Here is a 72089-nt window from a genome sequence, read left to right as displayed (position 1 = left end):
GACTTGCCTCAAGGTCCTCCACAAAATAATGTAGACTAGGAAAAATGGGCAGAGTTCGCAAGAAATTTTACAAAAACATATCATGGCACATATTTTTAGAAAGAAACTAGCCATAACTAGTTAAATGGATCTAGTTGCTGATTAGCTGGGTTGATTACAAATTCCTTTAGAACTGCCATAAGATTAGTTACAATAAAATGAAGAATCACATGTTCCCAATTAGTAGGATCAAATACAGTTTTCCAAGGTGATAAAATTGCATATGCAGGGGATTGAAGAATAACTTCAATGAAGAGTTGAGTGTAAGGAGTTGAAGAAGCAAGTTATGCTTCTATGTAAATGCCATAATCATGAGGCTCTTTCCCTTACAGATACCTCTGCCACAATGACATTACCTCTAAACCATGCAAAGGATGTTGAAGTGGTTCCCAACCTTGAAACACTCTTATAAGCATTTGATACTTGGGATCATCGCAGGGGGGTTATGCCAATACTTGAAATACTCTTATAAGCATTTGATAATTGGACTATAAATTCTCAAAGACACTTGCAAGTGATTCCAATGTCATAGTACCTACCACAACACTTTCTTGGATTCTATCCAGTGGCTCCCATAATATCCTCTATGTTGTCTAGTTGTTGTTTATGTCGTGCAGTCTCTTTCTAAAGCCACTCCTCCTCATTCTTTTTCTAAAGCCCCTCCTCCTTTGCTCTTGTGCCTTAAATTTTGATTATCTGCCTCTACCTTATCTAAAATTAACTTCACAATGTGTTGTAACTCTGGCATAGGTGTTTGATCATCGATAGCTTTCATTTCAACATTCAAGTTTTCAAGATTGGTCAACACCCTCACTTATAGACATCTCATGTCAAGCACTTTGTGTACTATTTCAACACCATGTTCTTGCTTCTGAGCTAACAGTTCTTCAGATGCATTTTCTTGTAAAACATTAATTTTGTTGAACAATTGTAAACTCTTAGAAAGTGCATTGTTGTTTTCATGTATGTATATGTATGTATGTATGTATGTATGTATGTATGTATGTATGTATGTATATATGTATATATATATATATATATGTATGTATGTGTATATACAAAGAGATCTCGTGGATTATAAACAAAAAAGAAAAGAAAACACGACATTAATGATTTCCCATTTGTATTGATTGATTGTGGAGAGCTACACGCGAAAGAGGGTGGAAAGCTCCAAATAAGGGTGGAGAGCTCTGAATGTTGGTGGAGATTAGTGGAGATCTAAGATTTTTTTGTCATTCCCTTGTGATCTTTGTGCCCTTGCTCTATGATTTTCTTCAAGGGGAGAAGATGTACCTATGTAAATGTTATTTTCTTTTGTTTCTAAACATGTATCTATTGTTCATATATAATAGCTTTGGTTAGATTCAAGGATAATTGATTATGATGATTGTATGCATATGTGCATGCATGTATCTAAATCAATTCACTATGAACTACTTTATGTGCATACATACACACTTGCATAGTACTTGTGCTAAATTAAATTAATCATTCATGTCTTGAATTCACAAAAGCAATGATCCTTGCATTCAATCGAATTTATTCATACCAAACTAAGTATGCAAAATAATGTACTTACAGATTATATTATCTCTTGGTGATTGAGTAAAGATCCCATACATAATATTGTCCAGGTAATGATCAGATGCATTCACACTAAGTCATAATAGGATCAAGCAAATGATCCATTTATGTTACTTCATACTTGTTTTATTGAATATTTTGTTTAACATAATCAGTAATACTAGAATTATACAACTACAACTAGTACTCTTGTTTATTTTATTTTATCATATATATTTAAGACTTATTTTTCTTAAAATTAGACTATATATTTGTTATCACTAAAACACAAATATAGATCTCTAATAGTTATTATTTTTAATTTCAAGATCTTCATATTTAACGTGAAGAGTTTCCACTACTGGACAATGGAATATCCAAAATGTGGAGCCACATAGCTCATGGATTTTTCCACCAAATTATAATTTTATTATATTTTTGTCCTTCAAAAATATTATAGGTGAATGTTCTTCTAATTTTCCATATGTTTATTAACTTGTCGATTATCGTTTGAGGTAATTTTCTATTATGAGATAGAGACGTCTATCATTAGGATGGACATGCCAATTTTGATCATCCCACTTTCAAAGTTGATTCCCTTATCTAATTAATGAAACTACTTGGAACTGACACCTTGGTTTTCTGCAACTTGCCCAATCATCCATTCACACAAACAAATCATCACAGATCCGTAAATAACATCTAATCTTCTCTAAATCTCTCTCCTCTAAATACCCAATACATGGAGCCATTATCATCATGAGTAGACTCACTCTCCTCAGATGAATTCAATCAAAACTATTCATACCAAACTAAGTATGTAGAAATTTATTCTTACAAATTATATTATCTATTGGTGTTTGAGTAAAGATCAAATACAATTTTCCAAGGTGATAAAATTGTATATGCAGATGTATGTATGTATGTATATATGTATCTTTGCATCTCATTGCCGTGCCCTTGTGATCTTTGTATATGTATGTATATACATATATACATATGTATGTATATATGCACATACATATACATAAAGAGAAGCTTCTCTAATAACTTGCTAGGGGAAATATAAAGAGATACATGTTTAGAAGGAAAAGAAAAGAACCCTCTTCTCCCCTTGAAGAAAAACTGTAGAGCAAGCACTACTAAATTTGGGCCCGAACATCACAGATTACACCATTATCATAATTTGGCACAGAGATCACAAGGGCATGACATGCCAATGAAATCATAGAGCAAGGACATGAAGATCACAAGGGCAAGACAACAAAATGTAGAGATCACAAGGGCACAACAATGAAATCCTAGATCTACACCGATCTCCACTAAGGGCACGACAATAAAATGCAAAGACCATAAGGGCATGAAAAAGAAATGCAACGATCACAAGGGTACAACAATAAAATCTTCACCAATGTTCAAAGCTCTCCACCCTCTTTCGCACACAGTTCTCCACACTCAAAACAAATGGGGAATGATTTATGTCATATATATATATATATATATATATATATATTATGTTGTAACTCTGCCATAGGTGTTTGATCCTTGATAGCTTTCAATTCAACATTTCAACATTCAAGTTTTCAAGTTTCCTCTTCATTATATAGTCGTTTCCACCCTAAAAATCACTTTGTTGCTTCATTAAAATTAGGACTTGAACAAAGCCAATGCTAAAACAAACCCATACTCCAAAATCCAAATAATAAAACAATAAAACTCACTCAACCCATGCTGACTGACTTAGCTCAAGATCTTGCACAAAAATAATGTAGACCAGGAAAAATGGGCAGGAAATTTTAGAAAAGCATATCATAGCAAATATTTTAGAAAGAAACAAGTCATAACCTAGTTAAATTGGTCTAGTTGCTGATTAGTTGGGTTGATTACAAATTCTTGTAGAACTATCATCAGATTAGTTACAATAAAACGAACAATCAGTTGTTCCCAACTAGCAGGATCAAATACAATTTTCAAGGTGATAAAATTGCATATGCAGATGTATGTATGTATGTGTGTATGTGTTTATATATGTGTGTATGTGTGTGTGTGTGTGTGTGTGTGTGTGTGTGTGTGTGTGTGTGTGTGTGTGTGTGTGTGTGTAGAGAGAGAAAGAGAGAGATCTCGTGGATTGTGGAGATCAGTGGAGATCTGGGATTTTGTTGCCATGCCCTTGTGATCGTTACATTTCGTTGTCGTGCTCTTGTGATCTCTACATCTTATTGTCATGCCCTTGTGATCTTTGTATATGTATGCATGCATGTGTGTGTGTGTGTGTGTGTGTGTGTGTGTGTGTGTGTATGTATAGGTATATGTATATTTATGTGTATATGTATGCATGTATATAAATAGAGAGATCTTGGCACAACAAAAAACAATAAAACTCACTCAACAGGTAGCATAGCCATGGGTATTATCACGAGCTTTTAAATATAACTATATAAGGAGTGATTTAGGAAATATATAGGTTAACCTTACATTAATTGTAAACTACAACACAAAGGTTGCACAGGGTATTATAGTATTGTAATTATAGAAAATTGCCTAATTCGCCTGAGTGGGTGTATGATGTCAAAGAGTTGTATTAGGTGAGTAAAGCTCACTAGTGGTTATAGGAAACAACTACATCAAAACAATTAGAAATTAGAACTACATATTCGTTAGAGTGAGTAGTTCAAGGGTCTTGATCTCGTGGATATTGGTATGTAGGCAACTTGGTAGGCAGAGTATGCCTCCATTGTGTAGATGTCTTGGACATAGTTGGGTAGCACTTAACTATTTTAAGAGATTATATGTTAACTAATGAGGCTTATATTTTAAGACATTATATGTACCTAGTGTACCTGGCTTTTGAAAATAGAAGGCTAAACTCTATGGTTCAACATTAACTCGACTGGTCTATTTAGACCCATTGATTATTGTCACAAGATTTTAAACATAACTATATAAGGAGTGAGTTAGGATGTATATAGGTCAAACTTACATTAAATGTAAACTACAACACAAAGGTTGCACCAAGGTATTAAAATATTGTAATTATAGAAAATCGCCTAATTCGCCTGAGTGGGTGTATGATGGTGAAGAGTTGTATTAGCTGAGTAAAGCTCAGCAGTTGTTATAGGAATACAACTACATCAAAATAATTAAAAACCAGAACTATATATTTGTTAAAGTGAGTAGTTCAAGGGTCTTGATCTCGTGGATACAGGTATGTAGGCAGACTGGTAGGTGGAGTATACCTCCAGTGTGTAGATGCCTTGGACATAGTTAGGTAGCACTTAACCATGTATGTATGTATGTATGGATGTAACTATTCTCTACTTAACAGTGCCATCCACATGGAGGAGGGGGGGCAGTTGAGCTTGCACCTTCCACAATACTTCATTTCCATTATATATAACTTTATCATGTGTAACTATAATTTCTAAATAGTACAAACCACAATAGTTTCTTATAATTCTATGGTTCTCTTTGTAAGTTTATAAAATTGAAGTTTAAAAATTAATTACATTTATGTACATCTTTTTCAAGTTTGATATTTCTCTTTTTCCCGACTCATAGTCCAACGATAATTTTTCAAAACACATACTGACCAGTTGGAGATTGAGCCAAAAAATTGTAAGAATGATTATGCCAAAAGAGCTAAAAAACATGATTGGTGCATGATAATCATCTTTTTACACTCTTTTTGGCATAGTTGTTCTTACAATTTATGATTTTTGATGAGAACAAAATTCCAAACTTATAAGGTAGGTGATCCAAAATTAAATCATAATTGGTTGAGGCATGTTTAAATACCTTATTTCACATGTTATTGAATGTTATGTGTTTAGATGCTATTGTCAATGAATGTTAAAGGATGAACTAATCTTAGATGTTAGCTTTGGACATTATGAGATTATTTTACAGATCCTGATAATTATTTTTTATTTCATGTGATAATGAATGAATTTTATATTTTATTAATGAATGAATGTGAGATCCATCTCTTCTTAAGTACTCTTTCTAGGCTGTTGAACTAGTTCTTAAGCACATTCCCTCTATCTAGATGTTTCAACAAGGGGAAAGGTAAGTCTTTGGGAGCTATAAACTTTATAGGTAGTAATTATAGAAACGTCATGAATATCAACATCCTTGGAAATTTTAGATAAATCCTTTGTATGGAGTTTCCAGATAATAAGTCTTCTAGGATTCTCTACTTACAGAATTTACTACCTTGTCCATAGATAACTGAGCTTTCATCTTGTCTTTTGATAAGACCGATTTCTTTATTTAATAATAATTATATAAAAAGATAGATTATAATTCTATATTAATTTTTTAATTATTAAATGCAGGTATACTGCATAGACAATTCCTGCATGTAATCTTTCTTGACCCAAGTGCATTATGAAATCTTCTAGAAGTTTTTGACACTAGGATCAAAGAGATTCTTGAATTGACATTTCTTACCCTCGAGATGCCACAACTTAGAGAATAATCAGCATTTTTTTTTTTATGAATGTGCATTGCAAGTTGACAACAAGCATCAACTATTTGAAGGAGAAAAGATTATCCAGATTATAAACATCTACCTTATCAAAATTAAGATTATAAGAGCTCAGATAAAAAGAAAATAAAGATAAATTAAGAAATTTTAGATGTTTTTGATCTTGTACAACATCAGTCAATGTGGATTAAGTGAAATGGGTGGTCAATATTTTATCCACATTCTGATTGTTGATGCCCATTTAATTTACTAGTGTCAAAAATCGCTTTCCCAACCGAAAATAGGAACTCTGTTCATTCCCTTCTTTTTTCTACCAATTTTAATCACATTATAAAATTTTTGACAATATCACTTTGAATGCTCTAATAAGATGCATCTAATTTGCCCCCAAAAAAGAAATCCCATTAGATAATTTGTTGCCTAATAAGATGAGACAAAGTTTTGACAATGTAGGAACAAATGATATTTTCAACGGTGTGGAAAAATTGAGTTGATTTTTATTTGGTTTTGGCTAATACAAACTTTTATTTCAAATCTATGTTTTTTTTCCAAATGCCATGATTTCTAACGAGAAAATCTAGCTGAAATATTGTATAGAAATCGTAGAATATATCTAATTTTGTCAAGGGAAAATTTGTTCAGCTTTTTAAAGAGTATATGTATTTAATGATTGATTCCTTTTGCAACGGGGTTTGAAATATGTCTACTTGTCTGCGCCTCTTAATTATAAATATGTTTTCTATGTGCTCAAGAAATACAAGTTTTTGAATTTCCAATTTGACTTCAATTAGATTTAGGAAAATTAGCTAAGATAGGGTATTAACAATGTAAGAACATGTTGGGAAACTTAGTGGACTATGTTATTATTTGTTCTATGTTTGCCAGTAAATTTAACTGGAATGTCTGGATCTAGCAGACTTGGTATTTTATGCCTATCTTATAAAAAGTTTAAAATAATTACAGATAAATAACTTGATTTAAATTCTATGGGCTTTGAATTGTGTTGGCACACTCTCCCGATGAGGATCCCAAGTATCTACTATTGTTGTTAATTTGGTCTAGTTGTTGATTAGTTGGGTTGATTACAAATTCCTGTAGAACTGTCATCATATTAGGTACAATAAAATGAACAACCAAATGTTCCTAGCTAGCAAGATCAAATACAGTTTTCCAAGGTGATAAAATTGCATATGTAGATGCATCACTTGAATGTCAGGCATGAAGCACATTCCCCAATTTATAACCAATGGTTGGATGTAAAGGCTCCATATGCTGGCCCAATAATGGAAGCCAAGGATGTAATCATGCATGTATTGGCACGCTCTCCCTGCAAGGATCCCAAGTATCTAATGTTGTTGTTAATTTGGGCATCACTATATGATCCAAAATGAAGTACTAAAGCTAGTAGTGACTTCTCCCATGTCTCCAAAAAACATAACATAGGTTCAGGGTCCCTTAACTCCCAAGAATTTGTAGCAACTATTCTCACTACTAGAAGAATAAATTCAATTAAGAGTTGAGTGTAAGGAGTTGAAGAAGCAAGTTTTGCTTCTGTGTAAATGCCATAATCACAAGGTTCATTCCCTTGCAGAAGCCATAACCTAGTTAAATATACGTATATATACAAGCCATAACACAGTCAAATGGGTCTACTTGTTGATTACCTGAGTTGATTATTAATTCTTGTAGAATTGTCATCAGACAAGGTGCAATAAAAGGAACAATCAACATTATTTTTGTGCAAGATCTCAAGCTAAGTCACTTAGCATGGGTTGAGTGATTGTTTATTTATTTGGATTCTAGAATATGTATGCAGTTGGATCAATTTTTTTTGTTGTGCTAAGATGTAATAAGCACCTTAAAAAAGATCTCTTTGTATACATACATACATGTATATGTATGTATGTATGTATGTATGCATGTATGTGTATGTATGTATGTATGTATGTATCATGTGGAGATCTAGGATTTCGTTGTTGTGCCCTTGTGATCATTGCATTTCATTGTTGTGCCCTTGTGATCTCTGCATCTCATTGTTGTGCCCTTCTGATCTTTGCATCTCATTCATTTTATTGTACCTAATATGATGATAGTTCTATAGGATTTGTTGTCATGCCCTTGTGATCTTTGCATCCCAAGTATCTACTACTGCTGTTAATTTGGGTATCATTATATGATCCAGAATGTAATGAAGTATTCAAAGCTGGTAGTAACTTCTCTCATGTCTCTAGAAAATGTAGCATAGGTTCAGGGTCCCTTGGTTCCCAGGAATTTGTAGCAGTTATTCTTATTGCTGGAAGAATAACTTCAGTGAAGAGTTGAGTGTAAGCAGTTGAAGAAGCAAGTTCTGCTTCTGTGTAAATGCCATAATCACAAGGCTCATTCCCTTGTAGAAGCCATAACCTAGTTAAATACACGTATATATACAAGCCATAACCCATTTAAATGGATCTAGTTGCTGATTACTTGGGTTGATTACAAATTCCTATAGAATTGTCATCAAATTAGGTACAATAAAAGGAACAATCAACATTATTTTTGCACAGGATCTCGAGCTAAGTCACGTAGCACGGGTTGATTTAGTTTTATTGTTTAATTATTTGGATTATGGAATATGTAGCTGGATCAATTTTTTTGTTGTGCTAAGATGTAATAAGAACCTTAAAAAATATATCTTTGTATACATACATACATACATACATACATGTATACATATACATATACATACATGTATACATACACATACATATACATACATATATGTATGTATACATACACATACATACATATATGTATGTATACATACACATACATACATACATGTATATACATGTACATACATACATATACATGTATGTACGTACATACATATGTATGTATGCATGCATACATGTATATATATATATCATGTGGAGATCTAGGATTTCGTTGCCGTGCCCTTGTGATTGTTGCATTTTGTTATTGTGCCCTTGTGATCTCTGCATCTCGTTGTCGTGTCCTTTTCATATCTGCATCTCGTTTGTTTTATTGTACCTAATATGATGAAAATTCTATAGGAATTTGTTGTCATGCTCTTGTGATCTCTACATCCCAAGTATCTACTGTTGTTGTTAATTTGGGCATCACTCTATGATCTAGAATGTTATGAAGTACTAAAGCCAATAGTAACTTCTCCCATGTCTCCAGAAAGTGTAGCATAGGTTCAGGGTCCCTTAGCTCCTAGGAATTTGTAGCAGTTATTCTCAGTGTTGGAAGAATAACTTTAGTGAAGAGTTGAGTATAAGGAGTTGAAGAAGCAGGTTCTACTTCTGTGTAAATGCCACAATCATGAGGTTCATTCCCTTGCAGAAGCCATAACCCAGTTAAATATACATATGTATCAACCCAACTAATCAACAACTAGACCCATTTAATTGGGTTATGGCTTGTTTCTTTCTAAAAATATCTGCATGATACGTTTTTGTAAAATTTCTTGCAAACTCTGCCCATTTTTCCTGGTCAGCATTATTTTTGTGGAGGATCTTGAGGTAAGTCAGTTAACACCTTAAAAAAGATACACACACACACACACACACACACACATGTATGTATGTATGTGCCCTTGTGATCGCTGCATTTCGATGTCGTGCCCTTGTGATCTCTGTATATGCATGTATGCATGTATGTATATACATTTATATAAATATGTATATGTATATATGTATATATGTATGTATGCATGTAGGTATGTATATAAATAGAGAGATCTTGGCACAACATAAAATAATAAAACTCACTCAATAGGTAGCATGGCCAAAGATGCGATGGCAACGCCTATTGATAAGTAGATTCCTCTTTCTCTCTCTCATTTTTCATGTGTTTATTTCACTTGAACTATTATTTCTTAAGGGGCATTTTCTAATATTAGATTTATTTTATGTACGAGGCGATGAGGACATTCTTGGATGTACCTGTGTGATGAATTGCTCGTGAGCAATGAAGATGGACTTCCCTTGAGAGTAGCAGGAGGCGAAGAGGACATTCTAGGTACTTTAAAGATCGATACTTTCTTAAATATTTTAGATGTTAACGGGGAATTTAGATATTGGTTGGGGGGGGGGGGAATGAGTTTCCACCTTCATGTGGTTGGCCCTAATTAGCAGAGAATATTAAGCTATTCTTGAAACCAAGTGAAGCTTAACAATAACCTATGATTTTGTGACAACTAATTATGTGAATCTCTTGGTTTTAGGCAATGCAGAAGGACATCATAGTTCAATATGCAATGTCAATTCATATGCATACGACACCAAATGAAGCTAAAAAATGCAACAAGTTTGCATTTTTGTTAGAGGTCTTTAATTAGGTATTTTAAGTTATAGACCATCATGAACATTGTTTATAATGATGGTCTATAATTTTAAAAACTTAATAGACCTATTAAATAAATGTAACCGTGTTGTGTTTTATCAGCTCCGCCTGTTGTCCATGCATTTGAACACAAATGCACGTGCATTCTCGATTTAGAGTGACATAATCTTATTTTAGATGCAACAAAAAAATGACATGCACTAGAAGATGGGAAAATGATGTCACTTTTGCAGCTCTGGAACCTTTTTTTGTACTTTAAACATTGATAATTTCTTAAAGATTTTAGATGTTAACAGAGAATTTAGATGTTTGGTGGGAGGGGGGCGGGGGGGTCAAATGAGCTTCCACCTTCATGTTGTTGGCCCTAATTAGTAGAGAATATTAAACTATTCTCAAAACCAAGTGAAGCTCAATATTAACCAATGATTGCATAATAGCTATTCAACATTTACTGCCAATTTTTTTTTATTAATACAACATGTTGTCACAATTATGATGGCTAGTTGTCGATCCCACAACATTCCTACCACATGCCTATCCCAATTGTGATGGATGTTTTCAATAGCTTGCCATGGGACCCATAGCATTTTTATCACACAGACGTTGCAAATGCGACGTTGTCTTCGACAAATTTCTGCCACAATTCTTACGATAAAAATCAACAATTTGCTAGAATGGTAGCCCAATTTATGACACGTATAGCCATTTCAATTGCGACGTTAACCCTTTCTGTCGTAACTTGCGGCAACAAAAGTTTGATGGAGCCAATTTTGATTGATTTCGGTTGGGCGTCGGGTTACTATCATAATTGTGATAGCAAGCCGTCACAATTCGGGCCCAAATGTAGTAGTGGGAGAGGAAGAGAGTGGTAATGACATAAACAATGAGGAAGAAGAAGAGCTGAATAAATGAAAATCATTTTCACTTTAGGCCCCTCAAATGTAACCATTTTAGATTAACTTGATATGCTCGGTAAGTGCGAGTTTGATAAAAATAATAAATGGGATAAAATTAAAATACCTAAAAACATGTATGTTGTTGCACTATAATTCATAAATATAAAGAAATCATTTGGAAAAGATGGAATCACTATGTCAGAATTTGAAATGCCAAGGTATAAAATATTGACAAAACAAGAATGGACACTAAAAATAATCATTGACCATAGTCAATGTCTAATTACCCAACCACTACACATGATGATACAAGGCACAACATGTATTAGAAAGTTGTACTTGATAGCCCACAAAAGGAATGCATTAAATAATGCAATAATGGAGGGAAATAACCAATTGCTCACCATTGCGCCAATAGGAGTATTCAGATTCAACATGCATGCATCAACAATGCATTCAACCCTCAATATTCCTATAAAAGAAATGTGATTGTTGGAGGGGCATGTACTAACAAAATTCTAGGAAGATTTAAAGTACATAAGGTACATTTTAATTGATGAATTAAGTTTCATAGAGCCAAAACTACTTTAAAAAATTGATAGTAGATTAAGATAGGCATTTCCACATAATCAACACATGTACTTTGGAGGCATCTCCATAATTTTGTTAGAGACCTCACACAATTACAAACAGTGATGGATAAGCCTATCTATACAATGCAATCAACTAACAGAGCAATATGGGATGAGTTCACCATAGTGGTCAGGTTGAAGATAATGTTTAGACAGAAAGGTGCAAGCAAAGAACAAGATTAATTCCATCGACTATCCGAGAGCATACGACAAGTAGAAACAAGGCAAGAAGATTGGCATGTCTTGATGACACACACAAATAAACAAATTACACCAATAGAAAGACAAGATTATGGTAACGAGATGCACTTATTTGCACCAATGACTCGACCAAGATACACAATAGAAGTATATTAAAACAATTGAATTTACCCAATATAACTAAGCACAATGACAAGTACACAAAGTACAATAAAGAAAGAGGCGAGCAATGAACAACCTGAAAAACACATCATACTTTGCAAAGGCAAACAACAAACATATGGATAGAGGAAGATCTTGTGAATGGTGCTCTTGGCGAAATAATTGAGATTGTTTATGGTCCAAGTGCTAGCCCACCCGACAACCCAATGTACGTTATAGTAGGAACTAAAATTTACTGTGGACCTGTTGGTGTTTGAAAATGTTACCCATTTCCAATTACCTTGATGAGAACAAAGCACATCTAGGGGCAGCTAACTCCCATTTTCAACATGCCCATTCAGACACCAGGCCAACTATAAGGCTATACTCCTTCTGCGCTTCAGGCTCTGCAAAACCTAGGCGGGTGAACCTATACATTCCTTATATGGTACCAGTTATTAAAGCATACACTGAATCTATTATGAAGCAGATAAAACCCTTATTTCTCCTGATAACTTATGAAATAACCTATATCTGCAGTAGCTAGATGCAAAGCAATGAAATTCATAAGCTGAGTGAGGGCATTCTGTTTATAGCTCTTCAACATTAAAGGGAAATTCATTTGATTAATAATGTTGATATCAACAAGACCCAAATATGAGCAACAAAATCTAGTGATCCTATTTCTGATCAATGCCTTATCTATTGGGCAATTAAATGAATTATAACCATACATCTTTTGGAAATTTGAGACACATTACTACATCTAGATCCCTGATCTATCCTTCACCTTGTGAACAGACATCTGCTTCAGATTTGAATCTCATACTCAAAATATCCCACCACGAAATCTGTAAACCCTGTGACAAATACCAAGCAATTACATGGCTCTTTGATCCATATGCAAGACATTTTAACCACATACATTCCAAAATGAGATGCAACCTAATCTATGATCCTTGATCACAAACTAGAAAGATTACAGATCCATAAACAAGAGATAAGACTCAAATTGAATTTGGAAACCTTTGCTGTATTTTATTCATTTTCCTTGAAAACTAATACATGAAAGACGTACAGAAAATAACTCATAGATCACCTAACAGAAAAGAACTATCTGCATAAAACATACATGCTGCTCAATACAACAGAGAAATGTTGAAGAATATGGTATCTCAGTATTGGAAATACATCAAGAACTGGATCCAAAATCTGGTATCACAGTCATGAACATATTTTTTCCAAGGAACTGGAACCAACTGGTTTCTCAGTGACAAAAACTGGAACCCCCTCCAATGAAAGAAAGACAGAAAGATATAGGAGAAGAGTTGATTCCTGGATCTGGTCTCTAATTAACAAGTGTCCACTTGGAAAACCTTCTCAACAGGTTAAAACAATCTTCTTAATCTTTTCCCTCAACTTTGCATATCAAATCTTCAATCATCTGGCTTTTACCAGCATAAAAATATCTGAAAACACATGATTGAACAAATAACTGATTTGATTCTTCATCTTTACCCATGGTCAAAACTGAAAATCAGTTAAAAAATTTTTTGCTTGTAAAAGCCAAGAAAACCATCTAAAATCAATTTTCTTCAAACCCAAACTTCAGAAAGCCTTTATATCTGCTTTATATCTGATCCTAAGGCTTCACACTGAATTCTGATCATTCCACTATCAATGCCTCTGAAAATTGAAAATCTGCTTATACACTGAACCAGTGAAGACCTGTGCATAATCTGACCCTAAATCTGGAAAATTTAGATTCTCCCGGTTCCAACGGTATATTATAAGGCATATTTTTGATAAATAACGCTCCCCTAGTAGCAGTTTGAAAATTAGATCCCTGGACTGAAACATAGCATTTAAAATTCAAAAAATTTAAATTTTACATAGTTAGACTATATAAAATTTGGAAATTAATTCAAATTTTAATGTCATGCGTTTGAAACTTTCTAAATTTTCAAACTAATATTATAATATTTTCTTGCACCCCGTAGTTGCGGAACCTTTGAAATTTCTATTTACGCTCATACGCGAACTCCAACTCAATTTTCACCTTTACGCTTTCAAACTCGGCCTTTATGCCCATACGGGCCGCGTGTAACACCAGAGGTTTGAAAAATTTGTTTCACGCCCTTACGTGAGCGGCCTTAGCGTATGATCGGAGAGGATTTGAAATTTTCTTACGCTCATACGTGAGCGAACCTTTACGCCCCCACGCGAGCATCAGAGAAATGTAAGGCTATCCACACAAATTCACGCTCATTCGCGGGTCAAAATAGGGTTGACCTCAGCCAACGGGCCCCTCCACATGGCCGCTAGCGCTTCAAAAGCGCGTTGTATTGAAGACAAACAACAATATGTGCGTGGATTTATTTATAGAATTAAAAAAAAAAACCCCGGAGGAATGTGGGATTATACGTTTTGAATGCCTCTTCTTATTTGCACGGGTCTCTATTTTGGAGTGTGGAAATCTTCTTTTGAAGCTGGCGCTGCGTTCTTTGCTCTTCCCACACAATCTGCCTTGTTTTATTTGCAAAAAAAAACATGGAGTGTCTGCTCTACATTGGCAACGTTTTCTTTCTTTTTTGCTGACGTTCCATGCCCTTTAACCCGCGTTTTTCATGATGCGCAGATTCTTCGGTTGGCCTGAGCTCTGCCTTTGGATGTGGGGGTCTTTTAATTGCCATAGAATGCCTTCAAAACAAGGCGTCTTCAAGTCATGGGGTCCTCTGCTCACGTGGGTGTTCCCCTGCTGAAAACCCGTGGGCATCTTCCTTTATTTGGCTTAGAGTTGATTTCCAAACCTTCCTGCGTGAGCTTCATGTTGTTAAAACTCTTTCACCTTCGGCTTATTCTTATTGCGCTGGTGCTTCTTTTATTCATGTCATATCCCCTGCTACAGGCTGCGGCTTCTTATTGTAGGCAGCTTCCTTTCTTTCAATCTCCTGCCGCTTCTCCATTTATGTTGGCGTGAGAGCTCTTCTATTCTTCTTGGCGATGGTTTTATGCTATTTTAAAACGTGGAGGTCTGTTTCAAAATTCCCTGCTTCCTTCATTACAGACGCTTCCTCTGTGAAAAACATGGCTCACTGTTTTGGCGTGAAGTGCCTTAGACTGCTCGCGGAAACATTCCTTTTAATGGCATCTTCTTCAACATATTATCACAATACTTCTCAATAGGGACATCATTTAAACCATAGCATAAACCATTTCGTAGAATAGAAGCAACAAGAACTTCATCTATGCGATTCTACTTTGTTTTCTTAATGCTCAAACTCATCACTTGTTGAGTCAAAAAGAAAAACTTATCGTGATGTTCATGCCATTTACATCATCATTTGTCTATAATATTTTAATCCCCTTTTATCTTGCAAACCTCACAATGCCTTATTGATATGATAACAACTGTGGCATTCATCATCCATGCCAATGTCGTGATGTCATAAATCTCATCTGTTACTCTATTATTCTCCATTGACCATCTAATGCTGAATGCGAATCAAGTTTGACCACTGATAACCACTTTTAAAACTCATTTTTCAATGTTCAGTCAACTGTCAAAAATGCGCCAAGAGGTCCATTAACTGGCTTTGAAAATAGACCAAGTCAATTGATTAGGCTCTAAAACTCAAAATCTCTGTTCTTTCTGACATGTTCAACAGGCCTGCCATATCTCGTTACATGACGACATCAACGTCAAAAGATATTGACCTCCGAAGTTACCAACTTAAATTCACCTGCAGAAAAACATGTTAGAAAACTGGAAAGTGCGTTTGGAAACGACCTGGAAAACTGAACAAATGGGCACTTAGGGATTCAGAATCTAGGGCATTGTTTCTCTATCATGAGGACAATATGATTCTACAATTTCAGCTCATGACGAAACACAGGTCAAATTTGGCAAGCATCTGAAGTTGACTACTTGGATTTGCAGGACATAGGACATCAGTGAAAATTCATTTTTTACGAATGGAATGACCCTAGAAAAGTGTGAAGACGGATTCGTCATAAGTTGAAACTTGAAACATAACAAGTCTCGGACCTCTACAATACAACGCAAAAGGAATTTTAGCATTTTGGTCAACTGGTCAAAAGTTATAACTCATCAAACAGGGATTCCCAGAAAAATGTGAAATGTGCATCAGCATGAAAACAGTAACTGACCAACTTTGAAGGATTCAAAACTTGGTCAAACGAACTCGAAACAACTCAAAATCTAAAACATAGGTTCTCAAGTATGGACACTAGATACTCTCAAAGCGAAAAGTCACAAAACCTTTCTGGGTGCGAGATATTCAATTGCAAACACAACCTCCTGTCGCTGTTTGACACTTAGGGTAAAATGTAGATTTGGGATTTTCACTCAAAACGGGACTTCGCCAAACAGCTCAGAAACTCAATTTAACTTTACAAAACGCTTAGGCATGCTAAATGAAAGGTGCTAGAAACATAAAACACCTCAGGGGTCTTAGATGGACAGCCAGGTACATAGGCATTAAAAGCGTTTATGGGGCTTGATTTCTCAAAATTTTCAAAATGTGACTAAAAATGAAGCATGCAATTTTTAGTCCCAACAGGACCACCATGGGATCAAGACGACCCTAAAGTTGTGCCAATCTAGGCAACATACCACAAATGCCACTAACAATTATATGGGCCATAACCATACACAAATCCCGAGGGTTAACATTGTAGAAAATAACCATCAATATTGATAAGATAGAGAGATAGGGGTTGACATTTATGACCATATCAAGAGTGAAGTCACCAAACAACATTCACATTCAATTGATGTTTTCTTTCGAGAGATACTTGAAGATGCAAAATAACACATACACACTATTAAGTAAAAAAGAATAGGTTTGATTGCAAAAACTTTCTACGTGACAAATCAAAGATTGCAAATTTAGAACAACTATTTGCGCCACATACTTATTGATGTGAAGTACAACTTATCATACCAAATATACAAAATTATCATCCCCTACATATACTTGAAAATAAGCAATGTGTACTTGTAATGACTTTCACATGTTTTAATAGAATACCTATTGTATAAAGATAATTTATAAATATAATAAGTCAATATCGCTATTTTAAAATATTAATATAATTGTAATTTCAATTTTATAAATGTTAATTACTACTCTCATCTGTACTTCCCATATAGTACATATAAGGGGCATACCTATTACATCTTCCTTTCATGCAAATCCTAATAATAATAATAATAATATATAATTTAATATATTTAATCGAATATCACTCATATTATATTAGTGGGGATTAAGAAACGTTGAAAGGGGGGTTACCTGATTGGGACCATACCAAAATAAATAATAAAAAACACCAAGAGGTGGAGATTACCACTGGAGGCGAAGAGGGTCGTTATCGGTCCTCAACCCCTAACCTCCCACCTCCCAATCTACCTACCTACCAAATATTGTCCACGCTTCAATTCGCTTTCAAATTCCGCCATCTGTAACCCAATCGGCACATTTTGTTTGTGGAATTTCAGAAAATGCTTTGAAATGTCAAGCGTGGATCTCGGTTAAACCAGAGAAATAGTCCATGATAACGACTGGCCGGCGTGAAGCAATTTGATTCGGAATTTTGGGGGAACGAAGCTTCCAGATTGGAGTCAGTGAACTTCTGTCTCGATTCTCGGTGTCTTCATCGTAAAGCTATGCGTGTTCTGATTGAAGTTTTGACTTTGTAACAGATTTGAATTGGGTCTATATACCTTTAGCTCTGTCTCTAGGTAGAAGGTTCCTGTACAGCACTGTAGGTACGGCTTGTTGAGCAGCTCAATTATCACAAGTTTTAGTTCTTTATTAGTCTTACTCCCATAAAAACAATTAATTAAAAGATTCCGATTTTAACTACGTATAAAATAGATTCTTTGTAACTTGGAATTATGTACAACATATCCTCAGAAGTACTGTTACTGTTTACTGGATGTGTTCTGATTGAACGGTTGACTAGTTAAGCATTTCAATTGGGTTTATACCTTCTAATTCAGCGTGTAGCAGAAGATAGCTGTACAAAACTGTAAGCATTGTTGCCTTTTAACATATAATCGGAAGTTTAGTTCAGTAATAGGAAATTTAATAAGGTTTAGTCCAGTAATCAGAAGTTTAACAAAGTTAAATCCAAGACTCCTCCCCAATTATAAACCTTGTAACCTTGAATGATGTGCAAGGGACCCTTATGAAGACTGTTACCGTTTACGATTTGGTCTTTTGCCTTCTCCCTTCTTCCGGCTTATCATCCTTGCTGGTGCTTGGTCCATTCACTTCACGCGTTTGCAACACCCCTTTCACTTGTATATATATTATTGTCTGCTCTTGTCCAATGCACAGACGATTTCAAGGGCTTAGTCACCCAAACGGCCATTGCCGTTGCCAGCTCAGGCTCAAACAAAGACAAGTTGGTCATGTTCGTTTTCCATCTTTTCTACTTTTCAATCACGGTTTTCAGATTCCAAGTTTGAATTCCGTATTGTCCTTGGTATTTGGTGAACTTGCAATTATAGAAATTTCTTGCAGTCTTGAAGTTCCTATTCTTATCATGTTTTCAGGAACTCGAAATGCCCGTTGACAGAAAATGTGGGATTGGCTTTTAAAATAATTTTGATGCAAAAAACGCAGTAAGCGGTGAGAAAGAAATCATACGTTATACTTACAGAGGTTGAGGTGGGTGGGTTTGAGAAAGTCTCTGCTAAACCAACGACTCAGGGAGCTTAAACCTGACGCCAAGTCTTGTTTTATTTATTTATTTATTTCTGTCTACATGATAAGCTTCTGTTCAATGAGAGAGTAAGTCAAAAGTAAAGCGTCATTAAATTCCTGGACCTGATATTGAAGTTGGAAGAGCACGATTCTCTTTCTATATTTGTTCCTCTATAACCCTTCTCCCAAAAATTAGTTCTTGTCGACATAACCAGCTGTTGTGCTTTAAGCTGGCCTTTTTCTTGGAAGCGACAGAAATCTTTTTCATTTTTTTAATATTGAATACCGAAACCTTTTTCTTTATCCTTTATCCGGTGCACTGAAATCAGATGAGGGTGATATTACGGAATTGGAATAAGCATAGATGGTAAACACTATTGCAAGGTGCATATTTTGAATAAGTGCAAAAAACACGGAAGGCGTGGGAGGTTATAACTGGAATTTGGGATAATCCCAAGACACTTTATCGAGGCCGTCCCTTAACTGACAATTATTCCTGAAACTCCAAGAGTTGTAACAAAAAGTGTGAAGTCTTCTAGGAACTCAAGAGTTTCGAATCTTTTTGTTTTTTTTCATTTACAGGAAGATTTATGAAACTCCAGAGCTCACAAAAATTTATGTGAATCAATATGTCAAGAGAAATATCAACAACTGGAGTCAGATTAGTGCGTTGCCCTAAGTGTCAGAGGGTTCTTCCTGAGATTGCCGACGTTCTTCCTCTTTACCGATGCGGCGGTTGCCAAACTGCACTTCAAGGTATGCACCATCTCTCTCTTATAAGCTATAAATATAATTGTCTCGATTGAAAACATTTTCACATGAAAAAACCCGGCTGCCCTTGTACGGATAACGCTGTTTGTAATAAGTTCACATGAAAACTGGTTGCCCATCTCCTTTGGTTTCGGATAATGGTTTGAATCAGAGAACACCCACCAAAAGCCTCTCAACATAAGCACTCCTTTCATCAGTTCAATGGAGATAATTTAATTTTGCTTTCAATGTGCAGCAAAGCATCGCGGCGCGCCAAAGAGTGACTCAAAATTAAATGAAACAAAAGCTGAAGCAACCGGTTTGCCATTGGGAAAGACGGAAGAGAAGAGCGCAGATAGCCGTGTGGAGGAATTCTCTAGTGTCGAAGCCAAAGGGCGGAGGCAGCATGTGGATGACCACACCCATGAAAACCGATCTTATCAGGACAAAAAACAAAATTGGGTGAGCGAGTCATCATCGTCGGATGATAATGGGGGTGTAAGAGTATCAGATGAATGTTTTGAAGGTGAAAATGAAGAGATGAATTTGGCACAGTGTGACAATTTAAGAGAGCTGCCCCATAAGCCCACAGCAGTCGGACCTCACCCGACCCACAAGTACAGGCAGAGACAGCTCATATCTGATACAAAAAACCCTCTTTATCAGCCGCACTCTGAAATCAGACAAATAAGGGAAAAGGCAGAAGAAATATCAGATGGATCATCAGGCAAACTTTACCCGCCTCAAAGGAACAGGTTGGCAAACAGTGCAGGTTCGAGTTCATCTGATGAGGTACTTAGCATTTTTCCTCGTCCTCGACAAGATACAGGCTCCACCCACTTGAAAATTCAAAATACTGTCTCTAATCTCATGCCACCAGATTCATCGTCAAGAGATTTAGATAGGTCGGAGGTCACCGATAGAGTGTTTGTGAAATCTTCTTGGGTTTCTGGACATCAATCTCCTCCGATTTCTCAAGAAGAAGCCAATAGAGTAGAGACTAGGTCCAATGTGACAGGGTTCAGAAAAGGACTGCCAGTTCAAGTGCCAAGCAACGGAAGAGTTTTGCATGGTCCTGTTGATGACTCTAGTGCCGAGTGGGATTATTCTGTTCAGATAGATAGTGAATTGGACCATCCAATGGATCATATGATACCGAACCCTCTTAACTTGCAATCTGCACCAACGAAATCTACTCAACGTCAGCAGCAACTAAAGAGAACAGAAATGGACGTGGATTGGCAAAAGCATAACCACCATAAATTGCATTCTCAAGTAAGGGAAAAGAGCTTGGAATATGGTTTTCAACCAAATAAAATGCATCATAATCAGATCAACGACAACTTTCAGTCTTCACAGCATGTTCAACAGAGCCAAGATGTTAGAGGGTGGCCTCACTTGTCAGGTTATAAGCCACTGGAATCAGTCAGATCAGAGTTTTACTTGACTTCCAAAGGCTCCTCACAGTTAAATGAAAATTATGACTACCACGAATTTGATTACAATGGGAATTTACCACAGGTGTATGAAACTGAATATCAAATCTTACAAAAACGGATGGAACTACTAACTAAACTAGATGAGTTGAGAGATCAGCTTAGTAGGTCATGTCAGGTTCCTTATTCTTCAAATGCGCAATCTCAACGCAACATTGGCAGGATGGCTATGACCCCTGGATCCAGGTCAACAGTGATGGAGAGACAGCTGTCTCAAAATGGCCATTCCGGGGGGATTTTTCCTACTGCCAATGACGTGGAGTCTTCTTGGGGGGACTACTCAGATAGATCACAACAAAGTTCAGGGCAGCTGGTGTATGGTCCAAGGATGCAGTCCATTTCCCGTGCTGGACAGCACCAAATGCATATTGCGAATGCGTCATTGCATGGATTGATGGATGAAGAAGATATATCAAATGGATTTGCATCAAAGCATATAAGTCCTCAGAATTTTGGTCACAGGATGTCCCATGGATTTATTAATAAAAGAAATGCCACTTCTCATAGAATCCCTCAATCATCATATTCTGGGGAACAGGGTCTAAATCCACAGCATCAGAATTATCCTTTCTCTCGTCAATCTGTGAATGAAGGGCACACTTCTTGTGCTTGTTGTTCAAGGCTTTCTTTGCAGCACCCAGGAGATTGCTGTTCGCATGGTTATCAGGATGGAAATGCATGCCATATTCCACTACATGTGCCACCAGCTGCTTTTTGCCATCAGCAGTTGCACACAGCAGCTACTCAAATGCATTTCAATAATTCCTACCCAAGCCGTGTTGAAGCGCAACGTGCTCCAGCTCATAAACATCCTTACCCATATCATGAAGTTTTAGATATACAGAGGTCTAAATCACAAGAGTCTGAACAGATTCTTTATCATGAAAAGAAATATGCACCAGGACCAGTGATTAGAAAGGACAGGACTTTGTCATGCTCACCCTTTGCAGGGGGTGCACCCTTTGTTCTCTGTGATAATTGTTTGCAGTTGCTATTAATACCTAGAAATTTATCTCCCACATTGAAGAAAAAGCATAAACTTCGATGTGGTACATGTTTCAGTATTTTTGTATTCACTGTTTGGTCTAAGAAACAAGGTATAGCTGTGGCCAAACACATTGACTATCCATCCAGGCAACTGCAGGGAAATTCTGAAGTTCAAGACCTTGGAATTTCAGCAGCCAATGGTGCCACCGGTTCTTCTAGTGCCATTCAAAATATGCTTACAAATGAGAGAGATGTCTATGACAGTCCTGATTCACATGTTGATGATTCTGATTTCTGTTTGTCAAACAGTCAATCTGCAAATGGGAACCATGATTCCTTTCAAGTAGCTCCTACTGTTCAGAATGGTCTATTAAAAAGCTGTTCTGTATCAAGCAAACCTCATCTTCACATGGCTAGGCTAGATGAAAAACTTAAAGGTTTTAATGTTCAAGATTGTGATTCTTCACCAAAACATTTGCATGACATGAGAAACTATCAGGCTAGGGACGATTTTGCTATGGCCGAAGGGCCCTCAGCACCAGATATGTCATCACCTCTTGCAGGCTCTCCACTTCATGAGCATTTTGGTTATTCTTCACCGTTGGCAATGATAAACAAGGTCTGTCTTGAAAAGACTACTGTTACTAGTCAGCAACAGAGTATGGACTCGGGAAACTTAAGCCTTTCTGGGAACACTATTGGCTGGAAGCACACAAAGTTGTCTACCAAGCCTGATGTGTCTGAAATGGAAAATCAAGAAGAACTGTCAAAAGAGTCAAGCTGGAGTTGGAACACCTCTATTAAAGGATTTTTCAAAAAGAGTTTCAAAGATTTGAAAAAAGGTAATCAAGGGTCAGAGGTTGTTAGGTCAAATGTTTTTGTAAATGGCAGGCCTATATCTGACAATTTGGTGAAGAAGGCCGAGGAACATGCTGGACCCATCCAACCTGGTTATTACTGGTAGGCTGGAGACATTATAATGCTCTTTTTCTGAAGGATAGTTTTTTTGAACTTAAGTGTTAGTGAATTTTCAACTATGTTTTGAATTGGTAGAATGTTTAATTAATTTCTCCGAGCAGAATTTATCTGTTAGATATATTTCAGAGAAAATTTACAGTTTTCTCTTCTGGATGATGCACTCAGGTATGACTACCAAGCTGGGTTTTGGGGTGTTATGGGGGAGCGTTGTCTGGGCATCATACCCGTATGTTGATTTCATCCTGTTCTTTTGTTTGTTTCTATGGCAAATTATGCTTCAATGGAGAATTAATCACTACGAGTATACTTCTGCATGCCACAATATTGACCTAAATCTGTGTGTGTGGGGTGCAGCCTTTCATAGATGAATTCAACTATCCCATGCCACGGGACTGTGCTGGTGGAAAAACTCGAATTTTAGTAAATAGTAGGGAGCTCCATCAGAAGGACTTGGATCGGCTTGCTGGCAGAGGTCTACCAGTCACGAAAGACAAGTCTTACCACATTGAAATCAGTGGAAGAGTTGTGGACAAAGCAACTAATACTGAGCTAAAGAGTCTTGGCAAACTCGCACCAACGTAGGTTACAAAACTTTGCATAATACTTAATGGTCTTTATTTGTTTTCATCTACAATAGTAAGATTTGATGCCCAGAGATCATGGTTGAAAATTTCATATCATTTCAACCAAGCTTCTTCTTTCTGAAGGTACCATAATCAAAACTGTAAAGAATTCCTAGAAATAGAACAAACTTTTTTCCTTCTAAAATATCAAGATTTATTATTGGGCATTATTGGTTTGTATTGCATTTTCTAGAAGGCATTTATGGTCTCAATCTCTTTCATGATCGTTTACAACTTCATTCTTAAGTGTAAAACTTTTTGAACGACATGTTTTGTTTATGATCATTATGCTCTTTAGAACATCTTAACCATAAGCTTATATGCTTTAGATTCATATTGAAAGTTCAGCATAAGGAGGCATTTCCATATGATTTATATTTCCTCGTGGTAACAATTTAATTTCAGCCAGCTGTCCCCAGACGGTAGGCAACATTTAAAATAACATTACAGTAGATTAGTAAAGAATAAAAAAGGGGCGGGGTCCCACAAGGTTCCCACACCCTTTTAAAACCAAAAACCTAAAGAAATACGTTCATATTAAAAACCATATTTAACACTACCATTTCAGATGCAAAATTTTTAAGAGCATATGGTGTTGTTATTTGCATTATTGATCATTTTAAAGCTGTAATAACATTAGGACATTTGAGAAATTTAAATAGAAAAAGGAATCCATTTGAGATAGCATAGCTGATTTAGTTTTAGCTTTTCATGGCTTTGCAAGTGTCTTATAATTATTTTCTATCATCTTTACATCATTAAGGTGATTGTTGACTTCAGCTCTTATTAAATCTGTCTTGCCTATCAAAGGAATATGACTTTTGGTAGATTGCAGGATATGTATTATTGTTTGTTTTGGTATCCGGATTGTACTTCACATCTATTTAAAATTTCCATTAAGTGGACAGGACACTTATATGAAACTATGAAAAGTATCCCTTAGTGCCAATTGTAAACAATAGATTGGGATAAATGATTAAGTGTTATAGGTCTTCATCTTTTGCAGCTCTTCAAGTGAAATTTTGTGTTGATACTAATCTTGATGCTGAATGTAAGAAATTCCAGTGACATTTCTTTATAGTTGATAGACTGTTGAGGATGCACCAGAATAATAGACTTTCAAGTATAATGTTTATGTCAACTCTTGTGAATTCTCAGATCAGCTTTAGTAATATGGTTCTATAATGAAATTGGAATGCCTTATCCAATGAGAAACTGAAAATTCCTATATTTTTGGATTTCCCTATTTTTAAATTTCTGTTCCCTGCCATCTCCAAAATGTGGCCCTGTATTTCCTTCAATCCCCACAGCATGACCTTCTTGCCTGTTGCTGTACCCGTATGGAATATAGTTTATAACTACAAGGGGACCTGAGAATCAGAAGACTCCAAGAGCCAATATATTGTGAAATATTGCCTTAACACTCGGCGCTCTAATTAAAATATAAAAAGCATAAAGAATCTCATTCTTTTGCTGAGGGAAATTATAAAAAAATATCTGGACGAAGAACTGCAAACTATAAGTGATGTTCGTAAGAAGGCGATTAATTCGGACAGGACAAACATAAAAAAACTGTGCTGTGAGTATTCACACGCTTAAGTCAGGAATGCAAATTCTTTTGCTTATTTATAGATTTTGAGGATAAATGGCTAGGGATGGTTGAAGAGATTGGATCAAGGAAATTTGAGGATGTATACCCAGTCTTTTTAGGTGTGTTCCCGTCTTTGGGATGTTTCGAGGATGAGGGGATGCCTGGGGGATGTCCCCAGGCTGTCCCAAAAATTTGGAAAATTGTAGGAATTGTCCTTAGAACTGGGGGATGCAGCAGAAGGCTAGAAAAACAGCCGGCCGTTCCTGGGACAGACAGAGACATCTGTGCTGTCCCATGACTATCCTAAGACAGCTGGTCACTCCCTTCAAAAAGTCACATCTTAGGATAAAGTGAATTTCCCTTCCGTCTTACTTTTATATCAATTTTAGTCCCCTGTTAATCTATATATTCATTTTACAAAAACCAATTGGTGCCATCAGTCTGTGTCTGATGCTTCATTTGTTGTTTATTTTTCTCATGTCAAGGCTCTAAAAGAAGTCCAAATCTTATAAATTGCTGTTCCTGTGTTGCATAACATTCAGGGGTCCATATACCAACCCTGCTATCTGTTACAAATCTAAAAAACACAAGGAATCTTGTTCCATTGCTGAGGGAAAATATAAAATACAACTTGAGATTCTCGACAGAGAACTGCAAACAATAAGCGATGATCTTAAGGTGGTGATTAATTTGGCCAGGACTAACATAAAAAAAAATGTGCTGAGTTTTCATGTGCTTCAGTCAGGAATTTAAAAGAAGATGAGCGCTATGGAAGCTGACCCCGGCAAAAGAACAAAGAGACAAATGAAGCACAATGTCATTGCTGTCAATGATCATTCTCAGTTTTTAAAGTTGGAGGGCAAGGTGGCTGTGGCTCTCTCTACATTGCCTCCCTCATAATTGTTTTCTGCTTGTTTACCCCTAGCCTTGTTTGGCGGTGGGTTCTTTGTTAGCTCTCAGCTTTGTTTTTTTCTTTTCCTAGATGATATCTAGGTTATTTTCTTGTTGTGCTTATTGTTAGATTTGTATCTTCTAGATGTTCTAGAGTTTAAGCTCTTAGAAAAATCTTCCTTTTCCTATCAATCTTAAACCTGAAACTTGAACATTATAGGGTGGATATATTGACAAAATCCATTGCTCTTAACAACTTCTTGCCTTAGAGGCTGCACAGGAGATTTCCTCTCCTTGATGGAGTGGTTAAGATGATAAAATAAACAATATTTGATAAGCAGGGCCCTAATAAGTAGGTTCTCAATGTTAGGAACTTAGGGTGACACAACTTATTCATATGGTTGAAATCTTGGAAGCCCTATTTACAAGAATATTCTAATCCAGCAGCATTAGTTTATAGTTGGTCACATTCCTACCAAGGATTCAGTCAAATCTCTTTTGAACAAATATGACTATTTGGTGTCTTTTAGCCATCAAAACTAAAATAGGCTAAGTCAAGTTTGCTCTGAGACTGGCCTACTTTGAGACTCTAGAGACTGGCACCGATACTGTTATGATTATTTTCAAAATAGGAGAAGCGGTTACTTGGAGACACTGAAACTAAATATGAATATAGACAAAGTGTACAAGGAAATTGAAGGCAATAGCACAAACAAGTTGCATTTTAGAATTGCAAGTCAAATAAAGTTCAGGGTTATAGATAAGAGCAGTCAACATGGGAAGAAAAGTATTGGAGGATATTTATATTGGGAAGAATTCATGTTCTCCCATTTGAATGTTGTGAAACAGAAGGAAAATGTCAGGTTTATGGATATGAGCAGTCAACATGCAAAGAGAAGTAATGGAGGATGTGGATTATGGGAAGAAGATTGTATGTCAATCATGATACAGGACAATAGAAGATGATGATAGATGACTGAAGAAGAAAATATGATTCATGTTACAAGAAGCGGAGATGAGATTGTGGATACTATGTTTGGTAGTGTGCATGCATAAACTGCAATCCTAGTCTATGTTGGGGATAAACCTCACCAGGGTGTAATGTGGATCAATCCCTGAACATATTCTACAAGATTGAGGTCATAGACCAGATATAGTACGCACGTAAAATATCTTGTTTGTAAGACATAACCAGAATTTTAATTGTAGAGACCTCAAAACTATCATTGGCATTTAAAGAGTTTCATGATCTCAATGACATGATGATATAAGTTTTCTCTACAAAATCTGTCCAATACAATAAAATGACAGTCAAAATGTAAGTACATAAAAAATCATCCTTGTTCTCTGGTTTCTATTTTCCATCCATGTTTTTGCAGTTAAATGAATTGCTATACTTTTTTTATATTCTTGGGTGGAAATGTAGTTGAACGTAAAATGATTTGTGGTGGTCATTAATTTATGATAAATTATTTTTTTGCTTTTATTTTGTGTAAGCAAGCTTTCCATGCATTTTATTTCCTTTCTTGAGAACTCTAGTGAGCAATAATGTTGTATGCTGTAGGCTTGAGAAAGAAGGTCGTGGACTTGGCATGCGTGCCCCGAGGAAAAGATTGTAACAAATAACTTTCTTGTAGCATTCACAATCTAGACAAGCTTTTGTCTTATCTCTTGAGAGTGTGGCTAAGGCTGGGAGGAGGTTTCTGTACCCTAATTAGAAAGAATGGATTAATCCTGAGTCTGAAAAACATGAAAATGACTGGTATGGAATCTTCTACAGAAGCAAACAATTCCAGAACAAAAGTCAGACACCATTCTTATTCTTTCAGGTAAATCACATGTTTCTTTTACTTAATTTAGTCTATTTCTGTGAAGTGCATATTAATCATACCATTCAAATGCTGATAAGTAGCACTTTCAAAGAATAGAGGTGGATGTTTGCACAGAATGATACATTTTTTTAGTTGCTATTTTGAGATGGCGACTCTTTTGATTATAATTTTCTCAAAGAAACATGTCTACAACATCTCTTAAAATGCTGTGTGCATTAATGCTTATTGAATTAACTCGAACTCTCCAAAATCATGTTTCTATATAACTTTGCTGAAATCCTCTCATTCTTTATCTTTATTTGAATGCCCATCATTTCTATTGTCATCTGCAAGTATTATATCAAACAATAGCAGGCAAGAAACAATTGAAGCTTAGAAAACAACATGCATGTGCAAATTTACTCTTGATGAGCACAAAAAGTCTTGAAGTTGAGATGATAAGAATTGGGCTGTGTAAGCTGTAAATTTAGTTGTAGGTTACCTATTTTTCCTCCAAAATTTCAAAATCCACTCAGCATAAATTAAAGCCCCCTAAAATTAATACTACTTATGTAAAAATTGTTTCTTACATTTAAGGTTGCTGGAATTTATGGATAAAAAATTGCCTTCCTTGTGTAAAAATAATTAACACCTTAGGTTTTTTCTTATTCCTGAGATACATGATCTTTTGTAAATCGTAAAATGATGTATAAAACAAACATTTTGGGGCTTGTCAATGTTTGACTTTCTTAGGATTTTAGAGTCTGATGATTGATCAGACAAGTGTCTCAAAATCTGCGAACTGATTGTATTTTTCTGTGGTTTAGATCTGTGCTTGTGGAACTGGATTGTCAAACAGACCCAAACCTGTACTCACATGAAAGAGCTAGCAGAAATTTGATTTTTGAAATTTACTTGCATCTTTTTTCAAATATTTCAATTTGAGCAAGCACTGGTGGTGTTTAGAAACACCTTTAGGGAATCTGCTGAATTGCAAGGGTCCTGTTCTCCTTCATTGACCCCAAGCTGGACTAAGTCAACGACTTTGGAACAATTATAAAGGGTAGCAAGTAGTTGTGCAATGGACGCATGATGATGTGTGTTGATGTAATTCTATGATAATGCTGTTATGATGCTCTCATAAATGCTCTTTGGTGATTTGTATTGATCTCAGCATGATTTCAAACGAATGAATGAACGTCTTCAAAAGCAACAAAATACCATCTAATTTTATAAATCAACAAGATGTGGGCTAGGTTGGATCACAATGGTTTGTGAATAGGCTGACATGTTGTAATTTTAATATGCAACTGTGAAAATGACTTGGGTCAAGTCTGATCCAGTGATTTTCATATAGGGATGAGAACCAAATACTATAGATGAGTGATGATGGTATCTGGACGTAGTGATTTCGTGAGCCAAATTCACACAAGAATAAGTTATTTTTAGATTTGTCATTGCTTTAAGGACAGTATAATAAAAGTGCAGCCCAAAATGAGGGAAAAATTAATGGGTATTTCATTTTGCCATTATAATATTGCATCTTTCTAAACATTTTTAATATTTCATATCACAATAATTCAATGAGGGTTTTAATATCATAATACATAAGAATGAAAATTAGATATGACAAATTTTTAGTAGCAATATTTCTAGCAATGGAAATTTGGATACTACGATTGTCAATATTTTATATGCCATTTAAAAAAGTAATACCAATTTATATTTTTCAATGTGCCTGTTATCATTTGAGGTTACTTTTTTCAAAAAATCGATGTCATTATTGGTATTCTAAATGTATAGAACATAAACCACTGGCATCTGCGAAATGAAATGCTTAGGGATGGAAACATGTAATTGTGATTGTAATGATATAAAGTTTTGTTTGCATAATCATGTAAGAGTTTTATGAGGGTAGTGGGCTACCAATGTTGAATTTTAGGTGGTCATGGAGTGGGTGTTTCTACACACAATGCTATACTACACACAATGCTATAACTTCATCACTTCAAATTGTTCTAGAGAAAGATTAGGCCACTTTGATCATAGGAAAGATGAAATTGACACGAAAAAAGAGAATTCAGAAGGAAATGCAGTGGTTTACAACATGTTTGATGTCTTCCTCTTCAAAAATGCCCAAGGTCACAACAAAGGTATTAGTCGGAAGTGGAACATTGAATATCCTTTGGAACAATATAGAAACAACATGTTAATGGTGCACTGCTTGATTGTTTTATTCAAGTGCCATTCCATTCCATATAGCCAAAAATTTACATTTAAAAATGCATTCAAAAAATTGTTGAGCTTGGCAAAAGGTATAAATCTCCCACTTCATATTTTTTCGGTGCAACTTGTTTGAATAGATCAATGGAAAGGGTGAGCAAGAGATGAGTAGTAGTCTAAGCTTTTTGGAGTGCAACAAGCTGCACCATATTTAACAATGAATGGTCAAACATGAGTTAGAGGCCATGGATTAATGTTTTGTTGGGCTGTCTTGAAGGTATAATTTTCTTAAAATGATTGACACCATGAACCCAATGAAAACATCTGAGAATATTATTAAATTATTAGATGATGTTAGATTGCTAAGGATTCACCCCTATGCGTGCAGCAGCCTACTGTTCAGAGCTTAAAAGATTTTACATAGATAGACAAAGTGAGTGTTAAATTGTGGGTGGACTTTATGAAGCTATTGGGAGGTTCGTACCAGATCTAATAGTTGTAAGTAAAATCAGGGGCCTTTGATGGAATTTTATGTCACAGGAAGAAATGTTTAGAATACCAAAAACCAAGTGTGACATGTCCTGTGTTGTTATTTCTAGTACAGACAGAGGAAGGTCTATGAAGCAAAGGCATGTGAATGACACTTTGCTAGTCTAATATTGCACTAGGGAGCAAGTTCATCAACTTATGAGAAGAATGAGGGGTATATTCATTATAAAAAAGAACAAATTATTGTCTATGATGTTGAGAGACGTTTATTTTCATAGTAATTTACAATTATGACTCCATCTTTGTAACTTAATGGTGCATCTAGTGATATCGATGCTAATCCAACTCAACCATGTGCTTCAGGGTATTGACTCTTGACTGTTACTTCCTGACAAAAGAAAATAAATTTAAAATTGTGGTTCTTTCTTCATCTCAACACGGCTTACAAGTCTGGGCATCTTTTATAGTTTTTAGATCTATATTGTAATATTTAACTATTTTGAAAATACAGTAGGTTCATTTCCTAGGTAGACAATAAAAACAACAAATTGATGCAGATTTATTTTAATTGAAATTAATCCCTATTTTATTCTTTAACTTGAACAGTGTACAAACATTCATATTTTTTCCTTGCTGAATTGAACATGGAATGAAACATAGAGACTTAAGTTGAAAGTTCCACATCTGAATTTTTGTGAGGGAGCTTATTTAATATTATTGCAACAAATTATCATGTTTTATTCTAAAAGCTTATCGTAAATAATGAACAAGAGTTTTGGGAATTTATAAGCTTTGTTATATTTTTCTTAATACTCAAATTCTGGAAGAGTTTCTACTTTGGGATGCATAGAAGAGGCCATTTTTGAATTCCATGTTTACTATGACTTCTCAGGAAATGTCAACTAAGTTATCAGTTTGGGTTTTGGTATGGGTATTTGAATGCAACGACATGGAAAATTATTTAAAGGGTTGGGTATGTTTTGGGTGCATTTGTATAAAAAGGTAAGTTCCTAAGTACACACATTTGCCTTGGGATACCTGTACCAGGTTTGCTTAGGGTACACCCTTAATTAAATCCTGTGTACCTTGGATGCACCTGGGAAAACACAAAGAGAACCTATGGGAAAAAGTGTCCAGATTATTAAATAAATTAAAAGCACTCAACAAAACATTTTTTGACCCTTCTTGTTTTGCCTAAAACTCTAATCCCCCATAAAGGCACTTCTTCTATTGTTGGGTTTTCTTCACCTTGTACCCCTTCCTTTATTGGGTTTTTCTCATCTTTAACAGCTTGTGCAGCTCATCATTGCTGCCCCTCAAACCCATTAGGTACTCCACTCCCAAATTCCCACTAGTTTGTGGGGTTCTCTCGTCATATAAGAAATCTGATTATAGTGATGTGGTCTGGTAGTTGAGAGTAGAATTAAGAACTTAGACTAGTACAATTATCACTATTAAAAGCCAATTGATAAAGATAAATATGTGATATGGAACTATTAATTGGAATTTAATATTTAGTTTTACCATTTGGGCTTTGATCAATGAAGAAGTGTCAGACTATCAAATGTATTTAGTTTTGCAATTTAAATATTTCTTTATTTGTTTTTGCATGTATATACATACACACACTTGCGTATCCAGAGAAAAAAAGTTCTCTTACCTTACCCATACCCATACCCATACCCGTACACCTACTTGTACCAGCAACTTAGACAATAGCTATATAAAAGTCATAGTATATACATATTGTAGCTTTAAATTAAGAATTAACTTTAAGTGAAAACCACATAACATGCATATAATAAATAAAACCACCGTAATAATTCACTTTGAATATCATTTAATTAAATCTGAGTATCATGATAGATAGGTGTTGTTCAATTGTAAACCCTATAATTTTCCTACCAGTTGTCATTATCCTGGATAGTAAAGCAATTGAGGTCACAAATTGTATTAATAATTAATCCTATTTCAGTTTATGCTACTTATTAAATAATTATTAATGTGTTTAATAATATTAAGCCAAGTTTTATGTGAGATTCGAAAATAAAATTTGACTTATCTGAGTTAACAAGGGGAAAATAACATAAAGCATAATGAAATTATTTGCTCAACAAGATGTACTTATAGTTTAGTGTGATGACAATTACAAAAATTGGTGTGCAAGGAAAAAGCGGTCACATTTTCCACTAGTAAGAGCTGACACTAATCTTAATTGACATGCCGCAATTAATATTAGGACTTCTATTTGACTGTTTGATCCAATGCAACACACATAGCTCTCCCTTGCTTGCCTTTCTAGTGACAACTTGCCCTCTTATTCATGATTTGGTATGACCAAGTTAGGGAGTGCAATTATATGTAATAGAACATAAATTTAACCAATATTTACACAAGATGTACAAATTGAAATACAAAATTGAGATTGTAAATTGATAATTCAGTGACATTTGTCAGTAAAATCATATTGTTAGAGTTAATAAAAAAACATATTATCATAGTAACATTACTTGGAATCAGAATTGACTAACGACAAGCCAAAGTATACAAATAATTCAAGTACACAGATATAATTGGGAAAATCCTGGTCGAAGTTTTGCTTTTACCATGGACACAACAGAAAACACTTACTATCTTATTTCTTTTGGAAAAAAAAAGCAGGATTTAAAGTGTCAAGAGGCATCACCATTCCTTGTAGGATTCTTGAGCATTACCTCTACCTTTTTGTACCAAACTCAAGTTGAGGTCTTTGAGGCTGCAAGGATATTCAGAGCTCATGCTATTTTTGGGAATTAAATAGCAATTTTTTGGTCCATAAAGATCTTTATCAAAAGTGGATAATGTCTTGGCCACCTAGGGACAGGGATGTTATGGACACATAGATCATCCAAAAACTGCTAAAAACAGCTAATCATTAGCAGACTCAAAATTAAAACTGTTGTCCTTTATGATATCTTATTGATAGAAATGGTTTTTTCCCATTAGAGGCTTCTTCAATGGTCCAGTCGTTAAGCTACTCAAAGAAAACACAAAGTATGGAAAAACCCTAAGTTGATTATGGAGGAAAAACTAATAGACGAAAGAACACATGGATGAAGCAAAACAGCAAATGGCTGAAAAATGTGATGTCAACATACAAGAATGCCTAGATACCAATGAAGAAATAAAAATGTTTGTGGGGGAAAAATTTACTAGTGTCATATGTTCAGAGCAAAGTGGACATAAAAAATCCGACTATATCAACGAATTTAACCCTATGGGAGACCTTGAGGAGGAAAAAACACACATAGGAGAAAATATAAAATGAAGAGCTTAAATGCTCATAGCTTAGACTAGTTCTCACCATTGGAGGTGTGGAACAGGCAGATGGATGATACTTCACGAAGAATCCGTAAAAAGGATATGTCTATTCTGAAACAAGGGTGTGTAGAGATATGACAAACATTTTATCATGGAGTATCTAACATACAATGACATCCATTCCAGCTATGTGGTTATTTTAGAAGTAGACAATACAACTACTTTATTTGAAGAAGTGCAGCCAGACAGAACAAAGAACCTTGTGATCAAATATATTGTCAAAGAATAGATCTAAATAAGTTATAAATTGCTTAGGATCTTGGCATCCTATTCTAGGGGGTGTCTACTTAGGGGGTCCCATAGGCTACTTTGGCCTCATAGATGTTATTAAAATCATTCATTTATTCATTCATCCCCAAATTTATGTGTAACATTGGGGGCATTGCAAGGAATGTTCCTAAATTAGGTACTTGTGTTGGACATGTCCCCAAAATTTTACAAAATACGGGGATGGGGGAAGTGATGTTTTTCCCTTCCCTCCACACCCCAAGATTTTCTCAAATGAAGGTTGTCCTTGCCTCCACATCTCCAAAGTTTTCCCAAATGATGCTTTTCCATATATCCTGTTAACAATGTGTCCCACATGTACATTGGTAATTGCATGATATTTAAGCTTATTTTACAAATTTAAGGTTTTCTTACAATACCAAATTTTTGCAATGTTTGAGTTTTTGAACGATAATTGTAGCTGCTTGAAAAGATTTTTCAAGGTAGATCTCTCCCCCAAGGGTACTAAAATAGCTGCAAGTTTAAAGCCTACGTGTTGTACTTATTGCCCATTTATTTAAATGAATCCATTTATTCTTGTCAATGCAAATCCTTAGAGAAAGCAATGTACAATTGAGAACACATAATATTAAAAAACATTTCTGAAAGAGGAAAATGGAGAAGATGAATGCAAACACGATAGAGGGAAAAGATTATGAAAGTAACAATTTAGATGAGGATTACAAGATTGATACTCGACAAATGGCCAAAGGTGTTGATGCATTTCAAGCTATGAAACTCTTGCAAGATCATCTGTTGGTTTTTTGAAGATTGCTGCAAATGTATTTGCACCACCTTTTTCGGTATGTACTTTCCAAATGACAGCCATCTATCTTATATTAGATGAAATATGGATAGACATGTCCCTTCACAGACATCCTGTATATTCATTAGTATTTAATATAATAGTTAGTTATTTAACACACACACACACACACACACATATATTTGTATATATAAAAATATATAATATGATATATGTAATATATCTCATATATTTAATTAAAATATATATATATATATATATATATATATATATATATATATATATATCTAGTGAGTTTTATCCGCAACTACACTAACATTAACACTCCCTCTTAGTTAGGGAGGATAAACACAGGACCGTATATCACCTCAATGTAATATAAGAATATCTTTGATTAGAAGATATTCAACATTGTGATATCACATTTAGTACCATGAGTATTGGCCTTCAAAATATCAACAAATGATATTCAACAAATACTCTGAGTAATGATATTGGGGGTAATGGCCTTTTGAATGTCATCTCATATGACATTCACCATGTACTCTTTGAGCAATGGCCTCTTGAATGTTGAGTTGCAAGATATTCACCAAGTACTCTGTGTAATGGCCTCCTGAACATCAATTTGCATAACATTCACCACGTACTCAAAATGTTCATAAGATATGCGCGTAGGCATTCTCATAATGCTTGCCATGTGAACATCCACCATGCAAAGTATAATCTATCATGATTTGTATAGACATCGTAAGTTATCCAACCCAATAGAAAATTAAGTTATTGTAAGATTGTTACCTTTCAATAACTTCTACAAATACAAGTGATAATCATTTGGATGTCGTCACTTCCTCATGGTGTACACAGGGGGCGGGCCCATTAAAAACATGTAGTCACACACATGGACTTTCAAACTCCCTCTGAATATCAATCTTCATAAATGCTCATCCAATGTTGCCTTTTAAGAGGTGTCAAACTCCATTTGAGTTTGAAATCAATATCCCTTTTCTTGCAATAATATTCTTTGAGAAAAAAATCAAGGCATATAACTCTTATAGTAAAAAATATTTTCAACATTTTATTTCCTTATTAATGCCAACATTTTATTTCCTTATTAATGCCATATATAAAATCTAAGGTAATTTTTTCCCTTTAGATAATATATTTTACTTTATAATCCCCATATATGCTTACTTAGAGATTATACCAATCTCTTATTCAACAGCTATATCAATTTCTCTGATATGCTAATCTTTTGAATTAGATAAGCACCATACCTTCGTATTATCATGTGAGGTCTACCTCTTTCGTCACCCAACCAACTACGTGCATTAATCCCTTTAAGCGTCTGGTTGTGAAGCAATGGATTGTGACTTTTGGATGATGTTAACTTGATAGTTCTTTCCACATGACCCGCTAATTCCATATATTTATTAGTTGTAAACACTAACCAATATGTGCCTCTACATTCCATGAGTGAAGTCGCTTTATATAGTAAATGACCACCATTATTATCCCAAACGTATTCTTCATATTTGGGGTTGACTAGATTGCATATAATCAGGTTCCACAATTTTGTCGAAACTCAAACACCCTCCGAAGCCACTTGACCATATAACAACCTTCTTGCAGGCTTCTTGCTTTGTGTAGTCACCCTTGGTGGTATGATATGCCAAAATGTTGTTGTACAAAAGTGTTTGAAAAGAACTTGCGGACCTATTGACTATTCAAGGTTTTTTTAAAGGAACTCTAAACTCATAGTTATGCCAAGGATGATGCCGCTTGTACATCTTCTTGCCCTAGTGGAACTAATTACAACGTTGTTTGTTGCAGTTAACGAGAAGTCCATGATGAGCCCATTAATATGTATTGTAATTCCTACGATCTCTAGCCCCATGATGTTTTACACCTAATGCTCTTCCCACGTAGCTGGGTTTTAAACTAGATTTAACTGTCATGTTTTTACGTGTAATCCTTTGGATTTTAGGACAGTTTGTAAACTGTTATTCTTGGCACGTTATGTATGCAATGTCCGCTTTGATTTTTGTTAAGAACTCTCATTCTTACATTTGCAGCTGGGCTCTGATACCATGTTGGTTTTTTGAGGATTGTTGCAAATGTATTTGCAATGCTTTTTTTGGTATGTACTTTCCAAATGGCAGCCATCTCTCTTATATTAGATGAAATATGGATGGACATGTCCCTTCACGAGACATGTCTATTCATTAGTATTTAATATAATAGTTTGTCATTTAACACACATATATATTTGTGTATATATATATATAAATATCACATATAGAATATATGTAGTCTATCTCATATATATATATATATATATATATATATATATATATATAGTGAGTTTTATCTGACTGAAACTACACTAACATTAAAATCATCTAGAAAAAGAAGTAAAATTCACTTACCTACACTTTCTTGTACCTAGTTTCTAGTCTTGTCTCTAATTTTGTCCAAGTTAAGGAAGTGATGTCAACCTCAAGTTGTTGATGGCCAAGATGTGTTGTTAGGGTTTAAGGCATCAGTTTGTACATTTATTTTGTCAATTCCTCATGTAGAGAAGATCTAATCATAAGACATTCAATAAATACTCAAGCATTGAAGCATTCAATATAACTAGACAAGAGATAGTTTTATGCCATACACATTGGTTAAGGGAAATCTACCCTAGATATTGATTCTTTGTAAGGGATGACATATTTAAGTGGACATTATACTATTGGGATGCATTTGATCTCAATGATGAATAACTCTTTGAAAATGGAGCTTGCAATATTGCAAACTTAAGAAATGTCTGGCTGTGATGTGTTGAATGTAAAGCATTGAGTTTTAATTTTACATTTTTTTGAAAGACCTTTAATAAATTTCTTTGTATTCCACAACATGCTTTTGTAATGCAGCATGTTGCTTTAAGGTAGATAATTTACGGTGGTAGTATTGTTGATAAAAAGAAGTGTGTATTTCAATTTGATGTATGCTTTTTAGGAGAAAATTAGCTCTTCAATGATCCAAGATTGATGTATGCATAACCCATCACTGACCAGGGTTGGAAAAATATGTGGATTGGTTACTAGATTACCTTGATATAAGGATTTAATCCATGTAATATATAGTTGACCTTTTTCTAACATATTTGTTTCATGGCTGTAAATTTTGGGTATAGTGCAAGTCACATTGTTGATTGCCTCATAAAAACCATATGTGTGGTATCTTGAGTACATTCCAAATAGTAGAGATGCTGTGTTTCTCTATAGGGAATGAATTGAATTCTAAAGACAAATTATTACGATTTCTATTTATTGCAGCATTGTAATGGGTTGAATGAACTTATGCAACAAAAGCAACCAAAGAGAATGAATCCAATGCAGGAAAATGAAAACCTTTTTTTTAAATTTGGAGAAATATTATAAATATACAATGTTACCCCAAGTTTCCAAGATGGGTGAGGCAGGGGATGGGGGGACGAGTTTATAGGACAACAAATTATTTTGCGGACGGCTATATAGCAATAGAGAAAATTAATATATATAGAGAAATTTAAATTATTCATATGAAAACATGTATAAAACATGCACTTATACATAATAGAACCTTAAAATATAAGAACTGGCATAATTCATATGCTAAATTTGTGCTACTTTGAGAGTTGAAGTCAAATAAGTTCTAGAAGTCAAAGTCAAAGTCCCCTAGGCATTCCTCAGGACGTTTCCGGGACAGGGATGACTGAAAAAATATTGGGGATGTGTCCCAAGGTAACACCGCAAATGTATGCACATTTACTCAAAATAGAACTAGACAACCAATAAACATAACAGAGGAACTTTTGATCTTGAGCAAAGATTCTGTTCTATATGATCTAAACTGTACTACATCCAACTTGATGGAAGACACATTCTATACATATTGATTCTTGTGCTCAAACTGCCAATCCCTTCTTTTGGAAGAAAATGTCTGTAAATAGACACCAGTCACCATGTTTGGCATGCAACTACTAATTGATAACAAGGAAACAAATCTGCCAAGTTTATGCAAGCTAAAGAAAATTGAACTTTGAGCTCTCTTTAGTGTCATATAACTTAAGACCTACATGAGAACCTAAGTCAAACAAAAGATGTACTATCAGTTCTACAAGTTTTTGTGGGAGAGCTATGAAATTGGATAAAGAATGTACAAAATGAATACTTGCATAGATGAAGAATGTGGGGTTGACATGAATAAACATAGAAACTTAGGTGCCATGCTATAATAGTCCAACCATACATGTGCAATAATGCCACTAATAGCAAAGGTGGTGTACATAAAATCGTCAATTAAGTTGTACTCAAGAACGACCATTCAAGGTCCATGAAACAATATATTGCATGCAAATTGTGTAGGTTGCAATGGGTTGTGTTTGCACTATAGGCACAAGGCACACATGGTGCTATGGTCTAATACCTGCTCAAGATATACAGTGTAGATAAACAATAAAGAAAACAAAAACATTCAAATGTATAACAAGGCAATAGGGTGTGTTCAAGTAAACAAATGGTTTTTTGGTTTCTACAAGATTGATTGATGCCTAGGATGCTCCTACATTAGACATGCCAAAACAAAATTTTGGGAACATCGCTTAAAAGCAAGATTGCATAAAATATTGATTTGGCCACCCAAGTTAGGTTATATTGCTTCTAAAATCCACCAGTCTTTATCAAGTGCTTTACCCTTACCTTATGTTTAATCAAATATTCTTTGTATTTGCTCGACTGGGTTTTCTTGCTAATGCATGGCTCTAGAGTCTATGCGATCACCTTTCACTACTTTTTATGCATTTGTTTTCTTGAATTTGGCACTTCCTATGGTTGCATGGAATCGTTAGGGCTAGGTCTTCGGTGGGAGTATAAGTTTAAGGCACTAAAGATAAGAGTTATGTCCAATCCTTTTGGTAGCTTAATTTTTGAGGCATTTTCAAAGAATTTTCTTACAATGCATGGACCATTTTTGATTTTCAACTTATTATAAATTTATTGTAGGAACTGTTCTTTTCGTAAGTGGCCCATAACTAACCCACCGTCTAAGTAAATTTTTCCTCTTGTGCTTATTTGTGCATGCTTGATATTTGACATTGTTGGCTTCTAGTTGCTTCTTGACTTGGGCATGTATTTATTCCATACATTGCATAAAGTTTTATGCCTTTGCATTGGTATGCTTGCCAATCTTCACTCCCAATAGATTTTTGATACCTCTTGGAGAAGTCCCATACACCACCTGCAACATCTTGCTCATAGACCTATTTACTAAAGTATTGCACAAAAACTTTTCTTGCACCAATATGCAGTCTCACTGTGTAGTGTGTTTCCCTACTAAATACACAAGTAAGGTGCCAAGACTTTAATTGAAAATTGTCATTTACGGATAATAAGCAAAACTATATATTAGTTCCATTACTAATTTCTTCTACAAAGTACAACTGAACTATATATGACAAATTAGCATTCTATTCAAAGTAATACTTTGTGATAACTCATGCATCAAAAACTATGTTGAAGAACGAGCTGGCAATCCTAGATGCATCATTCAACTTTTGACAAGGAAAGAAGTGTGCCATTTTTCAAAACCTAACAATGGAAATATAGATGGAGTCATTATCTCTTTGTGTGCATGAGACTATTCTTAATAGGTATCTTTTGCATGTACAATGTCTCATGCAACCTTGCATTTCTCCTCACACTATGTGCTACTTAAAATTCTCTACAATGCTCTACAAATCTGCCCACATATTTGACAATTTTGGCTTATAATGTCTTTCCTGCAATACTGCCAATTTGTTGTTTTCCCTAGAAATCTTGATTTTACATCCATGCAACTCATTGCTGATGCTTTGTCATTGAACTACATGGGATACACAATAGTTGTCTTCTAAACAAATGCCCTTATTTCATTAAAAAATGTCCTCAAATAGGCCCCTATCTTCTTCCCATGACTTCATGCATTTGTAAAACTAGGAGTTGTGCTTTTGATGTTCAAATCCTTCATTAACTCCATATCCTCTAGTTACATTGACATGGTCAACAAGAATTCTTGCCTCTTGCTTAGGCTTTTGCCACCTTTTTTCTCTTCCTTTCCTAGTGCTTCAAAACAAAAGAATAAATCTTTATATATTTCATACGTATCATGCCTTTCACTCTACTTTGACTAGTTCTTGATAAACTTTAGCATGTAATGGTTTGTTACATCACAAATTCCTTGGGCAACAAATATTGCCTATAGTTGTCGCAGAAATATGTATAACTCTTGGCCATAAACCATATACTACTGTGGTGGTATTTAGTTTCCTTGAAATATGTAATGGGCCTACCTTTCTGGCATAGTAGAACAATAATTTTGTTTTTTATGGCATTACAATCCACTTGAAACCTTTTTTTTAAACTAGGGAGTACCAGCATAGGCTTTTCTTTATCATGTTATTCTTCAACATTACAAAGCTTTTGGCAGCGACAAGCGTCTATTCAAATCCACCTTTCAAGGAGTGAAAGATGTGCAAATCCCATTGAAGTTCTTGACAAACTTTCTCCAGAAACTCATAACATATGGAAAAATCTTAGCTTAATTGTCATTCTTGGTTTGAGTAACTCAATAATTTGACAACCATTTGAGGGTACATTTGCAATCCCTTTTGCACAAATATTTGTTCTACTATTTAGGTCTGTGTCTCGGTAGTAGTATAGTTTTGGTTCTAATTCTTCTGGATGCTTGGGTTCTTTGTGAGTCCTTCTGTGAAGAACCCACAACGAACTTGAGCAACTATGAAGTACTTGAGGCAAGTACCCAAGCAAATATATCAAAATATGTACATGCTTATAAAAGAAAATATGCATTACTTTTAAATTGTCATCAAATCTTTGGATGAATATACCAAGTGGATCTTTGTATTAAGCCTTTAGATATTTAGATGTAAAATATTAAGTGCCCAAGAATGTGAATGATGTTATTGATGAAGAAAATATAAATATAAATATCTATTTTAATTTGAATTTTTGTTGTGTAAAGACATTTTGAGACTAGGGTATTTTCATTTTTGCAAGTTACTAATTTGATATATGAGGTATTTTATTTATAATTTTGTTGGCAATTATGGATTTATGAGCATCACTCTTTTTACATATTTTTAGCTTTGATGTTTGAACATGTATATCTGTATATATATATATATATATTACACACACACGTGTATGTATATGTATAAACAACCCCATATGTGTACCCAAGGGGAAATATTTACCATACCTGTGTGCACAAATCTAACAAATTAGCCTTTTTGAGATACGACAAATATCAATTTTTTCTGCTCCCTCTTCATTGACGTGCATTTCTTTAGATTAAAAAAGCAAGTGCATGAGATGCTATTACTTGGTTTTTCTAAACACTAAAATGTCATCAAGGTAAATGACCACAATTTTGCCTAGAAATGCATTAGATCCTTTCTGATTAACTTCATGAACATGCTTAGTGCATGGTCGGCTTGAATGAGATAACCATCCACTTGTATAATATCCTTTAATTTTGAGTGTTGTTTTCCATTCATCACCTTCCCTTATGCGAATTTAATTACACCCACCCCTGAGATCTATCTATCTTTGAGAAATAGTGTACACCACTTAGTCAATCCATTAGATCATCCATTTTCTGTAACACATCCTAAAATCTTGTTTTCGGTGTAGTTACAATCACTATGCAAGGATAATTTCTTTCTTGATTTAGACCTTTTTCTAACACTTATTTTACCCGATTATTCAATTGTGGACTCACATCTGGACCTATGTGACGTGACATCTTGTTGGGAAAATTAGATTCTAGGATAATATCCATGTTGTGTGACATGTTCCACATCAACAAAATTTCATCTGGCGTCCCAATGCGAATTACATCTGCAACTCCCTAAGCAACACAACCACTTAAGGTTCCTCATAGTTGTGCAACTACTTGTGCTCCCATGTGAACTTGACTACTAAAGTATAATATTCTTGCAAGTAGCTCACTTTCTTAAGAAATTCCTTCAGCAGGGTCAACATCACTATGCCCTTTACCCCCTCTTCACCTTCTTTTATAGGAAATATTTCAAACTTTATATCATTCTTTGGGATTGTATAAATGTTCTTTTCCCCATTATAGATTGGGCAATTATAATACTACCAAGGTTGACTCAATATTGACTCAACAACATATATCGTGCATCCATGGGAATGACATACAACATACTACATTTTCATAACTACTATGTCAAATGTTGCTTTAGACTTCTCTATCATCATAAGTAGTTGGCCTTTCTACAACCACAAGACATATTGTGAGGGGTACAAAACTATCTTCAGTCCAAATATTTGAACCATTTATATGGACACTAAGTTAGCTCTGCTACTTCAATCTATGATCACCCTGCAACACTTATGGCTTGACTTGCATTTAGTGGGTAAAATACTTTTTGTTAGCGACCATTTATTCTCCTCTCATGCATGCTTGAGCAATACTATTAAAGCTTTTCTTGCTACAAGAGCCACACTTTCTAGGTTAATGTCCTCTTCTCATTGCACAACATGCGTGTGCTTCTTCATGAAGCCCTACTCATGTACAAGTGAGTCTACAACTTTAGGACACTCAAATTCTCGATAACCAGCTTGTGCTACTCAAGCCTTTTCCACGGCCTCTCTTCCTTTTTCCTTTGTCTTTATTGGATATTTTCTCAACTTTTGAGCTTGATTTAATAATATCTAAGAGTTAGGCATTATGGCATTTGTAATAATCTTTAGTTTGAATGAGATCGTTGCATAGGTGAATCCTAATTTTAAAGCATTGAAGATAAAAAACATTTGAAAGGTGGAGATTGGAAATTTAAATTAACAAAACTTAGTGCAGTGAAGCTCAAATTTGATTATTTTGTTGACAAAGATCAATGGATTGCTATGCTAGGAAATAAGCTTACAACTATAATGACGACTAGGACATATGTAATAGGAAGGAAAGAAGCATTGTTTGTCTTTGCCTTTTTAGGTTTGTGATATTGCTATCATGATTTAACTGTGTAGTTTTGTGAGTCAAAGTCATTGACTCATGTTTCATGAGTAGTGATTCACACGAATCCATCTCTCATGACAATAAATGGAACACTTAGCACTCATTGGATCTAAGTAAGTGATGCTCATAGATGTGAAGCACTGGGTCTTCCCGGGAGGTCACCCATCCCAGTGCTACTCCAGCTTGAGCGTGCTTGACTACAAAGTTTTCACCATGGTTAAATCCACTTTGCTTTCAACCCCATTTGCAAAACCTTCACCAAGTGTTGTGCCTTATGAACCATTCATTAGAAAGCCCCTTAAGCTCATTAGTTGAAGACAATTCCTAGAAGTTGTAGGAAAATACAGAGTGTAATGTCTCCTTCCTAAGCTAGTTTGGCATGGAAAGATTGTTAACCTCTTCATGAGATTCTTGTAAGCTAATGAGTGGGTTTAGGGAGTCTTGGAGGTTTTGATTGAACCCATATCTTGTTTAGATGGGTATAAGGAGCATAACACTGTTACTTTTTTTTGTACTTATTATTTTAGCAAGTTAGTGATGAGAACCGACGAAGTTAGTTGCTATTTTTAGTAATGTCGACAGAGTTGGGTTTTGATGTTTATCACAAGATTTGATATAGCCTTGAGTTATTAATAATGATGAGTTATTTATTTATAAAGTTAAATATTTAACTCTATTGTTATTTTAATTTATATGTTTAATGAAGACTAGAGGCCAAATATTAACTTCAAGGTGATATATTTTAATGGATGGACCTTTATTATTTAATGCAAAATTGGAAATAAAAAAGAGAAGTGATTCGTGTTGAACAAAAGCAAAAACTTGTTTCTGAAAATATTGCAAAAAAGCACTTCCGAAAATAATAGTGAAAAAATTGTTCTTGAAATATTAGTGAAAAAGTGTTCCTGGAAAATAGTGGAAAAAAGGCAGCCCCGAAAAATGGCGAAAAGGCATTCTTGGGAAAAAACAATCTTGCAAAATCAGTCTCGTGAAAATAGCAGAAAAGAAGTCTCAAAGATAGGAAAAGCAAAAAAAGCTTTTTCAAAAAAAAGCAATGAAAAAGCTATAAAAGGAAGATCGGGGCTCTCGTTTGGGCATGTTGAATATTGTTGTTGTTATGCTTTTGTTCTGAAGGAGATTGCTTCATCTTCCTGGTTTGCGAGGACAAAAACCCTTGTAGGGAACATTCTTTACATTGTTGATAGATACAATCTAGAGAATAATCTTGTGGCTTTATTCAAAGGTCATATTTGGGCATATTGGAGTTTACATTTTCAAATTTGGAGAGCTTGTTGTAGATCAGATTTGCAGGATTTTTTTCCTAGAAGATTGAGTAGGGTTAAACTTCTATTTTGGTGGTTGTATTCTCTCCTTATTGGCTATATTATTTATAGCAAGCCATATCACTTCTTGAGGTCAACGTGAGGATTACAGAGTAGCCATTGGGGGGTTTAAAGAGACGATATATGCATTTGATAAAAATATTAGCTGTTGTTAAACACTTCTGGGCCTAGCTATACCATTTGGAGAAGTTGGCGAACCTAGGGGTTTTGGAACTTGTTCTTGCTGGTCATTATTGCTTAATTCATTTGTTTACATTACCAGTGAATAGGTATGGTGTATCAAATTAATTCATATTGGTATCTTCAATTTTGGCTTTGTATTGTACTTCAGTTTTGGACTGATTTTAGAAGTGAATATTGCAAGCATTTTCTTTTATATTTGTTGTTGTAGTATTGTTTTGTTGCAACATAAATCACTTCTTTCTCTTCTCTATATCAAACATTCTTATACTAAACAGCACACGAAAAAACATATCAAAATGGGGATGCATGTTGGGCAATTTTAAAAAGTGATTTTCAGATTCAAAATGACATCAAATGACAGATTCGAGTTGGCTGAAGTGTTAGAAATAGGAAATACTAAGAGGGGGCGGCTGAATCAGTATTTCACAAACTTTAGCCTAAAACTGGATGTCTTTAACAACTTTATAACATGCATAAGAAAAAAAATTAACTATGCTGAACAGTAAACATAACGATGCAATAAGAGAACTCATAACACCATATTTTGTTAATTGGGGTAACCTTGGCCAAGGGAAAACTCTGGTGGGAATGGTACCCACAAAATTATCCACTAATCAAACGTATCTTATGAAAGATATTGACCCGGTTAAGCATCTATTACATCCTTATAGTTTCTTGGTCCGTATTAGACGATTATGCATTGTTAGAAGCCTCAACCCTATTAGGAGTTGTTATATACAAACACAATATGTATGCAAGATGAGCCCACTGCCCAAACATGCAATATGCAATATAGTTCTTCAATACAAAGAGATAGGTACAAAAACCTCTTTACACTGCTGCTGATATCTTCAATATCTTATATTGCCTTTGCTGCTCATCACAAAATTTCATCTTAGTTCACATTCCTCTGATCATACATCAAAATTCGCATCACGAATCATTACATCAATATCGCATTATGCCACACTTAACTTTGCATTTAGTAATCTTTCTTTATACCTTGCTAATTACAAATTATCTACCTAGTTGACCTTCATACAATTATCAAAATATGAAATTAACTTTCACTGACTTATGGTTAACATCTAGGATGTAGTCCAAATTATTAAGTAATTATTTCTTAAACAAAACAATACCTTAACCCAAAATATGCATTTCTCTGTCTTGCTCTATTTGGCCTGTATATTGTTGTAACTAGTAATTTGTCCATAACTCTTTCTATACTGACCTGTGGACTTGAACATGTCATCATGACTGTCTCAGGTATCTGTATCTAACTTTGCACTTGTCAATGTTGCCTCTGTAAACCGCGCTGATCAAAACTCTATCTGTTCTACCAGATAAACTAAGTGATACTTAGACAATTTTATAAGTATAACTGCCACAACTTCACTTTCCATGATCTGCCCTCTTGACACAGATGATATGTTGCCATAAATGACAACATCAAATATTCTAACCTAGACAAATTGCCAACAATCTACTCCTTTGGCATTGATGACAACATATGAGAAAATTAGCTAAGTCCCGAAAATATAACTTCTCAAAATTTTGGCCTTTACAAAACTTTACATAATTACAAAACTATGGGTCCTTACATATTTACCATCTTTCCTTATATCTCCTAATTATATTATAACTTTTGTGTTACTCTTCCTCACTTCTACTTTATTTTATCTCTCCCCCTTTTACACATCTCTCCCCTTTTACATATATATATATATCTATACAATTTATACAATTTCCCTTGTCTCTCCCCCTTTGACATCCATGACAAATATGCCAAAACTTATATACAAGTCAAAATTGTGTTACCTTTCCTCATGCAAAGTTCGTTATTTTGGAAACACAATCTACAAAGCTTGTCTTCAGACTTTCAAACTCTTTCTACTAGGTGTCCTTGACTGTCTCTGATATGCTTATAAGCACGCACATGCCATAGGATGCCACCTCATCTGCATTCAAATTCGAATATATAAACTTTTCATATGAAGTCTTTTCTGCAAGACATTCATCAAGCTGTTTCTGCACATTGCTAATCTTCAAAGTCAGATTTTCTCTTAACAAAGAGAATCTCTTTATTACCCTTTTCTTAGTTCAATGATCTTGATCTCATCATGAACCTGTGCAATGGCTGCCTCAAGATCTTCAATCTTAGTATCTGGCTGGTGTAGCTTACTTGCCAAAACTTGCAACTCAATCATTTTTTCATTGAGTTCATCATTTATATCCCTGATTTGATTGTATGATAGGGTGCACTGACCATACAATTTCCTTCCTTCTTCAAAGCATCTTCTTAATTCCTTGATGCAAGCATCAAGTGTTTGCAAATCGTTCCTAACATTCGTGCAGACTATCTCAAACAACTGTGCATTTTGCCTTATCTGTGCTTGGTTCACTACAACTTCTGATAAATGAGTAAACTCATTATCAAAAGCATTCATCAGTTCTGCTGCTCTTTGTTGGGGATCAGTTTCTGTTATCCTAACTGATATAAAGTTCTGCAACTTGTTGGAGACTTCTCTCAAGGTCTTTTCAAGACTTTTAACCTTTTTATTCTTCTCAAATAGTTTGCTTAAAGATGAAATCAGGCCTTGCTGATCATCATCATCTCCAGATAAATTTTCTAAGGCTGATTCTAATGAAGATTTTCCTATCTTTGGTGTTTGCAACAAAATATCTGCCTCATGCTGGAATATTTCTTTGTCAAATTCAGTCTCTGTATGCTTTAGCTGTGGCAAAAATGTGGATTCATGCATTATTTCCTTCCAATTGTTCTTCATCTTTTCTTGTCTTTTCTCCTCCTCCTCTACTTGCTTCCTCCTTTCTTCCTTTTGCCTCTTCTTCTCTTCTTCTTCTTCTAGTTTCTTTTTCTCTTCTTCCTCTTCTAGTTTCTTTTTCTCTTCTTCCTCTTTCTTCCTCTTTTCTTCTTCTATTCTCTTCAATTATTCTTCCTTTTTCTTTTCAACTTCTTTCTTTCTTTCTTCCTCCTCTTTCTTTTTCTTCCTTCATTTCCATCCTCTCCATTATTGCAGAGCTAGTGTAGTCGACCAAATTGTCAACAATGGATGGTCCATAATCCTTAAAAGGATCTTCTTCTTCTTCATCAAGGGTAATCTTTGTACAGTCCATGTGCATGGTATTAATACTAATGGTTACCTGCGGTGTCGACTCAGTCATTATTGTGTCCTTTCCAACCTCTGTGACTGATATTGTTGCTGGTGCTGGCACTGCAGATGTCTCTAGTAAAATTGTTGCTGCTGCTGTGGGCTCAACTAATGATGTCTACTCTGCCACTGCAGGGAGTGCTTCCCCTAAATCCTTGCTTGTCTGGATAGTATTGGGTGTGGAGGTCATAAGCTTAACAATTGCTTGTTCACTGTTCATAGTTTCCACCCATCAATAAAACTGCTCTTCTCTTATTCCTTAACAGGGGCTCAATACCCTTCATTATTCTTTCAAGGTCTTAATCACTGTTTACCTTGCACAACTTCCTTATCTGATTTTCTCTAATTCCCTTATCTTCATCAGCTACTCTTTTCTTTCTATTTATCAACCTATCATACAAGTCCTTTGGTATTTGCTTCTGAATATCTTCAAATCTTCTATTTGCCAAAATCATGTGTCTTACAACAACATTCTCTAATTGTAGTTTATCTAGGTTACTATACAAATCATAAAACTTGTTCAGCTGTACAAAATTACTGTTATCTATAATTGCAACATTTAAAGTGAAACCTTTGGTTTCCAAGGTCTTTTGCCAGATGGTGTCTTTATCTCTACCTTTGCCTTCTCTACTTGTCTTACCTCGGTTTCTTCTTCCTCTGATTCATCAAATTCAACTACTTCTAGAGTTTTCCTCCTTTTGCCCAGTCCACTTGACATTTGTTTTGTCCTTTTTTTTGAAAGAGACTCTACTTGCTCTTGCTTAACCTCAGTTAACTTCACAGACCTTCTAGTGATAGGTGGGGTAACTGTTTGAACATTTGTGATACTAACTTCTTCTTCATCTTTTTCTTTCTGTGTTGGAGGTACAACTTTGGGCTGCACTTGAGATAAGTGTTGCCAGCCTCGGACTCGGCTTAGACTCAGTCAAGCCCAAATTGGGCTCGAACTTGGTCTCGATAGCCAGACTAAGCAAATTAAAAAACCCACGTAATTCAAAGATTTTTAAGTATTTTAAGTTTTTTTCATGCATCATTTAGCCAATCAACATCAAGTACACAATAATTGAGATAAATAGAAGCTACTTTGCACACATATACAACTTTTCACAGACCACGCTAGTATAAATGCAAAGTTTTGAAAGAAATTACTTAAATTGAATAACATGATAGAATTCTGAAATATAGTGTAACTATCAAATGTCTACAATATCCAAGGAATATGAAATCCATGGAATCAAAGGTTCAAAACATATATCAAACGAAAGTCTCATAGTAGCCTATGTCTTCCTTCAAGTACGCCTAAGATAGGTTATGGAAGACTCTAGAGCCATCCTCTCTCCTTGTGTCTGAGGTTGAACCTTAGTGACATGCTCATCATGATCATCCTCATCCTCATACTCATACTCATCCTCATAATCCTCATCATCAGAGTCGGATCCATTACTCTCGGCCTTAGGGTCTTGCACTGGGTCTCCTCGTGCTCTAGCCTCCTCCATTGCCATCGCCACTGTTGGATCCCAAAACCCCAATACTCTTCCCTCAACTCTTCTTTCTCTATTCTTTGTGTTTGCAAGTGATGGAATGACCTTTTTAGGTCTTACTCATGCTTAACATACACAAAAAATAAAAATAAAAATAAAAATTATTCTTGTCTTTTCTAGACGCTGCCTGCTGGCCGAGTCAGGCTGACGAGACTCAGCGAGTCAACCGAGTCAGCCGAGTCGGCGAGTCAACCAAGACTTAGCTAGGACTCAACCGAGTTTGAGTCCTGAGGCAGTTTGCCTCATTTTTCTTGGCTCGCCTTAGGACTCGCCAAGTCTTGTAACACTACTTGAGATACTGTTGCATAGGGTGCACTTGCTGATGGTCTAGCTATCGTGACACCTTGTGATAATCCAACATCAATTGCTAATGGTTTAGCCATTAATACCTCAGTTTGACCACTTGCTCACATCTCCATAGCAATTCTCATTGCTTCTCTGTATTCCTCTCTTGTCATTCCAAATTCTTTCAAACTTGTATCAATCTTTTTCTCTACTTTCTTCTTGATTTCCTTACTATGAAGTTCCTTAATTTTCACCTCATAGGTGCCCCATCTGGGACACTCCTTGTCTCTTTCAAACGCCAAGATTATCTTGGCATATCCTTCTAGTAGTTCCTTTTTCATTTCATATGCCATAGGGTCAATAAATTTGACTCTAGGTTCAATTGCTTCTACACAAGTAACATTAGTTTTTACCATAAAGCAAATGTCATTCTTGTACTTGTCAACCAATGATGGAGGTATTTTGAATCTGCTGATTGGAAACTTTTCATCATCCTTGTAATATCATCAATCATTCTGTCTTCTGATTGCTTCTTATAGTAATGAGTTACCTTGCTCATAGTGCACTTATCACTGTCCCATTCATGATTAGGCATACCAGGGAAGTTTCTGATCACTTGGAATAATAGATGAGTTAAGAGTGATTCAAATCTGAATACTGCATTCTTTGTCTTCTTCAATCTATCAATGTTATCCAATAGTTGTCTTAGAATTTTACACATATTTACCTTTTCTCTCTTTATAGTCATCAAGTAAGCTGCATGGATGAATCCAATAGACTCTGAGTTTAGTGTAGAGCTATAGTTCATCTAGTAGCCAATGATTTTGCTAGTAAGCCTTAATTTTGTTTCGGTTATAAGGTCCAATCTCATGTTTTTACCATCAGATTTTGTCTTAAGGTTTGTCTCAACCAATTTCTTTACATTCTTCTCGTTTACCGGGTTATAACCTTCATTACTCAAACCAGTAAGCTTGTGAATTAACTCATTATCAATCATAATAGGAATATCTCCTACCCAAAACATGTCTTCATGAATTCTACTCAAAATGATTATGCTCCACTCATGGTTAGCAAAGTCCGTGTAAAACATATGCTTAACTATGTTCAGATCATTAAGATGTTCAAACCCCTGTTTCAAAGATAGGTCATTGCTACAAACTAGGTCTAAGTCCTTATGAATATCACTGTCACCAATACTCTCAAATTTGCAATAAAGATATGCTGTAATGTCCTCGACGTGAAGTATGTGGCATGGAACTTGTGAAAAGGCTCCTAGGGACTTGACTTCCAAAGATACATATGGGTGCTTCTTAAATCTGTATCTAGGCCTCTCACTTAGATCATACACTGTGGGATTTGCCATCCTTCTAATTAATACACCAAATAACAACTGCGCACACGATAAATACCTTGTTTACATAGAACTAGGGCTTGCTTCAGTTTGCAGTTGAAAACTCCTTCAAATTCACCTTACATTCGCTCCAAAGCTCTCCTATAAGTTTTGCATGATCGAATGGTACTCTATGACTTGATTTTGACTCTTAAATCATTTTCAATTCATCACTGCATTAATTGCGCAAGTACCCAATCAATAAAAAGTTGTTTCTGATTGCCAGGAAACTTGATTCCCTTCGCGCACTTACATAAGAATTCCAAAACATCTGTGCACTTGACCACTGCTTCTACACATCACATTCTACCTTATATTAACAGTGCATATCTTAACTCGCTCTCTAACATCTCTTCTACCCTTCTGATGTTCGATCATTTATAAAAGTGCTTAATTCAAATAAGATAAATCAATCACTACAACTCATTTCAATTTTCCTTCAAGTGCTTCATTTGACTGCTCTTCCAACACTACATGTGAGCTTGATGGATCTTTAGCTTTGACAAATATTTCTTTGAATTCTTCTACATGTTCTTTTATGCTGTCTTTTTGATTGTCACTATTGTTATCATTCCTTATGGCATTCCTATTCATATTCCTTTTGAAAGTTGGATTCCTTGTATTGTTCCTCATATCCATTCTTCAGAATCTCGCTATATGACCAAGGTTGTTACACAACTGGCATATTGGTGCAATGTTTCTAAATCTAGGTTTAGACTGATTAACAGCCGCTTTGCAATTTCTAGCTATATGTCCAAAGTTGTTGCACTTGTAACATTCAATGTTGTTCCTTGTTTCATTATTTCCTTCATTAGATCTTCTTCCGACAAGGCTAGTATCTCTAAACATTCTACTGTTGCTAATACTATTATCAAACTTAGGTTTCTTACAATTAGCTGCTCTATGACCAAAACCATGACAGTTATAACAATAAAAACCTGTAATGGGTTTAAATGACTTACCTGTGTAGTCCCTTTTCATATGACCAATTTCATTACATGCATAGCATCTACCTTTGAATTCCTATCTCACTTCTTTAGGTGATTCAACTTGCTCATGTTGCATAAGGTCTTTAACTTGTTCAGGTTGCTTGACTTGCTCAATTTGATTGATTTGACTCAATCTTATTCAGATCTTCTTTATCTTGCATAGCCTGATGAATTTCAGGATTAGGCTCTTTTCTAGCTTCAGAGTTCTTAGCTGATTTTTCTCCAATGAAATATCCAAGACTGGTCTTATCATAAGGTCTTTGAAAAGACATTTGTTCATCAATCTTCTTACTGCTAGAATATAATTTCTTAAGTTGTTGCTTGGACTGAGTAACTCTCCTTTCACAATAATATTGTACTTCTCATTCTGCATATTGCAACTTAGTAGATTCAAGTTTAGATGTAACTTTTGTAAGGTTAGATCTTAGATCTGCATTTTTAGATTTCAAATCTGACTCAATTATACTATCATCTTTCTTTAGGCTCAATTTCAGATCAGTAATCTCCAGTTCATGCTTTAGGATCTCATTTTCTTTCTTCAATCTTGAAACTTCATCATTGCCCTTGATTTGATCTTTAGGCTCTTTCTTGGATTTGAGATAGTCAATCTTATGTTTCAGTTTTTCAATGTAATCCTTTGCATCTTCATATCTTTCTTTCAAAGCATCTCTTTCATCAATAAGAATATCAATTTGTTCAAGAGCTTCTTCTAGGTTGTTCTGTAATTGTTTCATATCCATAGGGATTTTACTCAAGCTGTTAATTCTTCTTTGAGTAACTGTGCTTCGATGCCAATTGTTAGAAATAGGAATACTGAGGGGTGGGGGGAGGGCGGTGAATCAATATTTCACAAACTTTAGCTCAAAACTGGATATCTTTAACAACTTTATAACATGCATAAGAAAACTAACTAACTATGTTGAATAGTAAACATAACCATGCCCAATAAGAGAACTCATAACACCATATTTTGTTAACTAGGGAAACACTGGCCAAGGAAGAACTCTGGTGAGGATGGTACTCACAAAATGATCCACTAATCAAAAGTATCTTGTGAAAGATATTGACCTTGTTAAGAGTCTATTGCATCCGTATAGTGTCTTGGTCCTTATTAGAGGATTAGGCCTTGTTAGAAGCCTCAACCGTGTTAGGAGTTGTTATATACAAATACAAAATGTATGCAAGATGAGCCCACTGCCCAAACATGCATTAGACAATATAATTCTTCAATACAAAGAGATAGATACAAAAAACCTCTTTACAGTGCCGTTGATATGTTCAATATCTGATGTTGTCTTTGTTGCTCATCACAAAACTTTATCTTGGTTCGCATTCCTCTGATCATACATCAGAATTCGCATCACAGATCATTACATCAATACCACATTATGCCACACTTAACTTCTCATTTAGCAATCTTTCTTTATACCTTGCTAATTACAAATTATCTACCCAGTTGGCCTTCATACAATTATGAAAACACGAAATTAACTTTCGCTGACTTAGGCTTAACATCTAGGATGTCATCCCAAACTAGTTAAGTAATTATTTCGTAAACAAAATAATTCCTTAACCCAAAATACCCATTTCTCTGTCTTGCTCTGTTCTGCTTGTATACTGGTGTAACTAGTAATTTGTCCATAACTCTTCTCGTACTGACCTGCAGACTTGAACATGTCGTCATGATTGTCTCAAGTATTTGTACCTAACTTTGCAAGTGCCGATGTTGCCTCTGTAAACCACGCTGATCAAAGCTCTATCTGTACTGCCAGACAAACTAAGTGATAGTTAGACAATTTTCTAAGTATAACTGCCACAACTTCACTTTCCATGACCTGCCCTCTTGACACAGATGATATGTTGCCATAAATGACATCATCAAATATTCTAACCTAGCCAAATTGCCAACATGAGGTGCTTTATGATATGTAGTAAACTTAGTTTGAAATTACAAACAACGAAAACCTTTCTCATCACTTTGATACAAGTAGAGGGATGTTTGACCATTGTAGAGCGATCACCTCCTGATTTGTTGCAGATTTCTCTTATTGCTATAGTGACTGCATTGACATAAGTGGTTTAGGCATTTAGATGGTGACGTAAGGCTATTGGTTACTATTTGTTTGATGGAGATAAAAAGAATCTTAGCACCTCAAGAACCTTATGAAGATAATACAATGAAGGAGGTACTTGAGGTAATCATTGATAGTATCCAAGATCATTAAACAATATAAGTCATCATTTCTCTAGAAGGGCTGTCATACTCAAAACATTTGCTAGAATCAGATTGAGTAATCTTATTGCTATAGTGACTACATTGACATAAGTGGTTTGGGCATTCAAATGGTGAGGTAAGGCCTATTTGTTTGATGGAGATAAAAAGAATCTTAGCACCTCAAGAACCTTATGAAGATAATACAATGAAGGAGGTACTTGAGGTAATCATTGATAGTATCCAAGATCATTGGACAATATAAGTCATCATTTCTCTAGAAGGGCTGTCATACTCAAAACATTTGCTAGAATCAGATTGAGTAATCTTATGGTAGACTTGGGATGGCTTGATATAATACATAGCATGTTTCAACATTTCTTGGTTACAATCACGAAAGAACACAATGAAAATGTTTTTACGACATGAAGACCATCAATGTTATATTAGTTATTGAGAGAGATGCTATTTTTTGGCCCCCTATGGACATGGTTTTAGCTATTTCAAGCAAAGAACAAGATACTGCTAAATCTACTTATGATTTGGTCAACAAGGTGCTCAGACAATGTGAGGAAAGTTGAAAACCTTCTTGGATAGTGAGGAGGTTAATGCAGCAAAGATTGACGGAGATAATACCATGGAGCATGAAGGCCTTCTGGATAATTCTTTGGTTATGTTTGCAACTACGTTACCTAGGGACGCATTTCCAACCCTAAGTCCCAAGTTTCGGAAGCGGGGACAATTTCGGGGGTGGGGGGACATTTCATAGCTGTCCCCACCCAGATAGGAAAATTGGAAATGTCTCGAAAACTTTCAAAAACGGTCAACAAGTTTCTAGAACAGGTTGACTATCCCGAGGACTGCATTGCCATTTCCTATCCGTCCTAGGGACTGCTAAAAATTTCCAATTCAAAAAAAATAATAAACCCAAAAAATATTAAAAACTTGTTTTTACCAAAGTAACAAGAATTGGAATAGGATCGGAATTGGCAAGGCCGAATCGAGTCATGAATAGGCCATGAATCGGAATCGAATCAGCTATGAATCGGTAAATTTAACAAAACCCTTTAAATTTAGAGATTTTAACAATTTAAAACCTATTTCATGCACCTTTTATTGAATTTAACTTATATTACTAATATATCAGTCGTAGGCCCCGATTTTTGTAATTGGATTTATCAGATGTATTATATTTGCTAAGAATGGGAGAGTGTTATTTGATTGAATATCCAATGTTCTAGTGGTCCATATGAATTTGGAACTATGTTGCCTCACTGTTCTTCTATATGACACCACTAATATAATTATCCCAATTGTATTTGTTGCACATGTATAAGATTACGTATTCTTTGGATGTTTCTCTTTTTGAGTTGTCAAATCCTGACATTGTGGGGAGATTTTGAATCCTTTCCTTGGTGGGTAGAAAACTGATAGTTCTATTCCTTACTGGAGATGAATGATTTACTATTTTAGTCAAGTGTGTGAGAGGTGTGACTTCTGTAGCTATTGCAAAGATACGATGATGCTAAGTGATAGTTTCAATATATATGTGGTGTTAATGTGTATCTCTCAGACTCTATTTTGGCAACTCAAGCAGGGTTGACTGTGTTCTTCCCTCTGTGACTGAGGTTATTATGATGACTGAATGGCGAAGGGGAGTATGTGAGGCTGATGCGGTGGATGTTTGGTTGGGACGGATTGCACTATCTCCTTTATCTATTTCTCAGTTGGTATGAGACTCTGACCGCTAGTTCGTTGATTCCTTTGATGTTGAACTACCTATACCAAGATGTTGATGGGTTTGTAGTTTGATAAATTGATGTATTGGTCCTCTTTGGAAAACATTAATTCCACACTACGTTGGATTCATGTTGTTGATTTCTACAATGGTTCTTAGTTTAATTATGTTTATCTCCTCTTTTCATTCGATGTCCTTTCAATCCTATGTTGGATTCACGTTGTTGATTTTTACTGCGGTTCTTAGTTTAATTATGTTTATCTCCTCTTTTCATCATTGGCCGATTCAGGCAATTTTTTGCATTAATTACATGAATCGGCTATTCATGGCAAAAAATTGGCTGAACCGATTCACGACTCCAAAAAAGTCGTCAAGCCTGAACCAAATCGCCAAACCGACGATTCAGGCGATTCTCAGAACTATGGTTTTTACCCATCCATGGACCCTGTGCTTAGAAGTCGGACTTTACATAAATTCTTAAATAAAAGTTATGAACTTTATAACTTTGTTTACATATCAAATCATGATGACAATGATGGTGACATTGATATGGATGATTAGGGCCAGCTGTCATACTATCTTTGTTTTCATTTTGACTTTGATGTTTCAAATTTGGAGTGTTTTGTCTTGACTATATGATCATCAATAGTTGATACATTGATGGAATGATTATATGGTCATTGATAGACTATAGTTGATACTTTAAAAATTAAATTTTTTAAGTCTTCAACTTCTCAATGTTTTCATTTGTTGAAAATTGAAACTTGAAAATTGAGGCCTTGTGATATGAATCTATGAAGTTTTTCATTCTCTCTTTTGTTTCATTTAATGACTTACTATTGGTATTCTTAGACGATGATTGAAATTAATGTTATTTTCTATGATGATTCGATTAGATACTAATTCCTATGCTATGTTATCATTGATGAATGGAATTGATAATTTTAATCTATGTTGCTGAATATATATATATATATAGACACGCGCGCGCACCTTGCCGTCCCCTACTTTGACAAAAAATAAAGGTCCCAAAAACTTGTTTCCCAGTCACCGCATCCCCCGTCTTGAAACTTGGGGTAACATAGGTGTGCAACTACTAAGCAAAAGGAAGTGTACAATGGAAGTGTCATAACAACACTATTTGTTCCAATTTCAGATTTTTGTAGTGATGCTACTGAGACTAATGATTTCCACGATGTATCTTGTGATGAGTTGACTAATGCCCTTTTTGATGAAGAGTATGGTGAAAACAAATTCTCAAAAGAAGGGGATTAAAAAAACAAATATGATATTAATTTTAAATTCACTTTGGATGATGGGCGTGCTGAGTGCTGGAGTTTTAAATTATTTTAGGTTAGCCTTTAGTTTAGAGTAATAAGTAAATGTTACTTTAATGTTAGGTGCTGATAAGTTACATTCCCGTAGGTAGTTTGCAACAAGAACTATAAGGCTATATAAGCCTTTTGGATGCCAATGTAAATCTGAAGCATCAATCAAAATATGCTTGAATCTTATGTTCTTCTCTATATCCTTTCTTCAATTTGGTATCAAAGTGTTACTTTATCTCTGCTTGTGATTTGTCATTCTCAAAGCTTATTTGATGGTGCAAGGTAAACAAAAATGCTAGCGATGATGAGTAGAGAACCATGTTGCTTCCTAGCATTCAATGACGCAATTTCTTGTTATTGCAGTGTGCAATGATTCAGTGATAGAGTGTTAAAAAAAAGCACATGTTAGCACATGTTAGCATATGTTGTATAGTTCTCTACACCTGCATTTGATGAAAGACTAGACAAAGATTCCGGTGCGTATGAGTTGCGCATAGATAAGTAGCACTTAAAGTACGTTTGAATTCGTCATATCTCTTTTTGCTATCAACATTGCATTTGATTAGCATTGACACTGGAGATGCTGTAAGGAATCCAAGAGCATTTCATTGGATGTCGTCTTGTAATACTGTCTGATGCCAAAGATGTTTCTCAACTCGTATTTGGTCCTTGATGCTTTCCAATGTGAATGTAAGTTGTAGGTTACACTAATTCAAGAAGATTATACCTGCCTTTGCTAGAAAATAAAAATCTGCAAGTTGTTTTGATGAAATAAATTATTCATTTCCATCGGTTTTATAAGGATTTGATCTTGTTACTGAGATTGGGTGATATGAGCAAATGCTTCTCTAGTTGGCTCAATCAACATCAGATTTTAAAGTTGGCGACAGCACTATTTTTTGTGTTGGTTTAAGGGGATCATGTTCGAAAGGTATGTGAGATTTTGGTTTACACAAAATACAGATCTATATGTCTACAATGGAGGTGGTATATTTAATTCCTTTGAATTGTTAGTTTTATAACAACTTCTGTAAATTTTATGTGGAGTGAAATCTTTGGAAAAAGGACCTATTTTTATGTGGTGTGGAAGCTTTGGAAGAGGGACCTATATTATAATATATTGGTTTAACATAGTTTTTTAATTTGGCTGAAGATCATTATATTGTCAAAGGCGTGAGCTTTTCTAAATTTTTTTTTATGGTAATTGGAGAAATAAGGGGAGGAAGGGCTTAGTTTGATTTCATATAACATAAAGGTGTCTAATATTCTCAGAGGATATCATTTGTAAGGTGGGTAACAACACTTTTGTTTACAATGACACATTTTAATGGAAACTTCACATAGTACTCGTAAATTTGAGACCGAGACTATATACTTGAAAATGCTTTCAGAGATGGACATTTCCGCTTCTAGCTGTTAGCTTATGCTTGTTTATTTAATCCCTTACACAATGTATACAAGTGAGAGATTGTTAGGAATATGTGTTACACTACTTGCATAAATAATATTTCAATGTTGTTATAAATTATGATCATGGTTGCCATGGAATGGGGACTAGGTCAGAGAGGAATTTTGAGATTCACCTTGGAATGATCACTCGCTTGTTTGTCTCTTATGACACATAATATGACTTGCATTGGAAGAGCATTTACATTGAAGATCACAAAGAGGCAGTATGGAGCATCATTGGAGGATTAATGTAAGCGAAATTGAGTGCTCCAAATTGGATTGTTTGTTTATCTATGTGTATTCTTTGATTTCAGGGGTCAAGGGAATCTCATGTGGGTTTCAGATTCTATTCATGGGGTGCATTCATGAGGTGGGCACATGGTTTAATTTGGAGTATTGACCAAGTTTGGGCTTGTTGTTTTGGGCCCATGGAAATTGCTCCTCATTTCTTGGTTTGCCATGCGCCCATTAATTAAGCTCTTGGGATTGTATTCGGACATATTTTTTGTGACAATTTATTAGAGGAAGGTATGTGCTTTTGAGTTGATAACTATTACAAGGTAATTGGTAAATACTTGCTTATTAATAACAGAGACCGAAAGGTCAATTTATACAAAAGGAAGAGACGATGTTTCCTTAGGAAACGATCGTAAAGAATAGAAACATTCTATTCCAGAGAAAGCAAAAAACGAAAGCAAACTAAAGCTAAAGATATTTACAAGATAACCATTAACTAATAATAGACGTCTTATCTATTATTGTAATACCCTCCCTTAATGGTTAATCTAACACACCAAGCTGTCCTCTGAATTTGACAAATTTATCAGGACCAAGAGGCTTGGTGAGAATGTCTGCAGTCTGATCTGAGGTAGGAACATACTGCAGATCTATAGTCCCGTCTTCAACCAACTGTCGTATGTAATGACAATGAACATCCACATGCTTGGTTCGTTCATGGAAGATTGGATTCCGTGCTAACTTGATAACGCCTTCATTATCAACAAACAGAGTAGTCGGTCCTGCTGGTGACATCTGCATATCCCCAAGCATCCGACGAAGCCAGACAGCTTCACATCCTGCCTTAACAGTCCCTCTATATTCAGCCTCTGTAGAAGAGAGAGAAACTACCTGCTGCTTCTTGCTGGTCCATGTGACTGCACCGGATCCCAAACTGAACACATATCCAGATGTTGACTTTTTATCATCAACAGAGCCTGCCCAATCTGAATCTGTGAACCCACTGAGTTTAGGATTAGAACTCCGAGAATACAGAAGTCCATAATCAGAAGTGCCTTTCACATAACGAAGCACAGGCTTTGCTGCCATCCAATGATCAACCTTAGGAGCTGTCATCAAGCGTGAAATATAGCTGACTGCGAAGCTGATATCAGGCCTAGTAGCAGATAGGTAGATGAGGCTGCCTACTAGTTGCCTATACGTAGTATCATCAACAGAAGGAGAATCAGACTTGGCTGATAACTTGAGACCTTTCTCCATAGGTGTAGATGCAGGTTTGCAATCCTGCATTCGGAATTTGTCTAACAAGGCTCTGGCATATTTGGACTGAGAGATGAATATACCAGAAGACTGTTGCCAAACTTCAACACCTAAGCAATAATGCATGAGCCCAAGGTCAGTCATATCAAAAGACTGACATAAGTGTTGTTTGATTCCCTGAATCAAAGATGCCGAACTGCCAGTGATGATCAAATCATCCACATAGATAATCAGAAGGATGATGTCACTGTCAGTAGTCTTGATGTATAGATTTGAGTCTGAAGAACTCCTCTTGAAGCCTTGATCACTGAGGTACGTATCAATCTTGATGTACCATGCCCGAGGGGCCTGCTTCAAACCATAGAGAGCTTTTACCAATCTGAGAACCTGATGGTCTTTACCAGCAACCTTGAAACCAGGAGGCTGCGTCATGTAGACCTCTTCATGGAGATCACCATTCAGGAAAGCACTCTTTACGTCCATCTGATGGACCTTCCAGCCAACTGTGCTGCCATGGCTAAGACTAATCTGATGGTGCTCATCTTTGCAGTAGGAGCAAAGGTCTCCTCATAATCAATGCCCTGACGCTGAGAAAAGCCCTTTGCCACTAAACGAGCTTTGTACTTATCCAAAGTACCATCTGATTTGTATTTGATTTTGTAGACCCATTTGCAGCTAATGGGTTTCTTCCCTGGGGGAAGATCAGAAAGGACCCAAGTGTTGTTCTTCAACAGGCTCTGGTGTTCAGATTGCATGGCTTGTTCCCACTCTGGAATTCCTTTAGCCTCGGAATATGTTTGAGGTTCAAACACACTGTGAATGTTGGCCATAAGAGCAAAGTTAACAGAATCTATAGTTTTGCTCTTTTTCCGAGTAGTTCTCCCATCAATGAGCTCATCATCATGAAGATCAGCAAGTGTCTTAGACCACCACTTAGGCCGGAGAGGAGAATGACCAACAGTAGTACTAGGAGATGCTTGATCAGCAGGATCCTGATCAGAAGAATCTGGATCAAACTCAGGTGAAGCATCTTCAAAACGAGGTGATCCTGCAGGAGAAGCCGGAGGTGGCTGTACAGGTATCACTGGCAGGACTGGAGCTGTAGGAGCTACTGGAGCCCTCCCATCAGGTGGACCTAATGGAAGCCGAACTCCCAAATCATGAACCTGCATAGGCTGGTCTGCTAGATCAGGAACAGGAGAAACAGGCATGAATGGTCCTCGCTGCTCATCAAAGACTACATCGCGGCTGTATATGAGACGAGATGTCTCAACATCAATAAGGCGGTAGGCTTTGTGAAGACTGCTATATCCAGCAAGCATCAGTTTCTGACTCTTGGCATCCAACTTGGTGCGTGAAGCATCAGGGATCCAAACAAAAGCAAGAGAGCCAAAAACCTTCAGGTGACTGATTCTGGGCTTGCGACCTGACCAGGCCTCTTCCGAAGTTTTACCTTTGACTGCCACTGTGGGTGACCGGTTCAACAGATAAACTGCAGTGTTAACTGCTTCTGCCAAAAAACGCTTCGGAACATGTCTGTGTTCGAGCATGGAACGAGCCATCTCGGTGATTGTTCTGTTCCGACGTTCAACTACACTGTTCTGTTGTGGCGTGTGGGGTGTGGTGAACTGGCGTTGGATGCCATGTGTATCCAAGAAGCTGGAGAAAACATTAGAAGAAAATTCCCCCCCATTGTCTGATCTAAGAGTAATAATAGATTTCCCAGACTCTTTTTCAACTAAGGGTTTAAACTTCTGAAATACAATAAATGCATCGGATTTCTTTTTAAGGAAATACACCCACATTTTTCTACTAAAATCATCTACAAAAAACAGAAAATACCTATACCCAAGAACAGAAGGAGTGGCCATAGGGCCGCAGATATCAGCATGAACAAGCTGAAGTACTTGAGAAGCTCGCCAAGAATCGCCACTGGGGAAAGGTGTGCGATGTTGCTTCCCAGCCTGACATGCGTCACAAACTCCAAGGTGTTGGGTTTGAATCTCTGGCAAACCAAGAACAAGCTCATCCCGAGCAAGTTGTGAGAGATAATGCACATTTAAGTGCCCATATCGCTGATGCCAAAGTGAGTTGATGGAAGATCGCCGAGCAGCCATAGCTAAGTCCTGAGAATCACCAGAATCAGTAAGTCTGAAAAGACCATGATCCTCAAGACCAACTGCAATAGTAGACTTAGTCGCCCGATCAATGATGGTGCACTAATGTGAACTGAAGGTGACTGCCAAGTGTGGAGAATGTCGCAGCAACTGACTGACCGAGAGTAGATTTAGTTCCATCCCTGGAACGTAGTACACATCAAGGAATATGAGCTTCCTCCCAACAGACTGAATTTGAATGTTGCCTTTAACAACAACCGTGTACTCTTCTCCACCACCAAAGATAACAGAATCTGAATAAGGCTGGTAGTCAGTAAACCAGTCTCTGCGGTGAGTGAAATGTCGAGAGGCACCTAAATCAATGTACCAGGCAAATGACTGTACATGATCTGCGGGTCTTTTAGCCATGAAGGCATAAAAGGCAGATTCCACCTGCTCAGTGTGCTCTGCACTGTTCGCTTTGGGTTGCGAACCTGATTGCTTAGACTGGGCAGCTAAGCGTTTCCGACATGCAACCTTCATGTGATCATACTTTGGCAATAGTTGCATTGAATGTTCTTCTTTCTGGTACCATCGGATGCTGGAGCAGAAGACTTCTGCTGAGATGGTTGCTGAAACTTGCCCTTATCCTTTTGAAAGGATTTCGCAGCAAAGGCTTGCTCAGTGGAGGTGGAACTGGAGCTGCTATCGAACTGTTGTTTCCACCGATCTTGCTGAAGTAGCAGGGTGCAGAAATCAGTGAACTTTAGATCAACACCAGTAGATGTGATGTTGAGAGTCTCGATAAAATGCTCATAGGAATTTGGTAAACTCCGAAGAGTGATTACCACAATATCCTCTTCCTCCATCTTGCGACCGATGGCAAGTAACTGATCACGGATTTCCTGAATCCGATTCAGGTGTGCCTGGAGCGAGGTGCGCTCATCCATGACAATAGAAAACAGAGTGTTTTTCAGAAAGAAGGCTCTGCTCTTGTCGGAAGTCTCATGAAGACCTTTTAGATGTGTCCTGATTTCGGCCGCTGTCTTGCCGGATGGAATCTGAGAAAGCTGGTCATCAGCTACGGAGAGTTTGAGAAGCATTACTGCCTCTCGATTGTTCAGATACCATGTATCTTGATCAGGACCCGAAGAAGTCGGACGTTGCTTAACACCCAGAACAAGTTGATTGGTGTTTCGATATTCAAAGATTGCGATGATGCACTGCTTCCAGGTTCCATAATTGCGACCATTGAATTTGGAATTATGCTCGAGCAGAATATTTGTCAGAGATGCCATGGCACGTTTTTCAATGAAAAACTATGAAAATCTGTGAAGGCACGTTCTTCGAGGCAAAAATACGGAAGACCCAGAAGAATCAGAGAATGACCCAAAAGAGAGCTCGAAAAACCCAAAAGGAATCTGCTGTCGTTTTCTGAATCCGCTGGCTCAAAAATCGAGGCACAAAAATCAAGGCACCCAGAAAAAACGGACGACAACCCAGTTGAGCTCTCGAAAAACCCACCAAGAATTTGCAAACAAAAAATCTTTTCGACCCCAAAAATTAGGGTTTCGAAAAAAAACGGCCCTAGCTGAAAAAAGCTTGAAAAAATTTCAGATTTCTTGATGAAAAATGGTCGAATCTGCTTCCCAGAGCACGATGACAGACTGAGACGGCTAAGAGCATGAAGATTTGATATAGAAACATGCAGATTTTCACCCCAAAAACGCGAGTCTCCAAAAAATGGCCACGATTTCCATGCGATTTGCAGACCCGTAAGTCGTGAATTTCTCCAAGCAGAAAAACCCTAGGTGAGTTTTGGAGAAATTAACTGAAATAATTTTGGAAAAATTTAAACAAATAATTTCAAGAAGAAATTATAAATTTTTCCGAAAAAATTTAAGTATTTAGCTCTGATACCATATTACAAGGTAATTGGTAAATACTTGCTTATTAATAACAGAGACCGAAAGGTCAATTTATACAAAAGGAAGAGACGATGTTTCTTTAGGAAACGATCGTAAAGAATAGAAACATTCTATTCTAGAGAAAGCAAAAAACGAAAGCAAACTAAAGCTAAAGATATTTACAAGATAACCATTAACTAATAATAGACGTCTTATCTATTATTGTAATAATAACAAGGTCGAGAGAAGCTCATAGAGTCTGATGGAACTCTAAATTTTGGCAAAATTGGAGCTTCCATTCAAGTGTTATTTCCCATTATTTTTCTAAAGATTGACTAGGTTTTGCAAGGTGGTGATACACTTATTCAACTATATCACAACTTTATTATTGAACTTAAAACAAAGATATTGATCCTACAGTCCATCCATAGAGAGATTATGAAATGCGGATCAGAAATACAGAAAAGTATTGTAATCTACAACAGTAATAAAGGTAGTAATAGTCTCTTATTGAACAGCAGAAATAGTTGGAATATCAGAAGCAGCATACCAAGATATATTAAGTAAAGACAATTAAAAAGAGAAGCCATAGAAACAGTTTTACTAACAGGAGCTAGGACGTACAAGTGCAGTAGATAAGATGTTGGGTAATAAATCATCTTCAGGATCCTCAGAATCTGTACAGGATGCAGATCAATTGGAATATTATCGGGAGGACCCTGGTTCTATATTCAATCAAATTTTCCCATGCTGATATGGCAGTCGAACCTGTTGAATCATCACTCAAGCAGTTTTTGGTGTTGAGATTATTGGGATGCTATTTAAACATTGAAGTAATATACGCTAATGATGCCCAGCAACCAACAGACGTATAGAGGATGTGATTTAGTGATGCATTTGGAAGGTCCATATGTGATTTAGAATGCACGATACATGGTTCTCAAGCATAGAAACGATGCCCAGTCAATGCACATAGGATATGAAGGCCTATATTCTTATTGGACATCTTATTGTTTCCGTATCATCATTGGAGAAGCAAGGAGTTATTATCTTTGCACAAAACCATACCTTGTTTCTACAAGAAGAAGCAAGGAGTTATTATCTTTGCACAAAACCATACTTTGTTTCTACAAGAAGAATCATTCACAATCACAAGTGTGTATAGTTTTGTACAGAGCGATAAAAGAATAACATATACGTCATTAGGAAACTCTATTCCAAGAAACTTCATTACTCCACCGGGATATGTAATGTGGTTGGAAGAATATTGTGCTAGGCACTCCAAAACGAAGTTCCAAGGAGTCGAATCATGCCCACAATGATGTGTTTTCTGTTTGTAGAGTTCTGTGACCCCAATTTGGAACAAAGAGTAACGATGGATTTATGAAATGAAGACAAATATCCATTTGGAAGCCGCATGCCATATTCTCATTCTACGTCCCACACAAATAAGATGCGGTAAAATATATAGAGCATCATATCTTCTTTCGCCAACACATTGAAAAATAATATTTAGGAGTTTTGGAGGCAGATTATGTCTTCGAATAATGAAGAAGTATGTTTGGGATAAGCTATATCATTGAACAGTATAGCGGGCATTATAAATCATTAATTCTAAGTTAAAAAGTTTATTTTAAAAATTGTGATTAATAAAGGGTTATATTATAAAGTCATGCCCTAGTTCAAAAGTCACGTTGGTTCTTTTTTTAGGATATAAAAGGAGATTCATTGAAAGGAAACAAGGGGGAACATTCAGATTTCAAGAAAGAAAAGCATTTATAAAAGACATCCATTTGTATGGAGGAACAAGGGCTATAATATGACTTTTGTAATATAAATTCAATTATTTTATTTTTATAATAAAATAAAATGTCTTTTGTTTATTTTTAAATGGCATGGAGATTTAAACTGCAGATGAATTGTCCTTTGTAATTATTTTTTGCAATGCTGTATACAATTTAAATGCTGGATAAGTGGACATGGTCATTTAGCATTTTAAATTCGATCATCATGGATATAGTGAAATATATAATTGTTTCTATAGCGGTGTCTAGTTTTTCTCCCTACCAAAGGAGTTAAAATTCAATTTGGACTAATTTAAGATTGCATAATATTTGGTCTGTCGCATTTGGATTATTTAATTTTTGATAGTTCAAGTGCATCAGAACTTCATAAAGTTGTACGTGAAAATTCACTGAAGTTGACTCTATTGCTTGGATGAACAAAGACACTGGTCTTTCTATTATTGAAGTCAGAAAATCTATATCTTCCTTCTTACAAGCATCAAATTCATTATTAACAAACCTTATACAAAACATTCAATTATTTTAAGTGCTTAGCATTCAGTTTCAGTTTCATCGAGTTCAAGGACCTTGCCAGCTAGAGAATTCCAAAGCTTAAATTCGCTTTAGAAAAGCTCTGGACCAAGTGATCAAGTTTGAGGAGGTCGTCTACCTGCGTAGGTGTAGCGGAGCTTGAAGTGCAGGGGAATCAAGGTGATTCTCATTTGTTGGCCAGAACTGATTGCGGAATCCTATAAGAGAAGTGGCAGGCTCTTGGATTTCCAATCTACGGTTTTGGGAACCAACTGAGTCCATTGAGAAAATGGTCATCTAAGGTTCATGCGATCAAATCAGACACGCGATACAAGACATCATTTCAGCACAAATGAACCTCTCTTCAGACTGTAACATCAATTGATAATGTATTAAGTGATGTCTTTTTTCTCGAGAAGAGTTTTCAAGGGTACATCTTTGGTTCATATGTAAATGCTTTCCTTATTCTGTTGCATTGTAGATTTGGAAATATATGTAGCAGAACTTATATTATTTAGGTTATCTGTATTATTTCTTTCAATGAATACCCGCTACTAGTTCAGAGCAATTGCAAGATTGCTTGCCAATCATTCAGGTTTTCTTGTAAGATAACTGCATGGTTAAATTTATATTAACATAGTCTTCAGAGAGAATGAGTATTAAAGAGCTAGAGATAACCCAATCTTATTGGTCTCTATGTAATGTGTAATGGGTTACAACCATAGAGTAAAATATTGCAGGTATCTCTGCGAGAAGATTTGCGGTGCAAGAAGTAATGTAACTTTATGGCAGGAAATATCAACAGAGAAACTGGCAAAATATCCATGATAACTTGATGTTTTATTGTGACAAGTCATACACTTTCCGACTACAAATGCATATACACAGTGACCACCCAAAAAAGGGCAAAACATAATTTTTTTAATTGCAAAAGAAAGTTTGGAGAGGAGAGAATGGGTAGACTATTTTGATATTGTACTTGTATTTGCTTATCGTTTTAAAAAGACAATTTGCTATTTTTAGTTTGCTTTAGAGTTCAGACTATCAAACTATGCCTACCAGCCATTAGCATTCCATATGTGGATGCCATTTTGTTACTTATTTACATTTAAATACATCTATATCAGCTTGTTTGATTTGTTTACTCATTTACCGACTCATTAGATGCATCTTATTGACTTTTACAAAAAAAAAAAAATGCATTTCTAATTAAATTAAGCAATTTTCTGAGTTCCCAATAAGGTTCTGACTTATCTCCAATATTTCCTAATACTTTTTTCCCTCGGCGATAAATTGCTGATAATGATATTTTGAACCTAAGTCACAGGGTTCGCCGAATTTTCGGCATCAAATTCGAAATTTGGCGAACCCATAAAATATGAATAAAATTCGCTCAAATTCGTGAAAAAATCGTATGGCAGCAAGTTTGTTGCCGTTTTGCAGAAAAGATATGTTATTGCCGCGCTTTGCAGGATATTGCCCTTCGTTTGTTGAAAAACGCATGAAACTAAAAGATGGTTAGGGCAATAAAACTATTACGACAATGAAGATGCATGCATCAGATCATATTTAAGATTCTGAAGCATGTGATTAGCGTTCACGTCATCCAAAGGGTGAACACTAAAACCATTTCGTTCAACCTTATCGTTCCTGCGCTCAATCTTGCCCAGCTCTCGACGGCCATCCACGCTTTGTTTTAATTATTTTCATTTTATGTTTAGGTTTCAATCTCCCGGCGGCCATCTCCATGGTAAGTTTATAACGATTTTCATTTTATGTTTTAGGTTTAAGTTTATAAAAAAAATTTAAGTCTTTTATAATAGTAAAAATATTATTGTATTTTTTAACATTTTATAACTTTATTAAATATATGTTAATTTTATATATTTATTAGGAAGACATTTATATTTATCATATACATTTTATTTATTTTTATTAGAAAAACATTAATGTTTTGTATATAAATTTATGATTACTAATATATATATATATATATATTTAATGATTATTAATATTTTTATTATTTTATTAGTAAAGATGGTTAAGTTCTTCCAATGAAACTCATAAACATTCAATAATAAATGATGTATACATTTGTTTTGGAAAATTATATAAGACGAACTTAATATCGAATTTTTTTCGATTTTCTTGCCTTATCGAATTTCATCCGAACTCCATTGTCGTCGAATTCGAACTCAAACTCGAACCTTGTGACTTAGTTTTGAACTATAGTTACAACCATTTGAACTGGATAGTGGAAATGATAATATCTTCATCATTTTTATATTGCAGAGAGTAAATGAGATGGTAGAAAGAGTCACAAGTTGTTAATTGGGGACCAGAGTACCCCATGAAGCTTTACTCTCTTGGAATGACTAGGACAGCAAATGTTATTTCTACTTGCCTTTGATGATGAGGGCAATGCGATTGTAACTTAGTTTATGTATTCAATACTTTTGAAAGGAATGCATAATAAAACTTGTGAATGAATATTCCAGGAGGCATCTGACAATTCTGACTAGTCATCTCTAGAAAAGTGGCTCACATTTTTGATTTTTCTGCAATATCCAAGCTTAACATGCTTTGGAATTAACATATGGAGAAGGGGTGAACTGCTCCGTTTCCACCATTTTAGTACACACTTATTGCTAGAAGATTCATTAAGTTTAATTTGAAAAGTTCTCTTTTTAAATATTTGGAGTTATGAGTGTGTGTGTGCGTGCACATCTAAGGAGAAAAGTTATACTCCTTATCTAGAATTTTAGGATTTGAACTTATGTTTTATTATGATAGTCCAAGTGCAACATAAAGTAGCTTGCATGAATACTGTTCTGAACATAAAGAGGATTTTATTACCATTTTACAATGGCAGTTTTGCAAGATCTCCTCTGGAAATCTCAGTAGTTTGGACATGGAAAATTGTTGTATAACAGCCAAGAAAACAAAAACTATTTATATTGCTAAATTGAACCAAAGGCTTAGACTCTGTATTTGATTTTAACAAATTTCATTTAGTATTCTAGATTCAGGATTGCTTTTTCTGGTAGCTAAATATTGGCTTCTGCCATAATTGATGGCTATAAATATGTTATTGATTTTGTACTTATTTAGGCCTGAACATCCAAATAGTGCTGAGATCCATTTGATTTATGTTTGGTAGAAAATTTCACCTTCTCTTGTTTAGAACTTTTAATAAACATGAGTGAATTAAGAGTAAGTACAGGTTTTCTTTTTGATTGGTAAGAGGCCAAAGCCAAGATTCATTATTATTATGTGATTTATTATTATTTATTAAGCTTGTGTAGAGGCAAACCCAAGACCTCTCTGATAAGAGGCTCACAATTTACCATTGTGTTGTAGGCTCTTGCCTAAGAGTAACTACAGGTTAAATATGCAAATGTTATATTTTATTTTGTATGGGTATTACTTAAAATTCAACTAACCATTTTTCTTCTATTTTGCAGATTTTGTGCAAAAATGTTATGATTCAACAAATACTATTTCATTTGTTCAAAATTCCACGGGTTTGGTTTGCTTATTGCTCTTGCTAGCATATGGATCGTTCTCCTCCCCCCTTCTTGCTCATATGTAGAGTTGTGTGTTGTAATGTATGCTAGAATCACCTTTTATGCATGAAAGGTTGTCACCTTGGGCATATCACGTCTTGTAAAATATGGTACGGATGAATGCAATTCATCAAAGAATATTATAGCCAATGAAAAAATGTAATATTTTTATTGTTGTACTAATTTTGCAAAGTCGTCTAGCTATTCATTCATTAGTGGCCTTGTATGATATGTTCATGTAGAATGAAAAAAAGTAATACTTTTTTATGTACTATAGCTGATATTCCCTTGTAATTATATTATTTTATATTAGTTGACAATGAATGTTTTTGATATAAAAGCAGCCAAAACAAGGGGGCTGGCCCTATACAACAGTGATGTAACTACCAGTAGAAAAACAAACAGATCACTTAACGCATTACATAAAAAACAATAGTAAAATAAAGGTACTAGAGTTCATGTTCTTGAAACTAACAAAGTTTAACTGATTAACAAAAAGCATGTAGGTGGTTAGTGCATCATACCCCCCACAGCCCAAACCCAAGTTCCACCGAAAAACCAAAACCATCTAAATTAGACAGAGAGAAACTACCAACAGATAGCCAAAAAACACTAGGCATTGGAAAGACCACTAACTGACATCTTTCTTCTTGCCTTTCCTAGTCAGCAGAACTTTAGCCTTGTCCTCTGCAAGGAAATTGTAGAGCAGTTTCGAATCATCTTTACCCAGGCCT

General features: G+C 35.5%; 1 protein-coding gene across 3 annotated transcripts; it reads left to right on the top strand.

Moving 5' to 3' along the window:
• The first annotated feature begins 18672 nt into the window (after positions 1-18672).
• On the top strand, positions 18673-71538 carry LOC149548232 (uncharacterized). Of its 3 annotated transcripts, none has more exons than XR_016354005.1 (6): positions 18673-19801; positions 20052-23238; positions 23422-23482; positions 23611-23834; positions 27926-28190; positions 71254-71538. XR_016354005.1 is itself a non-coding variant. In XM_089792279.1 (4 exons), exons 1-4 carry the CDS (start codon positions 19675-19677, stop codon positions 23836-23838), a joined length of 3603 nt encoding a protein of 1200 aa, XP_089648405.1. In that variant the 5' UTR covers positions 18673-19674. The 3 variants fall into 3 exon arrangements, 1 of the variants encoding a protein (XP_089648405.1); XR_016354006.1 differs by lacking the exon at positions 71254-71538 and adding an exon at positions 29000-29707; XM_089792279.1 differs by lacking the exons at positions 27926-28190; positions 71254-71538 and having other exon boundaries at positions 23611-23838.
• The last annotated feature ends 551 nt before the right edge of the window (positions 71539-72089 follow it).

This window comes from Cupressus sempervirens, chromosome 7 (assembly GCF_028749045.1).
Source record: "Cupressus sempervirens isolate cs-2001-9-10 chromosome 7, ASM2874904v1, whole genome shotgun sequence".
Classification (NCBI taxonomy): domain Eukaryota; kingdom Viridiplantae; phylum Streptophyta; class Pinopsida; order Cupressales; family Cupressaceae; genus Cupressus; species Cupressus sempervirens.
The sequence above is the reverse complement of the archived record's forward strand: the minus strand, read 5'-3'. Positions and strand labels throughout refer to the sequence as shown.

What these genes read in the sequence shown, in the direction of transcription:
- LOC149548232 (XM_089792279.1), top strand. Translation starts at nt 19,675, where the DNA reads ATGTCAAGAGAAATATCAACAACTGGAGTCAGATTAGTGCGTTGCCCT. An exon ending in TTGCCAAACTGCACTTCAAG is followed by an intron (nt 19,802 to 20,051) that starts GTATGCACCATC and finishes TTCAATGTGCAG; the next exon opens with CAAAGCATCGCGGCGCGCCA. An exon ending in GTTGTCTGGGCATCATACCC is followed by an intron (nt 23,483 to 23,610) that starts GTATGTTGATTT and finishes TGTGGGGTGCAG; the next exon opens with CCTTTCATAGATGAATTCAA.